The 64,946-nt window shown below is 34.6% G+C and overlaps 2 protein-coding genes across 5 annotated transcripts in view; both read right to left on the reverse strand.

Annotated features, from left to right (window-relative positions):
• LOC136033906 (ribonuclease H2 subunit A-like) overlaps nucleotides 1-2,766 on the reverse strand; it is a 21,309-nt gene extending 18,543 nt beyond the window's left edge. Inside the window, exons 1-2 of the mRNA XM_065714909.1 lie at nucleotides 2,670-2,766; nucleotides 1,066-1,235 (exon numbers count right to left, since the gene is read on the reverse strand). Coding sequence (XP_065570981.1) covers nucleotides 1,066-1,207 — 142 coding nt within the window. The 5' untranslated portion in view covers nucleotides 1,208-1,235; nucleotides 2,670-2,766. The remainder of the gene's footprint in view (nucleotides 1-1,065; nucleotides 1,236-2,669) is intronic.
• Nucleotides 2,767-27,075: 24,309 nt separating this feature from the next.
• Nucleotides 27,076-60,493, reverse strand: LOC136033907 (ribonuclease H2 subunit A-like). 4 transcript variants are annotated; one of them, XM_065714912.1, is made up of 7 exons: nucleotides 60,445-60,493; nucleotides 51,782-51,951; nucleotides 46,588-46,783; nucleotides 41,610-41,736; nucleotides 39,270-39,456; nucleotides 34,846-34,969; nucleotides 27,076-27,269 (listed from the first exon to the last, which is right to left on the reverse strand). In XM_065714912.1, the coding sequence occupies exons 2-7, from the start codon at nucleotides 51,921-51,923 to the stop codon at nucleotides 27,122-27,124; spliced, it is 924 nt and encodes a 307-aa protein (XP_065570984.1). In that variant the 5' UTR covers nucleotides 51,924-51,951; nucleotides 60,445-60,493; the 3' UTR covers nucleotides 27,076-27,121. The 4 variants fall into 4 exon arrangements, with proteins under 4 accessions (XP_065570984.1, XP_065570982.1, XP_065570985.1 ...); XM_065714910.1 differs by lacking the exon at nucleotides 60,445-60,493 and adding an exon at nucleotides 59,924-59,982; XM_065714913.1 differs by lacking the exon at nucleotides 60,445-60,493 and adding an exon at nucleotides 59,133-59,202.
• Nucleotides 60,494-64,946: the final 4,453 nt, after the last annotated feature.

Consider the following 64,946-nt stretch of genomic DNA (forward strand, 5'->3'; position numbering starts at 1 on the left):
TGTTGTGAAAGTATGGCTGACTTTGGTTACTTGAAGTCGATAATTTGATTATACAAGTGATTTTTGTTCTTTTTTTTTGCTAATAAATTAATTTTAATTATATAAATTTCTTTTGCTAATATCATAGCCCAATATTTACCACTCCCTCTTCCTGTTTGTACCACTCTTTGTATTTAGTGGGGCAACTGGTACATGCAGGGACACTAGGTTGAAAAATGAAAATCTGAAAAAATCCCATTCTATTCTCCTTATAATGGACTTTCATTTGATCTATAAACCAGTTCTTTAGTCAACCATTCCGTATCATTTTTTGGGGAGCGGGGGTTCCAGACATTATCCTATGTAATGCTTATCTCTATTAATAGAAGACCCATTCAGGTTTGTCAGTTGCAGGGTTTAAGAGGGGGAGTATTTGCTTCCCCTTCACTTAGGTTATACAAAAGGTATTTAAAAATACCCTTTTAGGGGGTATTTTAATTGGAAAGGCTTTAATTCAATTTTTGCAGAAAAAAACAATAAAATTGCCCTCTAACTTTAAGAACTATATGTTGTCCCCCTCCCCTCTATTTTTGTGAATTGATACAGCTGAACCCATTACACAGACAGTGTATTACAAGTTCATTCTACAGGTTTTTGGATCTTTTCTTTGTAGAAGAAAAATTAACACTATAGTTATTTACATAGTCCTTTTTTAACCTGTTCTGACCCTATTTGGGGATAGCCTGTTCTTGTTTGGTCCTTGATGGATTGCAAAAAAGCATAATCTTTGACAATATGTCATCTTACTCTTGAGCAAATACTAAAGAAAGTATTATTTGTCTGACTGAAGTTCCTATTTTTATAACTGTAAGCTTTTGTTTACCAGAAAGATGTACTTCACATAGACTTTTTAAAATAACAAATTTACAGCTCTTTCAAGGTGAAGTCCATTACAAAAATTTTACAAGCCAAATTCAATTGACAGGTTCCTGGACCTTATTTTACAGACAAGAAATTTACAGCAATAAAAGTAAAAGACTCTGAGGGTCAATTAATGTTCAAAATGAAAATTGAAAGATATCTTGCCTAGTATAGGTCCTCTTCCAGCTTCATCAATACCAAGTGCACATGGAGATGTTTTGCAACACTCAGGAACATTGGAATATGCCTTGCAATTTTTGGTGTTACACTTTTGCAAGTCATCAAAAAGCTGCTGAAAACCCTTCATCTCTTTGATTCTCCAAATAAGTCCAAACCTACAAAGTGTTGGACAATAAAAAAAACTTTATATTTAGTAGCATTGTTAAAGACTCACTAAAAATATTTAAATTTAAATATGTAAAAAATTAAATCTTAACATAAATTCACACTGTTATGTTTGAGCCAATTTCAAATAACTAATGTCTCACAATTCTACTATGAAAACTAATACATCCCTGTTACAGCATGTTACCACAAGAGGATAGCCTAGTGGCAAAATACTCCTCCTTTATTCCTTCCTACTAAAAATAATAGCTCATTACAGCACCAAGCTGCCTGGGAGCAACAGAACTGCACATGCTCTTCTTCCACCCCAATCTATTCACAGCTTCATTCTTTACCCTCTCACATGTTCTAACAATTTCCTTTAAATCCTTTTTATGATTTGTTCCCACTCCATTTGGGGAAGACCTGTTTTTGTTTGGCCCTAGATGGATTGCCAAAAGCACAATCTTTGACAATATGTCATTCTTCATCTGCAAAATAGGGTCTAGCTGCCTTAGCCTTTCTTCCATTATAGCCCTAAACAGCTGGGTCAAACAGCTTTTTCTGTACAGCTTACTGTTTGATATACTGTCAGTTAAATAAGTACTTAAAATCATCTTTAGATAATTATCTTGGAAAACATTTAACCTATTGTCCTAAGATATTTTAAGTACCAACAATTTATAGTCATACTTGACTTCTGTTATGGCACTGAGTTCCAATAGTCTAATCTTAGTTTTCAGATTCATTTTTTCACTCTTTCAACCTTTTTTCAACTATGGAAAAACCCTATATACCTTGGGTGTTCTTCACTTTATCCATCATCCTTAATTATCCAGGGAACCACATTGTCAACTTTCTTGTTACCTGACATCCCTTTTTCACCCTTATTTATCCCTAGCATAAGCAACTTAGTCTTCTGGATATTAATTTGCAAACCTTTTCTTTTACCCTGAATTCAAAAGACATCTAAAAATTTATTCATTCTGCTAACTGTTTTATCTAGGACACTCAAATCATATGGATGATCAGCCTAAGAAAGTTTTACCTCATTATTTGACACAATCTTCTCCTACAGTCCTTGGTGTGTTCCTTGGGACACAAACCCTCAATAATCTGTGTAAATAGGGGTAGGACAAACCCTGCTTAGCTACTGCTTCTACAACAGATCAGCTACTACCCTCAGTTCATGCAGCAAGATTATTTTCACACAGAGCACTAATTAATTTAATGTAATTTTCTGGTATACTATATTAGGATATGACCTTCACTAAAGCTTTTTCATCAACTGAACCAAATGCCTGTTTATTATCTATAACAAATCCATGTGGCTGCATAGATTTGAACCCTGGATATATATGTATTAAACTGTGAGATAAAACTGTTTTTCTTTGTTTTCTGCATTTTCCCTTGTCTTACCCTACTTGTTGATTTAAGGGACCTACCTCAGTGCTGTGATTGATATATTTAGACTTTTGGGCAATTCATTTTATTTTCAATTCTCCAGGGAATTACATATCTTCCCATTCTTCATTATTTACCTACACAGTGTTGCCGGTCTATATTTGCGAAGTATCTGTTTTTTATAGAGCCACAGATTACGTTTGCTGAATCGTTTATCTTCTGCATTTGGGGAAACCTGTGCTGAAGAGAGCGATAACAAACACGAAGAGCCGTATTGGTACCGGCGGGATATCCATCCTTAAACTGCTGGGGATAGGCGATTTGAGTATCTGCGCTTCCCACAGGTCCCCCAAGTTCTGACCATAGATTAGACCATAAATATAAAACCCTAAATTAGACCATAGAATAAGTGACAGTGAATGGAAACGTACTCCTGGTGTGAATAGAAAAAGTTATGCCGCCAAAACAGAAACGTCCAAGGCAAATCCCTAAGAAAAATGTTTATAAGTGTGTAACCTGCAGTGAAAATTTGGATGAGAGTTCATCAGGACTAAACTGTGATGACTGTGAAAATTGGGTCTGTGCAGCTTGCCTAAAATTGACTGACTCTGAATATGACCTACTTAGCAAAATGGTGGAGAAAATCAGTCTTAAGTGGGTGTGCCCAGCATGCAAAGTGAGTCCCCAGAACACTTCACATCAAGGTGCTTCAGCTGCCGAGATCACATCTATTGTGGGAAATCCACTAACCACGCTACAACTAAGTATAAATCAGTCTATTGCACAGTCGGCGGAGAGTCTGAGAACTGAGCTAACGACCATCCGTGAAAAAGTTAATGTGGTCGAATCGTCTCTTGCGAGCAAATGTAGCGCTGATGACGCCAGACGAATTGCGCGGGGTGAAGTCTGTTCTCTGCAGTTCAACTTTAAACAGTCATTAGAGTCGGATGTTCGTCGTATTGTTTGTGCCGAAAAAGACAGAGAGAATAGAAAAAATAATGTCATCGCTTATGGTATACAACCCTCCCAGGATGACAGCAGAGCTATTCTTTCGATTTTAGAGAATGATTTTGGAATAAAATGCGACTTGGTAACCAACGTGCGAAGACTCCTGCCTCGCACCAGAGAGGGATCCACGGTGCAGCCATCGGGTAGCCGCCCACCACCAGTCATATTCACGGTTAGTTCCTTTGCACTAAAAAAGCAAATTCTTCAGAAATCCTTCGAGAAGAAAGGTGAAATACAATTCAGAAACGACATGTCAAGGGAAGACCGCGCCTGCCATAAAATGCTTGTAGAAGAGCTTAGAGCCAGAACTGCCGCAGGGGAGATAAACCTAGCCATTCGTGACTTTCAAATTGTGTCAAAAAACGGACCAAGCCAAAGGGAAGTACCCCCATCCCAGTTGGTGCCCACGCACCACTAAATCTGCATAATAGGGGACCTGTATATAGCATTGTAAATAAAGTGTCTAGTTATAGTGAGCATAGTTTAGAACTAAGTGATAGTGTCAAAGACCTACGGCACAGTTCCTGTGTATTCTTGCGCGACGATGGGTTATCCTCGACTGCAACGGATGCATCCTTGATATCCTTAACCGGCAGTTCCAGTATCACGTCTCTAGACTCTCAGTCGGATGCTACCCCTTTTGAGCTGATTAAAGAGGATCAGCTGGGACCAGGTACAAAAAGCAGTCACCAAGTAAGTCCTGATTTTTCTATTCTCATATCTAACGTTGATCAACTAACAAATAAATTACAGGAGCTTAGGAGTCTCATGTATCAAAAAGACTATGACCTGGTCTTATTAACAGAAGTGTGTCCTAAGAATTCAAGAACAAGGCTAGAAGATTCTCATATTAATATGCCTGGTTACAGAGTCGTCTCCAACCTTTCTCGTACAGGATGCAAACGCGGTGTTCTGGCTCTGATCAAAAATACCTATGCAGTACGTGAGCTAAGCATCGAGGCAAATTCAGCCTCCATCGAATCTATATGGTTTTGACCTTACTGATGAAGACCAGCGGCAACGCCCTCTCAGGGTCGGTTGTATTTATCGAAGCCCGTCCTCACCCTCAGCCATTGAGACTGAGAACACTCTCTCGTTAATGTTCCGCCTAGCCATTGAAAACTTTAAAGGTGAATTTATTGTCGCAGGTGACTTCAATTTCCCAGAACTGATCTGGAAAGATGGGTACCCTTACAACCCTACCGCTAGACCATTCATTGAGACTGTACACGACCTTTCTGCCTACCAACTAATTGACCAACCAACTCGGTTTCGCCCTTCCCAACAACCCACAATATTAGATCTGGTGTTTGTAAATAGAATCGAAGCGATTCAGAAGGTAAATTATCTCCCACCAGTTGGGAAAAGCGACAATCTTGCCATAGAAATTATCACCTCTAGACGTCCAGTGAAAAGTAAATATAAAAGAAAGGTCTACACGGATTACGAGGCGATTAGAAAGGAGCTAAGACTTATCGACTGGGATGAGCTACTTCAGGGCGATGTCGATGACCAGTGGGAGAAATTCCTGACAGCTGTCACTGAGATTCAGAGTAGAAACACGACAGAAAGGCTGGTTCCTGTACCGAAGACATTACCGTATATGACCCCTAGCATTAAAAGACAAAGAAATCGCAAATTGCGCCACTGGAAAAAAAGAGATAAGCCTGGTCACTATGAAAAGTACGTTCAAGCTCGGAACAGACTAAGAAACTTAACTAAACAACTATACCAAAATTTTGAGCTTGGACTTGCCAATGAATGCAAGAGTAACCCAAAAAAGTTTTGGAATTACGTCTCTAGTAAAGACCACGCTAGGCGCTGTGTTAAACGCCTCACTACTGATGATGGAGGAGAAGTGACTGACACCCAGAAACTAGCAAACTTACTAAACAACCAGTTCACTTCCGTCTTCGCTGCAGAACCAGATAGTGAGTCTCCACCCCCTCCTAAATACGTCATACAGTCTCCCATGAGTACAGTTGTTATCACTGTACCTATTGTGGAAAAGAGGCTAAAAAACCTCGATGCCAACAAATCAGCCGGCCCCGACGGAATCCACCCGAGGTTGCTAAAAAAAACAGCCACCGAGATTTCCCCCGCTTTGTGCCATTTATTTCAGTTTTCTCTCGATTGCAGAGTTGTTCCCTCACAATGGAAGACTGCTTATGTTACACCCATATTCAAAAAGGGTGACCGGTCTAAAGCTGAAAACTACAGACCTATAAGCCTTACGTCTGCTGTCGCTAAGGTTTTAGAGAGAATTGTCAACGACGCAGTTCTCAAGCACCTAGTTTCCAACAGCATTATCTCGGACAAACAACATGGTTTTCTTCCCAGGAAGTCAGTCGAAACCAACCTACTCGAAACTTATGAGCTAATTACTCAGCTTCTTGACAGAGGATTTCCTGTCGACCTTATTCTACTAGACATTGCCAAAGCCTTTGACAAAGTCCCCCATAGTCGTTTGCGCTCCAAACTTACAGCCGTGGGCATTGATAAAAAACTAGTCGACTGGCTAATGGACTTCCTTGGTGGCAGAACGCAAAAGGTTCGGCTCTTTACCACGGACGGAGAAAAGATCTATTCAACACCTTGCCAAGTTTTGAGCGGCGTCCCTCAAGGAACTGTGCTCGGACCGACCTTATTCCTCATCTATATCAATGACCTGGTAGCTGAAACAAAAAACCACTTGACTCTTTACGCCGACGACTCCAAGCTATTTGGTACCGCGGACAACATTAGCCTACAAGCCGATCTCAACCAAATTCAAGCATGGGCAGATAAATGGCTTCTGTCCTTCAACATCTCAAAGTGCGTCACTCTTCATTTCGGCCATGGTAATCTGCAGCACCAGTACACTATTTACGACGTCAAAACGTCATCGACAGTCTTGATTCCTACTTCTAGTAGTGGTAGAGACCTGGGAGTCCTGTTGGATGACAGCTTAAAATTCCATGAGCACACCGCCCAAGCAGTTTCGAAAGCAAATGCAAATTTGGGACTCCTGAAAAGAACCATCAGTAGTCGATCCTCCACAGTTTTTCTGAAATTATATAAAGCTCTGGTCAGGCCAATCCTAGATTTTGGAACATGTCTTGCTGGTCCTTTTTACAAGAGTGACATCCAGCTTGTTGAGGGAGTCCAGAGGAGAGCCACCAAATGCATCGACAGTTTACGCAGTCAGCCCTACTGCAGAAGATTACAATCTGTTAACCTCTCAACACTCGTTTTTCGGCGTAGGCGTAACGACATGCTGCTCACCTACGGGTACCTCCAGCAAGCGGATCAGAAGCTGTTCACTTTCTCCCCCCACCAAAAGCAAACACGAGGACTTTCCAAAAGGCTGTTCAAATCCAGCGTTAACACCAAAGTCCGACTAGATTTTTTCACCCAGCGAGTGGTGAACGATTGGAACCAACTAAGCCAAGAGACAGTCTCGGCAACCTCGCCCGAGGAATTCAAAAAGAGGCTCGACAAGGAATGGGAGGCCAAACCATGGAGATTCCGGTGGGAAAACCCCTCCCAGCCCTCAGTACCATAACAGTCGTGGAACACAATAGTGAGTTAGCTTGGAGGATGATGCGGCTTGTCATACCCAACCATCTCACACACTCTATCCGAAGTTGCTGTTGTGCGGCGGTGCCAACTCTAAATCGCTGGAGAATGGTCCTTGAACCATACCTACCATGTGATCACCGTTACCGAGTGGGCTTAAATTGCATCTCTCCAGCACTCTCTAGTCCCTATGGTTTGTCACTTGACCTTAGCACAGCAACCAGATCTATCGCCATCATCAACTACGGAACATCACAGTTCTTGCAACTAATTCGCTCTGAAGTGCGAATTAAGGTAATTAAGGTAATAACATTGAGGACTGAAGGAATCTGATGATTCAAACACCTGTAAATTACAAGTCTAGGAGTAAATGTCTCTTCTCCTCTTTCTAAAAGCTTGCTGTTCCTCTCTTAAAACTGTATATAGAGCATTGCTTAGTCTAATAAGCATCATCACAATTAGTCATTGCTTTCTATACAAAGCATACTAATGTCTCTGTAATTACTACACTCACTCTAATCAATTTCTTATGAATGTTTTTAATTAAAGTTTTCCTGAACTCACAAGGGAATTCCATATATTCAAAACCCTACTCATAACCTTCAGTACAGTATCTCTAATCTTATAACCAACAAATTTCAAACACTCATTCACCGCTCTTCCAGCACTGAAAGATTCTTATTTAATCCTTTGAATACTATCACTAAGCTCTTTTGTCATAACAAAGTTGAATAAAAAAATCAAAACATTTTTACCATTGTTTCTTCTGTTGGTTTTGATATTTTTTCAATATTTAGTAAAAATGGCAGTTTCTACATGGCCTAACAGAATAAGATGAAAACATAACAGAATGGTTTTGAATTTTTTCTTATCTAACTTATTCATGACAGATCAATGCTTGTGAATATTTGCAGTAAAACCAATTATTATATTTTGTGAAAGAGTTGAACTGGCTAGGACATATTTTGCAGATAGAGGATGACAGATAGCCAAAGATCATCCTTTAAGGCCATCCATCTAATGTCAAGCATAAAATAGGTCACCTGCAATTTGAATTGGAACAGGTCACAAGAAGTAACATAAAGGAAATTCAATCATAGGTTGTGGGCTTAGCACCACCCTCTACATTTAGGCCAGCAAATGGTTGTAGTTAATATTAAATACTGTTAACAATGCCTCAAAAAAGACTCAAGAAAGCTCAAATAAAGAACAGACAAGTGTGTTGATTGTTATCATAATTTGGATGAGGAATCAGCGGTAATGAACTGTGAGGTTTGTAAAAAGTGGCTATGAACTTATTGCTTAGATGTAAGTGAGCCTGAGTACAATCTTCTTACAAAAATGGCCAGGTGTTTGGGCTCTGAATAGAAGTGCACAATCAGCAAAGGAAGCACCAGATCTGGTATTAGTGAAGCCCAAATTCAGAACATTATTAGTAAGATGCTAGAACTGCTGTTCAGAACTTAGACAGTAAGATCAAGGAAGCTGTGAAACAATCTTTTTGTGTTAAAGCCAAATTAAAGAAAGACAGTAATAATAAATTCATATATATTGAACAAGGTGTTGTATCCTTAGAGCATGCATCTGGTGCCCAGTCAGATCCTAATGTGCTTTGTAAATTAGTTGAAACTGAAATAGACTTTATAAAACAGTCTTAATAATCAATTAGAAACCAAGTGGAGAGGCCTATCATTGAGTACAGATATTTTCAAAGGAGAAAGTTCAATGTTGTTGTCTTGGTATTGCACCAAAGCCAAATGATGAAAAGTTTATAAGTGAGTTCCTGAAGCATGAACACAATCTCCGAAATGTTAGCATTTCCAATGTGCACTGATTGATAAGGTCAAACAAACTCCCTGAGGTGGGCACTATTGCCCAGAACCACTCTCCTATCATGTCCTCTGTTGCTGACTTCAGAGCAAACAAATTTGTTTTGCAGAAGTCTTATGACAAAAAAATTTCTTCACCAACAGGGCTTCAAACGATCATTCTACCACTGGCAAGTGCGATTTAAGGAAATAATTTGGTTAGTGCAGCAGAAGGTAGGAGCCTGAATAAGTAAGTCTGGATTAGAGTTTTAAGTTGACCTGACGCCCACTGCTGAGAGATTTTGTTCATTTTATGGCTTAAAGTCTTCCAAGTTAGCAAAAAAAAACAACAAAACACAAGATTTTTACCAAGCAAATATATCACTGAAGAAATCACGCGCCCAAATTTTGAATTGTATAGTTACCAGATTTTCAGTAGAACGCATAGCCCAAACCAGCGCAATCAACAGCCTAAAAACAGTGAACGCTGTTACCATTGTGCAAACTGAAATTACCACCCCTCCACGTATCCTGTCATAAAATTGACAAGTTTTTTACTGAAGACAAAAATACCTAAAAGCAAAAGGAGAATTATTTTTTATACACTATGTTTATTGTATACATACCATGATCTTATTGACAAACAGTGTTAAATGAACTTAAAAGAATACCAATAATAAACAGAAAATTCACTTTTGTGGTGTATTGTTCCAAGGTTTCAGCATACCACTGTTGATTGTACCCAATAAATATCATCCATAGGCTAAGGGGCAATAAATGATAATTGTGTCTGCCCTCTGAGTTGCTGTTTTTTTGGCGGTGAGAGCTTTTATTCTATTTTTGCTGTCAGTAAAATGAGAGTCAATTTTTGTAGAACAAGTGAAGGGGTGATAATTCGCTTCATTTAAGTTTCAATTTTGCTCTATCAGCAAATTAAATCCATACGCTCTATATACTTAATTATCAAACACTATTGGCATTTGATCTTTATCCATTATGTTCAAAACTTAGAAAAACAGAAAATCAGAGGAAACCATAATCAGAGAAAAGTTTTTTGTTAATTGAGATTAAAATAGATGTGCTTGTGTTACGTAATGACATATTTGGGGTACTTGTACCAATATCTTTGTTAGAATCGATATCTGGACTACTCCTTTATTTTTTTTGGCCCATCTTAAATTAGCAATAGTTAAAACTGACTTACTCAAAAAAAGAAACCACCAGTCCTTTATCAGTCCTAATTTTCACTATTCGGTTTTTCCTCTGTGTCATTGCTTTGATCCCATATCGCGAATAGTTTCAGCCTTATATTATTTTAGAAAAATAAGAAGCTAATGATTTCCGTTCATGGTTTTTTTTTTTAGGAAAAGGTTTGGATTTTCGAATAGTCTTTTGTCAGCTTATATAAAGTTCTTATTGCATCACAGCATACAGATGATTTAGCAATAATTATTCTTTATTCATTTAATTACTTCAATCATCTAATAGGCAATAGAAGGCACTACAGTTTTAACTGGTTAGGCAATTAATCATAACTGAGCATATGATAATGAGTCATAATCAGTCTATGACAATGAATCATACACTAATATTCATTCCTTAAAGCTTTAGTATTTTACTTGCAAACGTAAAAAAATAAAAACTTTTAATATCACTCATTTTTTTAATAAAGTGCAAATTATGTTCTGGTCTTGAGAAGGGATGGGCTCTACTCGTGTTAAATTTTATTCATTTTGAGTTTGAATCGGTTATTTATTGTAATTTCTTTTCGTTTTGCGTTTCATTGATTTATTGATAATAATTTGTGTTAGTTTTACGCATGAAAGATTATCTGACTTTATTTCTGCTTCTATTTGGTTTAATGAATCTCTTTACTTTCCTTTAAAACCTTGTTTTGTGGGAAAAGGTTTTCAAACTAATCACATAAAAATAAGGCGTAACATTCTAAATGAGCGGGTCCATAAGGACTCTTGGCTTAAGTAAAATTTGACAGGTGAAGAAATAAGGAGTTCGTGACTGACCCAAATTCCACTAAAGATTAAAAAATAAGCTTAATTAGAACCAAATGTTTCGATGCTTCGGGCACACTACCAACCATCCTAACTTTAACGGGAAAGAATTTAGCTCAAATATTGAGTTCTAGTAACATAAAGATGTGAAAGTAGAGCTACAGAAATGGCCAAGCCTTACGCCACCAAGTTTACGTATGTTCGCCAAAATGTCACCCTAACTTAAAAGTGCTTAAACCCTGGCAAAGAGATTGACTTCAAATGTTCAGAAAGTTTCTTCTTGCTTGCAATTTCTAACTATTTTACTGATGCTCGGTTTTTAATTTATTAGGTTGCTGTTGAATACCCTTGCGGAAAAAACAGATGAACATAACAAATCACTGAGGTTTATTTTTCTGCAAGGTTGGTGGGTTGTCTTTAATAAGCAATTATAGGACCAAAATGAATATCCCTAGTCAATTGCCCTAAATACGATAAGAATACCGGACCTCGTTTCAGATGACGGCAAAATTGAACTCTTGAGCTTGCTCTACTACCCACTATTTAGATTTTTACCTTGTGATAGCCTAGTAGATGTGACTGGGCCTCTCAACTGAGAACACTCTGGTTCGCTCCCTACTGTCGCAAGGAAAAGATATCTTATAAAATTGGTTAAATAATTTTTCCTGTGGTGGCGCAGCGGGTTTGACCTTAGTATGGTAATACGGGACCCAGAGACCAAACCATGCTGCAGGAATGCACTACAGGACCAAAACAGGGACCTTAGTAGTGAAAAAGCGTCGTTAATCCGATACAACACCCACTATTCAGTTTTATTGACTATGGAACTCAATAAAGGAGAATTTAATTTGTTAATAAAAAAGAAGTCACTTTGAATTTTGCTTTCGTATAGATATTCCATTTCTATACGAATTTCTGTGAGACAACCAATCTACTACTCTGATTTGGCTTATCTACTTTCCTCTAGGATCACCATTCTCTTATTGGATACTACCATTTTTATTAGTACGAGGGACAGCCTGTCCCTCGTGTGCAATTCAATCTCTTTCCAAAGTGATGGCAGTGGTGGGATCTCTGCAAAGGACCACCCTATGGGGTGGGTAAGCAATTATTAGTTCTTTGAATATGGTAGCGTGTCGCCAGCACCGAGTGTGTGTATAGGTTCATTTCCCTATCTACTATGGCAACATTCTATCTGTTTCCTAAGACCTGTTAGAACTCGCAATCTCGCAAGACAAGGAATTTGATTTTAGAAAGAGTATGTAAAAAAAAGGTAAAGGAAAAAAAGTGGGAAGAAGTTAAACTGGAGAGTTCTTCCTGGCTGATGAAAGGTCTTTGCTTGAGTGAAGAAGGAGTCCAGATTTCCAAATCTGGAAATAAAAAAAATACGTTAAATCTTGTAGATACACCACAGGCTGTCCCTCGTATTAATAGAAATACTAGTATCCAAAGAAAGAATGGTGATCCTAGAGGAAAGTAGATAAGCCAAATCAGAGTAATAGATCTGTTGTCTCTATCTGTCGTCCAGAAATTGTGAATCAGAACTCCCTGAATATTGTTCTAATATTCGCTTTTAAGGGCCGCCCTCTTGGATCCGGTTTTGTTATAAATTAGAGATTTGAGTTTTTACCATAAGTGAAGGTTATTGGTCTAACGGCTGAGGAAACAAAATTGATAAATAAGAGCATATAAATAAAATGGGAAAACAAAGATATGAGGATGTCAGCCTGTCGTAAATTGATAAGGCAATAAATTAGTAAAAGAAAGGGACTTCTCACACGAGCAAAATTTTTTTTTTTCAATTCTGTCTTCATGGCTTTCACTCTGTGACACCCATTTAACAATTTCATCGTATTTGATTTCAATCGTTTTCTTGAGTTCATCTTTAAATAATCTCTTCCAGGTCGGTCTATTTTGCCCAATCTTAGTTTCCTCGTGATATAAGAGGTCAACACCTAATGCCCTAATCGTGTGGTTAATCATGTAAGGCTTTAGAACAGCATCTCTGACATCCATTGAAGGGTTTACTTTCTTTTATTTTTGTAGAATATTATTATAATATGTGTCAAATATTGTAATCAATTGTTGCTTTTTATGCGTCAGGATTATTCAACAGTTGCGTTGTATATTTTTGCTGAGCCGCTAAAAATTGCACCCGTTGGTCTGAATTGACGAATTGGAGAACCAGTTCCAAAAATTGTAGGGAGGTATATGGACTAACAACAAGTCCTTTCACCTCTTTTACTTCTTCTTCAGAAAAACTAGCTACTGGAAGCGCTATTCTCCTCCAGTCTGCGAACAATGGATATATACAATTATGAACAATAATACACTGTTATTGATTGTGGGAAGTGCGAGTACCTGAGCTACCTGTCCCCAGCAGTTTAAGGCACTAGGCCGGCCGGTACCAATACGGCTCTTCCTACTCATTCCCGCTCTCTTCTGCACAATCAAAAACTATGGATAAATCGCGTCCCTTTAAAAATTGACTTCTTCAAGCTTTAATCCTTATTAAACAATATTTCTCTTCTTTAAGGTATCAATTGCTGCCTTAAATATCTTACGATCAATTTCCCATGGCAGGTTAGAATCCAGGATAGCTGTATAAGTATTTGGAATCTTAGCCAAGGAGCAGAAACGCTTAAGAGCAACAGTCTCCTCACTCTGAGCCTGGCAATCAAATAAAATATGCTGGATTGTTTCCTCTGTTGAAAAGCAGATTCGGCATAAAGGGGAATGATGTAGCTTCCAATTAAATAACAAGCTATTTAGAAGTAGGGCACCTGATTTCAGCCGGTAATATAGCACTGTATTTAATCTTGTATGAAATGGAGATAACATTAATGTACTGTGATTAACTTTGGATCTTTGCCTGATAATATCTCGTGAATTGAGGTCAGAGGAAGGACTAGGAGATAACATGGAAGCCTTTGCTGCTAGAGAATCAGCCATATTATATTTTATACCTTTATGACTAGGAACATGTTGAAAATAAACTTTATTTTCCTTGATCTTAAGATTAAGAAGCTGTCTTCTAATATTATATAAATCTTTGTCATTAGCAATTCTATTAATATTTTGGGTCAGTAGTAATACTGATTTAGAGTCGGAGAGACAGAGTATATTTTCAGATTCAATGTTATAATTTATAAGAGCATCCAAGGCCAGGCGGATGGCACATAATTCAGCAGACAAGATAGAAGATCCCAATGGGAGAGGAGAATAAATATTCAAATTCGGGGATGGGATACATGCTCCTGCTCCAGCTCTTTCCCTCTGGACGGATCCATCAGTATATATTTTTCTATAGTTGGGGTAAGCCTTTGAGATGTGTTCAGCCAAAATAGTCTGGATCTCATAATAAGGAATCAAATCTTTACTAATAGAGATAAGTTCTACTTGACAGCTTGGAGGACTCATTTCCCATGGGGGGGGGACTCAGTAAAGGGATATGCATAAAGCGAATGTTGATTCCAGTTTGGGACCTCCAGTTGAAACTGATTCCATGATGAATGGGCATTGGGACAGGCTGACCTCTCACCAAAGGTATGTGCATATACAGCATGCTTGGCTCCATAAGCCTGGATTTGCTACTACCACTACTGCTGATCTCATGTAAAAATTATATTTGCTTTTTAGCGTAATATCATAAAATATTTCACAATATTCGCCAAAGAGATTCACGTTTCCTTTTCATTTCGGATCATGTTTTAAATCATTTTTTCAGGGACATTCCAGTTGATATAAAATATATCGCAGACCCGACAATGCACAGTATGCCAGCGATAGCTGTTTCGCCAAATCAAAAATGGATCGCTTGTCAATCTCTCGATAATAAGATAACTATCTTTTCGGCTTCAGAAAGTTTCGGATGTATAGAAAAAAGCCATTCACAGGTATACGGTAGCTGGCTACGCTTGTGGCTTGGACTTCAGCCCTGAAATGAGGTAAGGATATAGATATAGTAGATATAGTATAGTAAATGTCATAGTCAACATGTTTACTTTGATTCAGAGGATAAAATTGATCTTTAAAGTAGTTATTGTTGCTTGTGTCCTTTTTTCAGAGCATTTTTTAAGCTTTAAAAAAATTAATGTCGTTTAACCACTGATCAATTATTTGTTAACTAATTGAACAACTAACCAGTAGTTAATTAAAAATATTTAAAAATAAAATTGTCAGTTCAAATATACGATTCATTGGACAGTTTGGACATTTAAACATAGGAAGAATATACGCCTCATCCGCCGAGTCTTCTTCCATCTACTTTCGAAATATTCTATCTTCGTTGCCTCGCTGAATTATCTGAGCATTGCAGCTTTTTGAAAACTATTTACAGATTCAGAAAAGTCAAAACCTCCTTCGGAGGTTAATGAATATTTCTGAAGGGAATGGATCTGGGTGAACAGGGGGTGGACCTACTCGCTACCCTTCCTTTATACGAAAGAAGATTTTTTGAGACTAAAACATGGGTACTATTGCTAAAACTTGGGACTTATGGATTTTCATGCGTTTTGAATATAATTTTGGAATAATATATTTTATATTTTCACATTATTTTTTAATTGTAAGATATCATATATAATTGCTCAGTTGCTATATTTTGTTATTCATACACAGGGATTTTATTTGTAGGGGAGGGGGGCGTTGTCGAACTTGTCAACACAGCTAATAGGCTATTAGCGTGAAAATAATGCGAAATCATATGTGACGCCGTAAAAACGAAGGAGTGAAGCTCCATATTTCATAACTGCAACTGACATGCTTCATAATAAATATATTCTTTTTCTTTATTTAGCGCAAATATGCCTATGGCTTGCATCAAAGGGGTATGGTAACTTACAAAATGGGTAATTATGAAAAACATAATATAAAAACATAACATAAACATTATTACAAAATAAAACATGTATAAAAACAATTATGGGTAACTTACAAAAGCTGGAGCTGATGGTAGTATCGACGAAAAAAAAAAAAAAACTATTTTCGCCATTTAGTGTTTTGCAAAACTTGATACAACTCTCAGTGTAATAATAAAAAGAATTGACTTAATTTAGCAAAATTAGGGTATTAAAGTGTCTGATCTCAATTCTGGAAAGAAGAATGATTAAAGAGCTTAGAATAGAACAATCAGAAAAGGGTTCAATTGCCATTGTTGAAATAAAAATTGAACAAAAGGAACAGTTAGTCCAAGATTTAACAAAATAGAGCAATTAGAAAAATTGTTCAAAAAATATAACAGTTACTAACATAGAACAAGTAGAAACGATAAGAAAACAGAATGATTAGATAAATGATGAATAGAAAATAGCTTGAGTACTGCACTTCTAAGATAAATTTTAAACAGAATTTTACATGAGGCTAATTCCAATAGTTATTTTACTTGACAAACAAAATGTTTTTATGTTCATTATTTTAAAGTAATAGCCAATTAAAAATAGTGTCGGGCTATGAAATTTAATTTTTCAGATAATTAATGACCCAGTTTGACCATTCAGTAATGACCCAGTCTGATCATTAATAACCCAATTATTCATTTTGTTTTAAAATATAAATTTGTTAATGGTTCGAAGGATTTGAATAAGATGAAAGTATTTTCAATGGAATTTCATTTATATTCCAATTAAATTTCATTGTATTCCAATCAATCATGACTTCAAAACAAAGAGAAATTTGCTACCAAGCTCCAAAACACCTCTGTTAGAATCTGGTGGTTATCAACAATGCTTTACCGTCATTCATATGGTCTTAAACTCCTTCCCTAAGAACTAACAACTAGAATATTGTTAAAAACCCACAGGCAAAGACCAAAGCTCTAGACCACGCGTTTGCTGAACTGTAAAATCTTCAAGACAACTGTAAATTAGTTCTCGATTTTCCTGATCAAATAAATACTGCCCTTGATCGTGTGAACTACTTCACTCCTAAAGTTCTTCATATTCTGCAGTCTTGATTTGACCAAATCCATAGGTCCTGACAATATACCTTATATTGTCGTGAAGACCTGCAATGCCAAATCTGCTGGACCTTTGTCATCACTTTTCTTCTGGAACTTTTCCACAATTGTGGAAATCTGCTTATGTCATTAATATACCTAAGCCAAATAGCGATCCAATACACGTGGACATATGTAAGCCTATCTGCCTCCTGTCCTGCATTGAGGAAGATTTCAAATCATTCAATTTTTTAGCACCTGGAGTCAAATGATCTTTCAGGATAACGCCAATATAAATTTCATCTGAAGGTTTCAACACTTGAATGCTTAATAGCCCAGCACCAGGAAAGGATTTAACTTCAGGCACAAGGTTACTAAAACATTTTCCACGTGTGGTGTCTGAAAACGCTGGTTAAAGATGATTGAAAGCTTTCGTTCTGATCGCTCATTGCAGGTTGCTCTTGAAGGTTTCACTTCCCTCGATATTCAGTAAAGGCAGGCGTACCCCAGGATAGTAGTATTATGATCTACCCTTTTCATTATTTACATAAATGAAATGAGAATACCTTGCGAGCCCTCTACATCACTTTGCTGATGACGTCACAGCACATGTAGTCATTCCAAAACATGAAGAGCCAATCTAACTCTCCCCACCCCTCCACCACCTCGGAAACTGAAAAGCGGAGCAATACCGGGATTTTCAGATTCAAAGCATTGAAAACAAAAGTTGATCTGCCGATCAAAAATACTAGACATACACCACAACATCATCTTCTTGAACGAAGCTGACAGTATTTGTCTCCTCAGAATCCACATCTCCGTCAATCTCTCTTGAAAAATAAACCTTGATTGAGTGAGATCCTCCAGCGAAGGAAGGCTGAACCCTTCGCTGAAAAAACTTTCACTCAGCTAGAATATATTACTTTACATGTCTTGCATCAGGCCCATTGCCAAATGTGGTTGCCCACTGTATATCGGTGCTCAAAAACGTTGTTTGTACAACTACAAAAATCAAAACAGGGCTAATAGGGCAAGATTAGTCCTTTTCCACGACTCTGTTCACTCTGTTAATGAGAGGTTTGATGTAGCGTCGATGGCTATTTTCTACAAGTACTTAAATTCAGCTCTTCCTCTAGAGGTTTCTTGTAATGCGGCCCAAGCTGTCCACCCAACAGGACAGACGCAAAGGAAAACAGATCGATCCAATTACCTTAAGGCTAGCAAACCAAAAACAGAATACTTGAAGAAAACCTTCATTCCACCTTGCACTTCGATCTGGACTGATCCTTCTGAGGAAGATATCCCTAAAAGTTTTTCTGTTGACTTTCAAAAGAATATCATCTGAAAACCCAAATAAAAGACTGGCGCTTATCCAAATATCTTATATATGGTGCCACAAATTCCAGAACAAAAAAAAAACACGTAAAAATGACTAGTGACATCTGACATTTCTCTTTTTGAGAAGCTCTTTAGCTTCACCGATCATCTGTCTCAATTGACAAACGCAAAATTGTCAGACCTGGGGTGCCGGACTAAGCAATCCGAATAGCAATTCTTAATATTGCAGCAATGTCTCTAACAGTGTTGACTGTTGCAGGAAACTTGCAGAGTGACTTAAAATGCCTAATTAGTTCAATATCTTGGAGTGCTCCTCTCCCTTTGAGAATAGAAGCTGCAGCGCCACCCAATAAGCCAAAGTAAAAAAAAAAAAAAATATGATATTTGAAACACCATAAGCTAGGAAAAAAGAAATAATTTATAAAAATAATGAATTTAACATGGGTCTACCGTCATATAGGGTTAAACGAAAACTTATTGAAAAACTTGAGATACACTCATCGAAATGTGATAAAATCCAGTTAATTAAAAACTAGAAAAGATTTTAAAATATGGTTCGACATTTACATGTTAATAGGTAGTGTCAACTTGATATTGTCAACTGTATTAGTATACTGTATCGGGTCTAGGCTTTCCCCCTCTGGAAAACTCCGAACAAAGTGTTGTAGCTACTACTACTTTTACGATTAAAACTGATTTTTTTTTGTTTAGAGTAACCTGGCTGTCCAAAATTTATAATTTTTGACAGTCTGTCATACTTCATATACAGACATAGCCTAATCATCTTTCTAGGGCTATTCATCTATATTCTGCAAATAAGTTTTTTAGTACAGTATTTTCAATAAAAAAAAAAATTATTTGAATTTTCCTTGGAAAAAAGATGGATAGCCCCTGAAAGGAGGATCTAGCCTCATTTTGGTTACAGCTTATTGTTTGATATACGATCTGTGAAACAAACGCCTGAAATGATCCTCTGGATAATTCCTCTGGTGAAAAGGTGTAAATTATAGCAATCTTGACATTTTTCAAAAGCCTAAGATCCTAGCCCCCCCCCCTCTTGAAAAAGCATGCTAGAAAACCAGGATTGCCATCTCTTTTTACAAAATTGGATTCTAATTTAAAACAAAACTTGGAAATGTACCCAGTTTTTTTTCCAATTTATGAAAAATATTTCTTTGTGAGTGTATTATTAGTAAATATCTTGCAAATATTCTACGGTTGTTATATTTTTCCCTTATTCACCCATATACTTTGTACTGTTCCTCGATATGGTTTTGTTCTTTCCCCTCGTTACTTTGTCCAATCTGTGTGATCCAGAATAACGCTATCTGAGTGTTTTTTCGATGTGGGGAACCGGGAGTACATGAGGTCGGTCTACAGTGAAATATATATAATGCCTGCTGCTGGATTACGTGATTTTTATACTTTGATTTTTATATATAAGCATCATAATGAGGGCCTTCCAGATTGTTTTGTCGGTATATTATATGAGAGGTCATGTGTTCACCAGCACGATACTCAGATGCACGGATATATTGAGGTTCCTCGACTTGCTTCTTGTAGTTCTTCTTTTTCTCTTATTTATATGGCTTCTAAGCTTTGAAACAAACATTGTAAGGATATTAAGGATAATGGTAATTTTAACCAGTTTAAATCTGATTTACGCGTGGAGTTGTTCGGTAGGTATGCTTTTGAAACAGATTAACTATATTTTCAGTGGGTTATTTTGCTTTGCTTTTTTAATGTGTTGTTTTGGGGTTTTATATTGTAGTTTTTCGTTGTTTATTTTTATGTTGGTTTCGGTAAATGGTCTCATGCTCCATACTCTCTTTCTTTTTATCTTTTTAGCACATCCTCGCAAGCTCCGTTTTTGTTGTGTTATTATATCAAAATGGTTATTTTTAATAAAATTGTTTTGCTACTACTATTTTTTACTTTTGTTGGTTCTAGTAATCTTGCAGTGCTTTACCTGGACAGGAACAATTTTTTTTTTGTTACATTTTTCGTAGCAGAATACCACGTCGTCAAATTTTTGATTTATTGTTTCTCTTGTTTTTACTTCGCGACCAATTTTGAAATTGGATTTTGCCAATTTTGTTCGTCCTGCCATCTCAAGTAGGCAAAAAACTAAACTTTCATATTTTTTTGCCATTTTCATTCTGCTGTGGGCATTTTCCATTTCTCTAAAACCACAAGGTTCTGCTCTACGAAAAATTTCTGCATATTCATGTCTTGTTTTTTGTTCTTAAGTTTCCTTTTCACGAGGTCGATGACTGTTTTACCATCTTCATTTCGTAGTTCCAGCTCAACAGAAGGGTTTTCGACGAAATATTTTAAAATTTTCAGCCAGCTATTTTGAACAGCAATATGCACCAGGAAAAATTTTTCTGAATTTATGTCAGCACCCCTTTCTACGACCTGCCTAACATTTTCCAGTCTATCATCGTCTGAAATTCTTAATCTTGGAGATAAGGCTTCAAAGAGCTCACGATTAATATTCATATTTTTTGCTAAACATACAATCACTAAATGAGTAATTTGCGTTTTGCTGCATGTATATTTATTGAGTATGACGTCATGTATTAAAATGTAACTTCCTTATAATGTAATGACGTCATACTGAATATATATGTATTCATATTTTTCTTTTTTTTCAGTTTTTGCTTTTTAGGTTCTTTACTTTTTTTAGTTTTTTTCTCTTTTTTAGTTTTTCTTTTTTTTTTAGTTTTTTTCTTTTTTAGTTTTCTTTTTTTTCTTTTTTATTTTTTTAGTTTTTCTTTTTTTAGTTTTTTCTTTTTTTTTAGTTTTTTTCTTTTTTTAGTTTTTTAGCTTTTTTAGTTTCTTTATTTTTTTTTCTTTTTAGTTTTATACCTTTTTTCATTTTCTTTTTTTCTTTTTTAGCTTTGTAGCTTTTTTAGTTTTTTTTTAAGCTTTTTTTTCTTTAGTTTTTTACCCTTTTTTATTTTTTTAGTTTTTTTCTTTTAAGGTTTTTCTTTTTTTAGTTTTTTTCTTTTTTTAGATTTTTTCTTTTTAGGTTTTTTCTTTTTTAGTTGTTTTTTCTTTTTTAGTTTTTCTATTTTTTAATTTTTTCTTTTTTAGTTTTTTTTTATATTTATTTTTTTAGTTTTTCTCATTTTTTTATTTTTTAGTTTTTTTTCTTTTTTTTAAGTTTTTTTAGTTTTTTACGTTTTTTATTTTAGTTTTTTTAGTTTTCTTTTTCTTCTTTATTTTTCAGATATATAGAATATTATATATATACTAGCTGTTGGGGTGGCGCTTCGCGCCACCCCAACACCTAGTTGGTGGCGGCGCTTCGCGCCCCCCCAAGCCCCCCCGCGCACGTAAGTCGTTACGCGCCATATTAGTTACGCGCCATTGTAGTTGTGTCCCTATGTCCCACCTGTGAATATAGATATATATATATATATATATATATATATATATATATATATATATATATATATATATATATATATATATATATATATATATATATATATATATATATATATATATATATATATATATATATATGTTTTTAACTACGTAAAACTTGCGAATATACAACATTCTTTGCTGTCCCATTGTCTGTGCATATAAATAGATTGTCAGGTTTACCGACTCTTGAACATGCAACATATAATGGTCCATGGGAAAACAATCCGTATTCAGATCTATACCTCATGATTCTAATGATTGCCCTTGAGCTTTGTTGATGGTGATTGCTAATCGACCATTCCCTGAGTCGCCATCGTCATTTATATATCCCCCTGTGCACCCCGGCGTCCCCTTTGTAGTTATGTCCCTGTGTCCCGGTCGTCATTTATATTCCCTGTGTTCCGGTCGTCATTTGTGTCCCGGTGTTCCAGTCTGTGATTTCTCTTTGAGTGTCCCGGGCGTCATTTATATTCCTTGTGTCCCGGTCGTCATTTATATCCCCCTGTGCCCCCCGGCGTCCCCATTGTAGTTGTGTCCCTGTGTCCCGGTCGTCATTTATATTCCCTGTGTCCCGGTTAGTTTTTGCCTTTTTTTAGTTTTTTCAGTTTTTTTTAGTTTTTAGTTTTTTACCTTTTTTTAGTTTTTTTTTAGTTTTTTAGCTTTTTTAGTTTTTTTCTTTTTTGTTTTTTTTGTAGTTTTTACCTTTTTTAGTTTTTTTTCTTCTTTTGTATTAGTGTGAAATAATTCAGACGTCATATGCGGACAAACACGACGTCACTCGACAGTCAGACAGACAGACATAACCCACAAACAACTTATTTTTATATATATTTATTCATATTTTTTTAGTTTTCTTTTTCTCTTTTATTTTTCAGTTTTTTCCTTTTTTTTAGGTTTTTTTCTTTTTTAGTTTTTAGTTTTTTTTAGTTTTTTACCTTTTTTTAGTTTTTTTTAGTTTTTTAGCTTTTTTAGTTTTTTTATTAGTTTTTATTTTTTTTGTAGTTTTTGCCTTTTTTTTATTTTTTTCAGTTTTTTTTAGTTATTAGATTTTTACCTTTTTTTAGTTTTTTAGCTTTTTTAGTTTTTTTTTCTTTTTAGTTTTTTTTGTAGTTTTTACCTTTTTTAGTTTTTTTCTTCTTTTGTATTAGTGTGAAATAATTCAGACGTCATATGCGGACAAACACGACGTCACACCTGATCCACAGATCCACAGACAACTTATTTATATATATATAGATATATACAATCTTATATTATCCTTGTTACACAACAACAAAAATACTAAATACCTTGCGACGGTGTACTGGATAAGTCCTCAGTTTCCAAGGCAAGCTTTGTAGGTTCGATTCGATGCGTCGCAAGGAAACTATATTCTATCGTATAAAGTCTGATTTCTTACAAAATTTTTCCAAAATAATTTGTAAAAATTTGTAAGTATACAAAATTTACTTGATTTTTGAAAAAGGGTGGAAACAACAAAAAACCAACAACAAACAAACAAGTGCTCTTGATGAAAATCAAACCAAAAAAGAGCACACCACGAGGAAACACCAGAGAAACGCAAAACGAGGCTTGCAGCTCAAAGAGAAAGGGCAAGATTAACAATGTCCAATTTACGTCAACGAATGCGCGTCAAGGAACCCCCCAAAGCAACGCGAAGCCAGGCTTGCAGTTGACAGAGATAGTAAAAGAAGAAGGCGTGTCGAGGATTCACCAGAGCAACACGAAACTAGGTTTGCAGGTGAACGAGAAAGTAAAAAAACGCAGATCCGCTATACTTTAACCCCTCCACCGAATGTGCAAATATAAAGCCCAATTTTGTTTCTAAAGTAACGAAAAAACTATAGAAGAAATCGGTTTGTTGTCGTTTCACACATTGTTAACGGTACTTGTTGCAGAAATTAAGGATTCACCATCTAATGAATATGCATCAAAATCTTCAAACCAGATTCAGCCTTAACTCAATTTTGTAAAGATTTTTCGTTTAAACTTTTGGAGTTTCAAACCATCGAGCAAGCATAAATAAGTTTATAAAAACTCTTTTTATGGGATTTGGTATTAACCAAGTGACATATAGCGATCACAAATTCTGTCGGTCTGTCGGTCCCGGTTTTGCTACTTTAGGCACTTCCAGGTAAGCTAGGACGATGACATTTGGTAGGCATATCAGGGGCCAGACCAGATTAAATTAGAAATAGTCTTTTTCCCGATTTGACAGTATGGGGGGGGGGATTAATTCGGAAAAATAGAAAAAATGAAGTATTTTTAACTTACGAACAGGTGATGGGATCTTAATGAAATTTGATATTTGGAAGGATATCGTGTCTCAGAGTTCTTAATTTAAATCCCGACCAGATCCGGTGACATTGGGGGGAGTTATAGGGGGGAACCTAAAATCTTTGAAAACGCTAAGGGTGGAGGGATCAGGATGAAACTTGGTGGGGAAAATAAGCAAAAGTCCTAGATACGTGATTGACATAACCGAAACGGATCTGCTCTGTTTTTTTTAGGGGGGGGGGGGGCTAATTCTGAAAAATTAGAAAAAATGAGGTATTTTAACTTACGAAGGAGTGATCGGATCTTAATGAAGTTTCACATTTAGAAAGATATCGTAACTCAGATCTCTTACTTTAAATCCCGACCGGATCCAGAGTCATTAAGGGGGGGATTTGGGGGGACCAGAAATCTTGGAAAACACCTAAAGCGGAGAGATCAGGATGAAACTTGGTGAAAAAAAAAACAAGTCCAAAATACGTGACTGACATAACCAGAACGGATCCACTCTGGATCTGGTGACATATTTGGGAGTTGGGGGGAGGGAGAAACCTAAAATCTTGGAAAACACTTAGAGTGGAGGGATTGGGATAAAACTTGGTGGGAAAAATAAGTTGTAGTACTAGATACTTGATTGACATTACCGGAACAAGCCGCTCTATTTGGGGGAGTTGGGGGGGGGTTGATTTTGAAAAATAAGAAAAAAATGTGGCATTTTTAACTTACGAAGGAGTGATCGTATCTTAATGAAATTTCATATATAAAAGTTCCTCATGACTCAGATCTCTCATTTTAAATTTCTACCGGAAATCTTGGAAAACACTTATAGTAGAGAAATCGAGAAGAAACTTTGTGGATAGAATTTGCAAATGTCGTAGATATGTGATTGACGTAACCGTGCTGGATTCACTCTCTTTGAGAGAGTTAGGGGGTGGTGGTTCAGTGCATTGGCGAGTTTGGTGCTTCTGGACGTGTTAGGGCGATGGAAATTGGTAGGCGTGTCCGGGAGCTGCACAAGTTAACTTGATAAGGTCGTTTCCCCCAATTAGACCATCAGGGGGGGGGGCTGAAGGGAGAGGAAAAAGTAGAAAAAAGAGGTGTTTATAACTTTCGATTGTGTGACCGGATCTTAATGAATTTTGATATTTAGAAGGAACTTGTGACTCAGAGCTCCTATTTTAAATCCCGACCTGCATTAAGCGTCAGATTTTCCTTTTAAGGCAGGGCAGACTCGCAAAGAATCTTCCTATACCTCCCATGTTAAACATTTGGAGTTTGCCTGACGTTCCTGAATTAGTGATTTTGGCGGTTTTTATGTCAATAGAAGTAAAAAAATCTGGTGAATATTTTGGCATAATCAAATCTTAAAGCCGACAATTATTTTTTTTATAATTCCAAAATAATTATAAAACCTGTTTCGGGTTTGCATTCTAGATTGCTATGCTTGACATTGTTGTTGTGGGGTATCAAAAAATAGAGCAAAAAATTTGCTATTCATCAATAAGAAGCTTTTTTCTATAATATATACCTCCTGGCTGCAGTCCGTTCAAATACTTTACATATTTGTGCTCCGAAATCAAAATTTCCCCTCAAAAGGTTAGATTGAGCTGTAATCGGAGCATCTAAGAATGCAAAAATTACACCTAAGGGCATCTAAGAATGCAAAGAAATTTTTCGTAGAGCAGAACCTTGTGGTTTTAGAGAAATGGAAAATGCCCACAGCAGAATGAAAATGGCAAAAAAATATGAAAGTTTAGTTTTTTGCCTACTCGAGATGGCAGGACGAACAAAATTGGCAATTCCAATTTTAAAATTGGTCGCGAAGTGAAAACAAGAGAAACAATAAATCAAAAATTTGACGACGTGGTATTCTGCTACGAAAAATGTAACAAAAAAAAATGTTCCTGTCCAGGTAAAGCACTGCAAGATTACTAGAACAAACCAAAGTAAAAAAGAAAAAAAAGAAAAAGAAAATGAAAAAAAGGTAAAAAACTAAAAAGAAAAAAAAACAAAAATAAAGAAAATAAAAAAGCTAAAAAACTAAAAAAAGAAAAACTGAAAAAAAAGAAAAACTAGAAAAAATAAAAAAGAAAAAAGAAAAAAAGAAAAAACTAAAAAAGAAAAAAACTAAAAAAAAGAAAAACTAAAAAAACTAAAGAACCTAAAAAGAAAAAACTGAAAAAAAAGAAAAATATGAATACATATATATTCAGTATGACGTCATTGCAATATAAGGAAGCTTTCATTTTAATACATGACGTCATACTCAATAAATATACAAGCAGCAAAACCCAAATAACTCATTTAGTGATTGTATGTATAGCAAAAAATATGAATATTAACCGTGAGCTCTTTGAAGCCTTATCTCCAAGATTAAGAATTTCCGACGATGATAGACTGGAAAATGTTAGGCAGGTCGTAGAAAGGGGTGCTGACATAAATTCAGAAAAATTTTTCCCGGTGCATATTGCTGTTCAAAATGGCTGGCTGAAAATTTTAAAATATTTCGTCGAAAACCCTTCTGTTGAGCTGGAACTACGAAATGAAGATGGTAAAACAGTCATCGACCTCGTGAAAAGGAAACTTAAAGACAAAAAACAAGAAGATAGACATGAATATGCAGAAATTTTTCGTAGAGCAGAACCTTGTGGTTTTAGAGAAATGGAAAATGCCCATATCAGAATGAAAATGGCAAAAAAATATGAAAGTTTAGTTTTTTGCCTACTTGAGATGGCAGGACGAACAAAATTGGCAAAATCCAATTTCAAAATTGGTCGCGAAGTGAAAACAAGAGAAACAATAAATCAAAAATTTGACGACGTGGTATTCTTCTACGAAAAATGTAACAAAAAAATATTTGTACATATAAATAGATTGTCAGGTTTCCCGACTCTTGAACATGCAACATATAATTGTCCATGAGAAAAACAATCCATATTCAGATCTATACCTCATTATTCTAATGATTGCCCTTGAGCTTTGTTGATGGTTGGGGGGATGAAGGATGGAGCTCTATCCCAGATATAGCGAGTTTCACTATCGAAATTTTTACACTGACTATAAGTAAGAATAACAAATATAAAAGAGTAGAAAATAAATTTATCCAAAACTTATAATTGACAATATCAAAGACATGTAAGAAATTCAAGGCTACGTTCCGTAAAGAAACGGTGTCGTTTTTTTGGTGCTCCATTTGAAGTTCCTGGTGCTGGCCTTTTGAGGAAAAAATTCTTCACAGACGGCGTTGATTCTACAGTTTCTTCTTCTTTCTCCCTGAAGAAAAAGAATAAGTGAAAATACAGAAAATCTTCCAATTGATTTGCGACGTGAATGAAACTTTCAGGAATGGGTCAACAACCCGAATTAGAGACGACAAATGTTCTAGAGCTAATATCTCGCTTATTTTCCATTTAGAACACTGAACTCTCACAGATAGGAAAATTCCACTAGATGAATGAAATTGAATGAAATCTCCCACTTTTGCAACCTATAAGCCTTAAAAGATCCTGTGAGGTCCTATCATGAAAAAATGATAATAATTTAACTCAAATCCCAGACATTTTGTTGTGCAGATATAATACAGATTCAGAACTGTCTTCAAACAACCTGTCAAGGCTTAAAACTAGAGAAGGAATGGAGGACGGAATTTGACAACATATCCCGCTTCCTAACTTGGCTTGTGGACCTATTCCTGAAAGTTTTTTCATCATAGCACGAAAATTTTCCCAGTTGGCAAAAGACTCCTCTTCAGTACTATTAATTACAGTAAAGAATAATCAGCAACAAAAGAGTAAACTAGTTTAGTAAGTTCAGCAATTGCTGTAAATGCTACAGCACACTTTCTTCAACATACAGAATATATTCGATATATTTAATATAACTATAATTAATATATGAAATATTCTTATTAAATATTCTCTTTAACAAAAATACAGAAATACAAGAAACACTACCGAACACAGTTACAAAAAATTCCAAAATAAAAGCTCATGACATTCGGTCATCCCGAATTATCCAAATTTTATGTAACAGCACACTTTCTTCAGCATACAGAATATATTTGATATACTCCATATAATTATAATTAATATAGCAAATATTCTTATTAAATATTGTCTTTAACAGAAATACAGGAAACACTACCAAACACTGTTGCAAAGAATTCTAAAATAAAAGCTCATGACATTCAGTCATCCCAAATTATCCAAATTTTATGTAACAGCACACTTTCTTCAGCATGCAGAATATATTTGATATACTCCATATAATTATAATTAATATAGGAAATATTCTTATTAAATATTTTCTTTAACAGAAATACAGGAAACACTACCAAACACTGTTACAAAGAATTCTAAAATAAAAGCTCATGACATTCGGTCATCCCAAATTATCCAAATTTTATGTAACAGCACACTTTCTTCAGCATACAGAATATATTTGATATACTCCATATAATTATAATTAATATAGAAAATATTCTTATTAAATATTTTCTTTAACAGAAATACAGGAAACACTACCAAACACTGTTACAAAGAATTCTAAAATAAAAGCTCATGACATTCGGTCATCCCAAATTATCCAAATTTTATGTAACAGCAAACTTTCTTCAGCATACAGAATATATTTGATATACTCCATATAATTATAATTAATATAGAAAATATTCTTATTAAATATTTTCTTTAACAGAAATACAGGAAACACTACCAAACACTGTTACAAAGAATTCCAAAACAAAAACTCATGACATTCGGTCATCCCGAATTATCCAAATTTTATGTAACAGCACACTTTCTTCAGCATACAGAATATATTTGATATACTCCATATAATTATAATTAATATAGGAAATATTCTTATTAAATATTTTCTTTAACAGAAATACAGGAAACACTACCAAACACTGTTACAAAGAATTCTAAAATAAAAGCTCATGACATTCGGTCATCCCAAATTATCCAAATTTTATGTAACAGCACACTTTCTTCAACATACAGAATATATTCGATATACTCCATATAATTATAATTAATATAGGAAATATTCTTATTAAATATTTTATTTAACAGAAATACAGGAAACACTACCAAACACTGTTACAAAGAATTCTAAAATAAAAGCTCATGACATTCGGTCATCCCAAATTATCCAAATTTTATGTAACAGCACACTTTCTTCAGCATGCAGAATAAATTTGATATACTCCATATAATTATAATTAATATAGGAAATATTCTTATTAAATATTTTCTTTAACAGAAATACAGGAAACACTACCAAACACTGTTACAAAGAATTCTAAAATAAAAGCTCATGACATTCGGTCATCCCAAATTATCCAAATTTTATGTAACAGCACACTTTTTTCAGCATACAGAATATATTTGATATACTCCATATAATTATAATTAATATAGAAAATATTCTTATTAAATATTTTCTTTAACAGAAATACAGGAAACACTACCAAACACTGTTACAAAGAATTCTAAAACAAAAACTCATGACATTCGGTCATCCCGAATTATCCAAATTTTATGTAACAGCACACTTTCTTCAGCATACAGAATATATTTGATATACTCCATATAATTATAATTAATATAGGAAATATTCTTATTAAATATTTTCTTTAACAGAAATACAAGAAACACTACCGAACACTGTTACAAAGAATTCTAAAATAAAAGCTCATGACATTCGGTCATCCCAAATTATCCAAATTTTATGTAACAGCACACTTTCTTCAACATACAGAATATATTCGATATACTGCATATAATTATAATTAATATAGGAAATATTCTTATTAAATATTTTCTTTAACAGAAATACAGGAAACACTACCAAACACTGTTACAAAGAATTCTAAAATAAAAGCTCATGACATTCGGTCATCCCAAATTATCCAAATTTTATGTAACAGCACACTTTCTTCAACATACAGAATATATTCGATATACTGCATATAATTATAATTAATATAGGAAATATTCTTATTAAATATTTTCTTTAACAAAAATAAACCGTTTTCTAATACTTCTTAAGTTGTGTAATTATGAATTATTTGATGTGTTGAACTAATTTTACATATTCTGCAACGCAAAATGTCACGTAAAATTTTGTAAGAAATTTCAACTTTATAAACTGTCAATTTATACAAGGAGACTGAAAAACCTTTATCATTTTTAATATTCACATTATAAGTTGTTTTAATATAGTAAAATTTGCATTTATTGACAAGTTGTCAATTCAAGGAAATAATTCTTTCATCCCTTTGACAGATTTTCATGGTCAGTTATCAAAGTACCTCTCCTAAAGAAAATAATAATTATTGTTCATTTAAAGAGAATACTCTTTTTTTACAAAAAGAGAACAATTTTATGTATAAAATACAGGAAAAGAGGACAATTACCATTCAAAATCATTGTAAATCAAGTTACTGGAAGTACTTGACAACCCTTCCACCGAGAAATTTCCCGGTGACGATCATGATGCCCGCCTCGCCTTTCCCACCTCTGTACCAATAGGCACCAGAGTGTAGTATTTTATGCTACACTGAAAAAGACTGTAACAATGACAAGGACACTTTTATCCCCTCCACATAGGAACAATAATAAAGGCATAGACCAGAAATATCTAGGAATTAAGATGAATTAGATAACAATTTTCTACGAGAATTACGCAAACAATTTCTCTGGTTAAAAAATAAATATTTTTTCCTCTTTGTTCACAAAAAATTCTTGTTAGGTGACAATAGCCTTTTATTGCTGTTTTCATAAGCCTCGAGTTTAGTTTTTACTAAATATGGGACATTTCTCTTTTCGCTTGTTCATTTTATAAGATAAGTTCTTTTCATTTATAAACCTAACGTCAAATTTGACAGGAGCTGTACCATAAGGGAAACTAGACTGTCATTGATAAAGTTGTTCAGTATATTTTTATACCAGACAAAAATCATATATTGACGACGAAAAATCAAAGAATTCAACAATCGGTAGCACGTCTGTCTAGAATAAAAACCTTTTTTTCAGATTTTATAGTCTTCAAAGCGGAATACTTGATAGCACAAGTGTGAAAACATTCATGTTTTCACACAAATATGGTAGCATCATCTATATGTGGTGGTTCACTTCCCCAGCTTCACAGCGAAAGTACCTTATGCCACATTTTTATTTGGCATAGAGAATACGTCGACTGGAACATCGTTTACTTTTCTGAGTCGAGAGAGCAGTTTTCTGGCAGCTTCAATGGTTGACTTTCTTACTTGTTTATCTGTTTAACGCCAAATAAAAGTAAGGCTTTAGCCACTTTTGCGGTCAAGTTGTAAAAAAACACCCAAATACTACTGCTAACAACTCACCGCAGCAAGAAGCCACCTGACACCGGCACAACTACGCACGCTCCTCCTCCATTTTAATCTATTCAAAGCTCTTTAAACCCTCCTAGGAAGTTCCCATTTTCCTTCAATCTTTCTTTACGACATCCTCCCACCCCAACCGCGAACTACCTGCTTTCCACGTAGCCTAGATGTTTGGCTGAAAAGGACAATCATTGGCAATCTGCCATCCTTCATCCGCAGAACGTTCCCTAGCCACCTCAACCTTTCTCTCATTATATGCCTAGAAAGCGGGATTGAACCACAATTTTCGCACAACCTACTGTTTGAAATACGGTCAGTCAGTCGGGTACCCAAAACAACCCGTAGGCAATTTCTCTAGAAAACAATTAGCAAATCACCCTCCATTTTTCGGAGCACCTATGCTTCAGAACCATATTTGACCACTGTCATCCCTGTAACTTCCAATATTCTAATCTTGGTTCGTAAACTTATCTTCCTATTCTTCCAAACTATTTTCAGTTATGAAAAACCCACTGAGCCTTGGCCATTCTACTTTAGCGTCTTCACTGCTCACATCATCTTTACTAATAATGCTACGAAGGTAAGTGAAGCTGTCCACTTATCGATTCTTTCGTTGCACCTCGTTAACTTCACTTATTCCTAACCTTAACGACTTAGTCTTCTTAACATTAATTTTCAAACCTATCCTAGCAACCGGAACTTATAAAACCTCTAAGAGTTCATTCATTTTGCTTACACTTTCATCTAGGATGCTTCAATAATCAACATAATCTAAGTCCAGTAAAGAATTTCTTCCCCATTTGATTCCGTGTTCTCTCATTGCCTTTCCTGTGCTCTTTGAGATAAAGTTCGTCAAGACGATTGATATAATTAAGGATAGAACACAATCTTGTTTAACTCCTGATTTGATATGAAACCAGCAACTAACCTCACTTCCTCAAAAGAAAAAGACCTTTGCTAAAGCTCTTCTGTCAGCTGAATCAAAGTTTTGCTCATATTGAACGCATTCTTCTCATTTACACGAGGATTATTTTGAGATTCACATTTTTTGATGTTTTCAGTAAACTTTTCGTTCACTGGTACACTTTTCGTTCACTGGAACAGGGCCTTTAGAATTATTTCCATAGACCTTACACAATACAATCAATTAGGCATAAGGTTTCTCGTGAAACAAAAACTTAGAAAATGGTTCTTCTAACACCAACTAGGGTTTCTTTTTAACATTTCTGGGTTGAGAAAATAGAAAGTCTTTTAGTACATTAATGTCTGTGTACTACTAGAAGTAAAATAAAGTCTTGAGTTAGCAAAAGGATTTCAAAGTTTTGTTTAAAAATAATGCCAGTTTGAAAATCTTTTTTTTTTTACCCAAAAATACAGTCTATTTCAAAGACCCTTACCAAGAGAGACGGATGGGATCCCTAGCGAATTATCCCAAATTTTAGTGATTATGTATTACCCCAAATGATTGGTCCCTGTAGTTGTTTTTACTAATTTTTCTCGATAGATTTTTTTGTTGTCTTATTGAACTTTCCCGGAAATTTCTGGCCACTAATAGTAGCTTAGAACCAAAAGTAAGGGGTAGAGTATTTCATTTTATACGATTCATCTTGTGATTTTGTTCTAGAGCTAGTGTCAATGCCGCCAACAGTCTCTAAGTTCTGAAACATGATTTTACGTCATTGTCTAATACACAATTACATTGTTTTCCTGAAGAAACTATATGAGTGATAATAGAGTTTTTCAAATATTATTATACCTACAATCCGTAAGCACAGATTTTCCGATAGGTAGCTGTAAGGCGTTTTGATTCCATCAGAGCCGTGTCAAATCTCAGAAGTCTGTTTACTTTTCGATTGCAGACTCCGGATTTCTAAACTTCTGGGATCTTACCTACACCTGAGAAAAATCTTTCTTTTTTTTCTATGTTTTTCCAAATTTCGTGCGAAAATCGTACAAGTATGATTATTTTTCATTTTTGGAAAGGGATAAATATATGAAGATACAGAGTTTCATTAATAGGTTTTAAATCCCTCTCTTCTCTGTTTTCTAGTAGACAGAGAATACAAAGTTTTATAGTTCTACAATTTACGTACTAGGTTTTTGCCGTGGAAATCGAAAAAAATCTTCAACCCTGTATACAGATATCTGGTTTTGATCCTGTTTAAGAGAACATAGCAGATATAAAACAATCTGGTTACGAATTCAGATAGAAAAACTTCGGCTACCGTGTCTAAATTAGAGGGGAGGGTACTTAACTCAAAATCAAGTTGTTGAATAAATACTTGCTTTTGGCAAAGGACAGCTAAGCTCTATACCCTTCCTAGTTTGGATGAGAGATCACTTATATCATTAATGAGACAAACCTTAGAAAGCACGATTCTTTTACAAGATTAGATAGCCTTTGTGACTGCGGTTATGCTTTACTTTTGGCAAGTTCCGCAGTTCTGCTGGCATCATCGGACTTGGACCAGTAGAAATGTTGTCAAGTAGTCTTACCAAAACATAAGGTATTTTTGCACCATGAATGCTAAAAAGCATTAACTTTACAGATGGATGGAAAGAATGGAAAACGGCTTTCGATTTGCTTCGCTTCAAATAATTACCAGTTTCACGAAAAAGAACGGTGTTCGGTGTTCGGGATGTTGCGATTGGTTTTTTTTGTGTATACTAACTTTTTTGTAAGTACTTTTTTCCTCAATTGATTTAAATTCCAAATCTATAATACATTCTATTATGTCAGACTTGGTATAAATCATTTGCTTTACTGAAAGATGTGAAAACTCAACCGTTATAGTTGTTTTAACTTAAGGCTGTCAAATCAAAATATTTGAGCAATTTACAATGTTTTGGAAGGATCGGTAAGTAAGAAGTTTAAAAGCTCCACTTTAAATTTATTTCAGAAAGCGAGTAAAGACGCTGTGACGCATTTTAGAGAACATGGACAGATATATTTATTCTAAAATCAACCCAACAGTAAATTAAAATTATGGAAGGCAAATAAAATCCTTATAGTTCCATCACATAGCTCTACGGTAAGGAATACAACACACAAAAAAAGTGTGTTTAGTTTTTTCCTGAAAAAAAAACCATCACTCGCCTACTATTGATTACCTGCCAAAAACCAAGTCTGGGTCTAGCTCCACGCGTAATAAACAATACCAAACATACATCTATTTATTTACTACTATATACAATCTACGTTGTCCCTAAGACTTAGACATCACGGAAGAAAAAATTAATCAATTAATATAAAAAAAAATGTTATCTAGGACTAATTTTTTACAGTTTTCCTAAAGGTGCCAAAACCTTAGCTGACGCGGGTAGAGGCAGCAGGCGAGGCAGTCAGGGGATCAAAACCGATCTGATTGATGTAGTGACTAGAACATCACGTGTAACATGTTCTGTGAAAATATCCAGCTCACTTCATGATACCTACAATGAATCCCTTCGCTACAGAAAATGAGGACACGAAAGACTTACCATTGAATAGCAACACATTTGTCTTTAATGATAGTCTGGGCGGTCTGCCAACTGAACCTAACTATTTGAGGAAAGCCAAAGACAGGATCCAAAACATCAATCAAAAACTTTTTTGTGACAGGATCTGCAATTAATAAATTATTTTCCTTAAAAAGGCATACAAATCAACAGGACACACTCCCTGTCCAATGTTTTGAAGCCAAATTTGATTGTGGTCAAAGACTCGTTAAATAAATCTAAAACAGACAATTAAAAAGACAAAATATGTTTTACTTGATTAACCATTCTTTGGACGAATTGTAAGATAGGAAAATAAGGAAGCAGTTCTATACAGGGTAAACGCCTTCTTTGCAGATGACGTTTTAGAGACTATAAAAACAAAATAAATAAGAAAAATGAACCTTTATAAGAGCTAATTGCTGCAATTACTGGATGTCGAGTAAAAATGAACTTCATGGGGGAATTTAATCTATCCCCCACCCAGAATGATCAAAGATGCCTCTTAATTAAGTTCCATACATAACCCCTCTCGCAAAATTTGAAGAAGTAGAGTGTGCTCGTCAGAATATTATCCCCCCCCCCCAAAAAAAAATTAACAAACACCCTTGTTACTTTACAATTACTATAAATTTAATCTCAACACGGTTATGTCTACACATGACTGTATATAAAAAAAAGTTTAAAAGGGCAAAATTTAGGCAGGCTCAAACATAAGCTCTGCCAAGAAATTTCCCTTGGAGAACTAATTACTACCAGGAGTTTTCTGATTATTATAAATTTACTTAGAAATATTTCTCATCTTCTTATTAATAGATTTTTCAAGTATTCGTACTTCCCAGGGAAGGCCATTATCCCCCACCCCTCCCTGTTAGTACCTATGAACTCAAGGGAACATCTCCAAGAGATGAAGAGGTTTAAATACTTCAAAACATAATATAACATAAATTACTAATAAATATTTCTCATTTTCTTATTAATAGATTTTTCAAGTATTCGTACTTCCCAGGGAAGGCCATTACCCCCCCCCTCCCTGTTAGTACCTATGAACTCAAGAGAAAATTTCCAAGAGATGAAGAGGTTTAAATACTTCAAAACATAATCAACTATTCACCCAAAATAGTTTAATTTCCAAGCAATTTCTCATGATATCAAAAAAAAAAAAAAAAAAAAAAAAATTCGGGGAGGAGCTTCAAGACTACAAGTCTACATTAGTAAACGTCAGATGTACGTAAGTGTAATTTTTGCTTTCATTTTACACTATGGATAAACAAAAAAAAAAAATGACAAAGACACCAAAAATCTTACAGGTCGTGTTTGAAATGCAGCTGATTCAAAGATATTACTAGAAATATTTATTTATCATAGAAAGAAAATGATCAAAACCTTACATAAGGCCATTTAAACAGAAATATACATCACTTAAAACTAATCTGTTAATACATACCTCTCAAATAGGATATATGTTACCGTGAATGTCCGCAAATTGGAGAATGTTGACATTTACTGGTGAATTGTCCGAAATAGATTTTATTTTTCTCCTTGGATTTAGTCAGCGCTGCCAGTCAAATTTTTCAATTTAATGCAAGGTTTAATGATGACAGGTTAGGGTAGAATAGGTTGGGTTAGCTTAGATGAGGTTTTAACCCATTTCTGATATCTAGAACCAAATTTGACCTAACCTATCCTAACCTAACATAATCTAACTTTAACTTTTACCATCATAACTTGCAAAAGACTTAAAAAGCTGACTCGCAAAGCTAATTGAATCCAAACAGAGTAAAAGGAGTCTGGTCGACATTAACCAGATTTTGGACATTCACGGTAAAATATATACAGCTTAAAGAATAATATATATGTATATATATATATATATATATATATATATATATATATATATATATATATATATATATATATATATATATATATATATATATATATATATATATATATATATATATATATATATATATATATATATATATATATATATATATATATATATATATATATATATATATACAAAACATATTTTGCGGGTATAATAATGTTAATTATTCATAACCACAAGAGGAAAATTTAGATCTTAGAGAGAGAGAGAGAAAGATGGGTTTATTAATATAAATAACAAAACAAAACAAGCAAATGGCCCGAAGCAAAGCTTGTTTGGGCTTACAACCCCAATACACATACAAATAAAACAATACGAAAAAGAAGAAAAAATAAAAAGAAAAGAAAAGGAAAAAAGAAAGAAAGAAGAAGAAAAAATCAATTACCCTGCATTTCAATCGAAACGGATTTACACTTCAAAAGAGACAAAACAAAAAGAAACTAAAACCACTTTACCAGTATCGCCAAAATCAAAACCAACATCTTGGCTCCACTTGAGGTCCACTCAACTATCAAAACCATAAATATTAAGGCAAAATAGCTTTAATTCCCGCCGAAATTCAAAAAAACTATCCATGTTTCTCAAAGTCGTAGGTAAACAATTCCATGCATGGGGTCCTAGATGCCGAATAGAAAATTGAGATCTACGGGTAATAGCAAGCGGACGACGAATTATATCGGACTGCCTCGTAGAATGAAAATATTTATATATAAACAGGCTTCGATAAAAAATAATAAGTCCTGCTAAAGGCAAGATTTTGCATTCTATATACCTCTTTTGTACCGAGTCTTTAAAACCTACACCACATAACACTCGAAGCGCTTTATTCTGCAAAACTCGAACACGATGGAGATGAGAAGGAAATGTACTACCCCAAACATTGCAACAATATAGCAGATAAGGATGAATTAAGGAATAATATATTGTTCTTAAAATATCTCTTGGGAAAATATACTGCAACTTTCTTAAAATGCCAACATTCCTAGCGAGTTTAAGACTAATATAATCTATATGTTCTCTAAAGCTGAGACATTCATCAATTAAAACTCCAAGATATTTTGTACAGTTTAATCTTAAAATACTCATATCAGCAATATTAAGTCTGTCTATCCAAGGGTAATAATTTAAGCTCCTACCATACAATAAAAAGCAAGATTTACTATAATTCAAATTTAACTTATTAAGCTTCATCCAATTTTGTACAAACTCCAGACAAGAACTAATACGATTCAACAGCTGAATTCCTGTTCGTGCAGCCACAGTTATATGAGTGTCATCCGCAAAGCTGGGAACAATTACTTTTTCCCCATCACATCCAATGTCAAGATCATACGAAATCATATTAAAAGCTCTACATAAATCATTTATAAAAATTAGAAATAACAGGGGACCAAGAACAGGTCCTTGAGGTACTCCAAATTTAACACTACTGACTGAAGAAACATTATCTCCTAGTTGCACATATTGAGTTCTTTCTTTTAAAAACGAGGACAGTAATTCAAGAAATGGTCCTCTAAAACCGTAATTTTCTAATTTGGCAATGAGTATAGAATGGTCAACGCAGTCAAAAGCTTTTACAATATCAAGAAAAACAGAAGCGAATTTCATACCATTATCCAACGCATCATTCACAAAAGTTGTCAAAAATAAAACAGCATGCTCAGTAGATAAACCCTTCCGAAAAACAAATTGATTTGGATTAAAAAATGATTTACTCTCCAAAAATTCAACCATTCTTTTAACTATCAATTTTTCAAACAATCTGGATACTACTGGTAATAAAGAAATGGGCCTATAGTTTCCTAGTACATTTTTATCTCCACCTTTATAGACAGGGATAACTTTTGCAATTTTAAAACAACTTGGAAACACTCCAGTCCTTAAACATTCATTAAATAAATACACTAAATGACCGGAAATAACAGGGTAAATATACTCTAAAGTTTTAACTGTTACAAAATCAGAGCCTGAAGCTCCAATTTTTAATTTTTTCAATGTTTCAGAAAGCTCAGGTTATTTTTTTAGAAGACAACTGCAATAAACTACGAGTACTACAGTACGAAGCCGCCTGAGGCCAAAATAGCAGCACAAACTCCAGATATTAAAAACTTGAATGAAAACCAATTTAAAGTTTCTCTGAAATTTTCCAGTTCTGTTAGATTGCACTGCACTGTCGGTGGTGTCGGGAATTTTTTATTCCTATGACACCCATCTAAAATACATTAGTCTTTTCTATTCAGTCATATAGTCAATCTGGACTTGCTCCAGCTAAAAATAGGAACAGAGCCACAATTAGTGACAAGAAAAGAGTTAAAGAGAGATGAGCAGAACATTTTAAGACTATATTGAACCATGACAGAGTTACAGGATAGGATATAGAAAAGAATGAAAAGTGTGTGAGACTTTGGACAAGAAGAAAGATTTATTTTGAAGGAAGAAGGAAGATTATCCCCCTGAGTTAATAAAAACCTTCAATTTTGACTCATTTAATGGATTTAAAAGATATTTCTCATAATTTATCTGTTGCACAAACCTGCAGGATATCCGGACCCCCACTGAATGCCGTCTTCAATGTTAGATTCCTTGAATATCCATTGTTTTAAAACACCATCTCTAGCAACTTTAGCACAAATTGAGGCAGCACTAACAACAGGAAAAAGGGCGTCAGCTTTTTTCGACACGTTAATTTTGATGTCAGGAAAAATCGCCATAAGTTTTGCCTAATGAAGGAAATTCATTAATGAAGATGGGCATTACACTAATAACTTAAATAAACATAAATCAGGACCAATATGACCTTTTATTGGTCACTTAAAATGTATAAGAAAAAGTAAAAAATGCTGCAAAACAAGCCATTCAAGACGCTTCTTCTGTTTATTTGTTTTAAGGTTTATGTTTCCCATGAAACACGCTATTTCTTGACAAGCCCACAGTTCCAGTTTTACCAGAGACAATAAAAACTTAGAATTTATTAGTTTCTGATAAGTTTGTTTTAGTTTCTAAATATTAATAAACATATTTAATTTCCAAATGTTAATAAATACAATTTGTTTCTAATACACATTAGTTTTTATAAATGTATTTATTAGTTTCAGATCTGTCTCTTCATCGAGCCAGAATTATGATGTTATCTAGACTATTTCTATATATATATATATATATATATATATATATATATATATATATATATATATATATATATATATTAAGCCTTAAACCTATATTAAGGATTATGTTTCCCATGAAACACGCTATTTCTTGACAAGCCCACAGTTCCAGTTTTACCAGAGACAATAAAAACTTAGAATTTATTAATTTCTGATGAGTTTGTTTAAGTTTCTAAATATTAATAAATATATTTAATTTCCAAATGTTAATAAATACAATTTGTTTCTAATACACATTAGTTTTTATAAATGTATTTATTAGTTTCAGATCTGTCTCTTCATCGAGCCAGAATTATGATGTTATCTAGACTATTTCTTATATATATATATATATAGGCACTCAGGTACTTACTCAGGTACTATACTCAGGCACTTTTCAATTATTGACCTGAGAGTGAAAATTTGGTCGACACTTCTTGTACCTTTCCTAAAATCGCACTATTCTTCTCTCATAACTTTGTCTACAGCTTCTCTCAGTTTTAAGAGTATCAAATTACTAGATTATTTGTTACCTACAGAGACCAAACTAATGTCTCGAAAATTACCACACTCATTCTTATCACCTTTCTTATACAGTGGTTTAATTAATGTTTTCTTAAAATCACTAGATGCTTCCCCTTTTTCAAAAATCATATTCATAATCTTCAGTAGCTTATTTCTCACCTCCGAGCCATCATATTTAAGAAATTCATTTGCCATACTATCAGCACCTGGAGCCGTATTATTTTTAATCTTTTTAGTACTGTCGCTAATTCTTCCTCACAAAAAAAAAATATTCCTTCACACCCAAGGTATGACAAACTTTTTCATTTTCCTCTATATCTTTTCCTGCAACTCTATCTCGGTTTAGCATATTCTCAAAATGTTCTGCCCATCTCTCTTAATTCTTTCATTATCACTAATTGTGGTCCCGTTCCTATCTTTAACACTGACTAGTCGTGACTGACTACTCCCTCTCAACTTAATAACATGCCACAATAAGTAGAATATTTTAATATTTTTACATTCCTTTTGTTTTCATATAATCTATCACTCAGATAATTTCTCTTCAAGCCCCTTCCCCTCTCTATTAAACATAAAGCTTTTTCACTAACATTCCTAGCTGGGCTCCTAACTTTCTTCCCCAAGACACCATCATAACTTCACAAACTGTTTTCCTAAGATTATTCCATCCATCTTCCACATTATCAAATTTGAAACTATCCAGTTTAGCATTCAACTGTTCCTGGTAAGCTTCCTTAAACTTTTATCATTGAGTCTACCAACATCATAACCACCCCAGGAGGTAGATACCCTTCCAAAATTTCAGCTTTAAGTTAACCCTAGACACTACTAGATGGTGATCTGTACTTTTAACATCAATAACAGCACTTCTATATACCCTAGTATCTTATATTGGTCCTGCTAGTCTCCGGTTCACAGTAACACAATCAATAAGGTTTGCTGTCTTAGCATCATTTGTTAATAGAGAAAAAGGACCCAGAAATGATTCCGGTGCCAAACCTGACAGCTTCTATATTTTTTTTTCAAATTCCGTTCTTTATTTTTTACCACTGATGACTGTTCTGGTTTTTTTTTTCTGAAAAAAAGCAAAAAGAACACGGTTCCGATCCCTCTAATCTAAATCACAAAATTGCTTATTAAATTTAAATAAAAAATTAACTGATTATTATTGAATTAATAATAATTAATAACTTAATAACAACCTGATATTTCTCAGGGGGTCCAACGGTATCAACGTAAACTTCTTTGATATTTGCCCCATTGTTTATGCACTCCGATATCAAGTCTATAGCTGCGTCATGAGATATCTCGTTCAATGATATTTTGGACCTAGAAACAAATAAAATATATTTCACGCTTTCACCTTCGTTTTCTTTTTTTTATTTCAACTGTTGAAAATGAAAGGGCGTATCTCACATTTTTTTTCTAAAAATGTGTAATTGTGCACCAGACCGGCCCTAACTGGGACAAACAGTGCTACAATACCTCACGTATAAAGACTATTCAATATAACTTTGTGCATCATAAACCACAATAAAGTCACGAAATTCATCCAAATACTAAACTTTGTAGATTATTATTTGATTAGTTACCATTTTTGTTGATTATTATTTATTTAAGCCTTCAAAAATAAACACTTATCTCACTCAAATCTTAAAAAAAGGCATTTTTTTGTTTAGCTTCATCTTTCCCTAGAACATGAAACTCTGATAGTTACACAGGCATACTTACTTCATGGGAGCTAAGAGCTAAAAGGGTAGTCTTGCTCAAAACCGCCCCAAATATTTTTACACGCCATATACAATGATAAAGTTTCAAAATTAAGCTACACATTACAGTTTTGTTGATTACTTTTATATCTGAGTCTTAAAAAAATTAAATGATAAAAAGCTTTGCAAAAGACAGCTTCTAGTTCACTTCATCTATTTGTAGAACATGTAAAGCTTTGCAAAAGACAAGATTTGGCAGTTTTTATTGAGGGATAGAATGTAATAGCGTTTGTCTGGTGTCGAAACAAATTTTGTTTTCGAAAATCTATGCTCTCTGGGCGGTTTTCCATTCCTTTTGGTTAAAAATTAAAAAAACTCAGCTTAGAATATCTTGATTTTGCTGAGAGATGAAAACCATTTCCATTTTGATTTTTATATATATAAAATTTTATATATTTATATATCTATATATATAAAAATAAGTTGTCTGTCTGTGTGTCTGTCTGTCAGGTGACGTCATGTTTCTGTGTCGACTGACGTCATGAAGTTAGTTGTCGTCATTTTTGCTATGACGGTGACGTCATTAAAGATATTTAAGACATATATGTTCACGTAGAAATCTATTAATGTTTAAGTTTAAAATGACTGATGAACTTACAATGGCAAAAGCCGATGAAGATGCTCAAAGAGTCTATGCCAAAAAACTTGCTGCTGATAGAGAAAGTCAGAAAAGAAAGCGTGCCGAGGAATCAAAAGAACAGCAAGGAAACAGGCTTGAGGCTAAAGAACGCAAAACCGCGCAGTTAGATGAAGATCCACCTGGACAGCGAGAGTCAAAACATATCAAAACTGAAAATGATAGCGATGATGATTGGGTTTGGGATTTTGACTTGGATAAGGTCATCAATGCCTACCAGATTTTAGTTAAAAAAACAAAGGTTCGGCGATATGTATTTCATAGTGAAGCTGAAAAATAAAGAAGAAAAAGAAAACTGAAAAAAGAAAACATGTAAAAAACTAAAAAATACTAAAAAGAAAAAACACTCAAAGAGAAATTACAGAAGGGACACAAATGACGACCGGGACAGAGGGAATATAAATAACGACCGGGACACTCAAAGAGAAATTACAGACTGGGATACCAGGACACAAATGACGACCGGGACACAAATGACGACCGGGACACAGGGAATATAAATGACGACCAGGACACATGTATTTAAGAATATCGTTCAAAGACAAATTTTTAATTGTAAGAAGACCGTTGAAAGAGAAATTTCTAATTGTAAAATGACTGAAGAACCTACAATGGCAACACCCAAGGAAGCTGCTCAAAACGAATGTATTCAAGCCGAAGTAGCTGAGTTGGTAAAGCGTTATGGTGAATCACCATCAACAAAGCTCAAGGGCAATCATTAGAATCATGAGGTATAGATCTGAATACGGATTGTTTTCCCATGGACCATTATATGTTGCATGTTCAAGAGTCGGTAAACCTGACAATCTATTTATATGCACAGACAATGGGACAGCAAAGAATGTTGTATATTCGCAAGTTTTACGTAGTTAAAAACATATATATATATATAACATATATATATATATATATATATATATATATATATATATATATATATATATATATATATATATATATATATATATATATCTTTATTCACAGGTGGGACATAGGGACACAACTACAATGGCGCGTAACTAATATGGCGCGTAACGACTTACGCGCGCGGGGGGGCTTGGGGGGCGCGCGAAGCGCCCCCACCAACTAGGTGTTGGGGTGGCGCGAAGCGCCACCCCAACAGCTAGTAATTTATATATTTTATATATTTACTGCTGATGATGAACACTGTATATGTGTTCAAAATATCCAGTTAAATAATTTTATATCTATTCACTGTCAATAAAAAGGTTTCATCCCTATTTTGAACTGTTTTACTTTAATTTTGATTTTTTTTTTTTGTCTATGCAGTGTTAAAACGTTCTTTTGACAATAATTCAATATTTGTAAACTTTAGCCATATTTGGCCGTCCAATCAAATAGCTCTTATTTGAGAAAACTTACCCAGAGATGCACTATTTTAAAATCATTTTCTAACGCAAATTCTTTCAATTCAGTTTTCTCTTTTTTTCAATTTACTTTCAATTCTTTCAACTTAAAGACTACCATGATCTTCTTGGCAGCTCAGCAGCAACTGATGAGAATGTAACAGTGATTTCAGCAACAATTGAATTTTTACACAAGATCTCAAGGGATAAATCCCTATGATTAATTTTCTTTTTCAGCAATGTTCATCCAAAGTGCATGATCCTCAAGTCACGCCAGTGAGAAGGAGGATTAAATTCGTGATCAGCATCATCATCTTTCAATTTAGTAGCTCCAAAGTTACACAAAAGCTACATCCGCAGGAGAATTAACAGACAGAAGAATGCGCAAGAACAATATTTTACATCTGCAGAAGAACCCATAATCAGTTGAAGAATTATAGTATTACAATCAGTTGATCCTTCTCAACTCATGAAATAAAAAGGAGCAAAAAATTACTTTGATAAAAAATCGGAATTTCAAGGTAGGTGCCATAAAACTTGTCAATCAAAGTTTTTAGAATTCAAGCTTCTTCAACGATTTTTTAAATTAGATTTTTTCCTAAAAAAAAGCTGGCCCCGCAGGTTTTTTATTTCATTCAAGAATCGCTTAATTTAGAATAAGTGAAATAAACCTGAACAAAATGTTTTCTTAACATTTAATTAGAAAGGTAAACTGTGACAAATTAGAACAAGAAATGGAATACGGAGAATTAAAAATTCTAACAGAGATACACCAAGGTCCCCAAAGTGAAAAAATACGATCGATTACAATTACGGCAACTGGCTGGGAATGGAAGAGAAATGAAGAATTGACTCACTGCTCAGCAATTAATTCGATTGTTACCGGCTGTTAGGTAACTTCTTTGCATGTATTAACTCACTATCTACTTATTAAGGCATTTCAAAGCCGTTAACACCTCATTGGTCATCCATTAGTGGCCAAAGTTATTGGTCAACTAGAAAAATAGCCTAAATCTTTTTTAGGCTATTTTAGATTTAGATAAATCTAAAAAGATACGAAATCTTTTTTGTTAATTTTTTAAAACCATTCATCATTTTAGGTCGGTCAGTATGATGAATGTCACAGTATCTTCTAGAAGGTTGTACACAATTTTTGTCTGGGGTAAAACAGAATGTTTTTTTCTGAGCGAGAGCCAACAGTCCAGGAATTGTAGGGGGGGGGGAAGTCTATATTCAAAGGCGCTATCTGAAATTGAAACTAAATAGAATTGAAACTGAAAGCTGAAGAAATTAAGAGATCCAAAGCAGGAACATTTTCTCACGAGTCTCAAAGGGCTGCATTCTGCTTATACTAGTCCACCAAATCTTTCCTTTTTGTCGGGCCTCATAGCTTTTTCCCTTAAGCTCTGTTCTGACTACACAGAATTGGTAGACAAAGGATAAATGGATGTATGGATGTTTATATTCCACCAAAATTATTATTAGTGTGATATTTGACATTCTTCTCTCGTTCCAAAAACAATTCTACCATCTACTGACTAGGGTAATTCATAATCCAATCTTAACATGTGCTTTTTGACTCAAATGTTATTGATATCCTAACTGTTATTTCAAGCATAATCAAGAGAACTTGATTTTTGTTTATAGATTGAGAGAGGGAGGGGAGGGGAGTGGGCAACTATTTTTCCAGAGAACGTGACTGAGGTTTGAAAAGAAACTTTTTCCGCTAGAAAAGCGTCACATTTTCTTTTTAGAACTCTCCACTGTTTTATGTTTTTCGCGCATGGTGGATTTATAGAAAGGGCGGGGGGGAGATGGACTGAAACCAATTTTCAACCTAGAAAAGTTTTTATATGGCGGAATTACTAATTGGCGTAAAGAAAATAAGGAAGGTGAGAAGACTGGCGGAACTAAAAATAGGCGTTTCGTTTTTTTCGTTCTCATTTCCTAACAGAAACGGCTATCTGTGCACAAATTATAGCTGTATAAAAACAAACAGACTACACAAATTTATTGCTTACCAAAAGAATTCAGGATATAAATGCTATAGGTACTTATATGGCCTAACCACTTTTTCATGACTAATAGAGACCATTTCAAAATTAGCTAATTCAAATGAACATGGCTATAATCAATAATCATAAAAATAAGACCTAAATTTCAGATATATTAGTAAAAACAAACTTAGCACAATCTATGAAAATTAAATTCTGTAGCTATTGGGTTTTTTAACTTTACTCTGTACGACCAGAGCCTAATGCTTATGGCGCTAGTGATATAGGCGTTTCTAGTTTGGCCGGGTTAGTTTGATACTCTACATGCAGAGATAGCAGTTTCTAATTTCGAATAAATGAATAAGCCGAAGGTGAATCTTCAGAAAACTTAAAGGTGTCTTTAACATCTTTACCTTTTAAACATTTGATTTGAGATAAACGTAGGTGTTAGTATGTGAACAGCCCAGCCAACAGACTCATTTTCGTCCAGTTTTTCAAACAAACCATCTCGCTTTTCTTCATTTAATGTTTTGGAATCAGCACATCCTATCTTCTTCAATTCAGCTGAGTGATTCAAAGGGCAGAACGATGCAGCATAGACCATCGGACCTACAATTATGATTTTACACGATATTACTTTGATAATGAGGAATGTCTTTGAAAAAGGAGGGAGTTTCTTAAAAACCTAAGAAAAACGTAATCAATTGAAACAAAACTGCGTACATATGTTCTTACATACTTCATGATACACATAACCTATTCCCCTAGTCATCTAGAATTTAATAAGATATGCTTTCCCACTTTACTCTTATGGAAATACAGCCCCTAATACCAAGTGAGATTTTCCATTGACAAAATAAGTTGCCTTTTTTTTACTTTTTAAAGTTAATATTAAACCGTGCAAGGAATTTACTTGCTCCGCGCATAAGCTAGCACAAGGGCGAGGTGGAAACTTTCAAATAAAAAAAATGGTTGTATACCATAGAAAAATATATCAATGCTACACCAAACGATTTTTTTTTCATCACTGGAGCATCACAAGGATGGAAAATCCTTGCGATGATTTGACACTATAATACCGATATAATACCACAAACTATACCAAACGAATTTTTTTCATTACTGAAGCATCACAAGGATGGAAAATCCTTATATCGCTCCAAGCTGCGATTTAAGGTAATGCTCTAAAATGCAATTTTCTGAGTTTTGACCCCCCCCCCCTCTACAGGAAAAACCCGTGATCACCCACGACCAGTCATAAGGGTCGATCCTCTGTAAAAATTTACAAGCGCAAGAAAAGGAACTTTTAAACCCCTTTAAACCCAAGAACACATTTTTGAGAATTGGAATCTAAGATATGAAATTCTTTCGATAAGGAGAAAAAAAACCTCCATCCATATTAGCAAACTAAAGTTTATAAAACATCTAAAATTTAGGTGCTTTTTTTCTTCATGTCTAAACATTTCAGTTTTTATTTTTCTCTTTTCAAGTTATCCTCTGCCGATGTTCCAGCTATTTATAAAGACCCAGGTACAATAAAACCGTCGTATCTTAATGAATGCGTCAGAATACTGAACTTTTTTGCAGAGAAAACAGGAAACTTCTATTAGTCTCCTGAGTCCAGTTGTCTGGCCTTCAATACTCCTTCTGTTTCAGTGATGTTAACGAGCTTTCCTGATAGCATGAGCGTGCAAAACCGAGTTATCAGTGAGAATTTGTCCGTCAATTGAGTGGCGCAGATAAAGTTAAGCACATTTTGGCTCGTAAGGACGAGCTCTAGTTCATATGGTACATGATAAGTGTACTATAGTGATGACTGCTGCTTTATCCAGCACGCTAAATATTCGTGCAAAGGTCGCAAAATCCGAGTTTGTTAGAATTATTAAACTGTATACCGGATATGGCGTTTCGAGGAATCCTGTCCTTGTTGAAAATGTGATCAGTGCAATCCAGTTAGGTAATTCATAATAGACACTGGCACCATGCCGGCACATGCATCAAACGCCACCACAAGAGGCCTGGTCAACCGCCACCGAAGTGTCGTAGCGCCGCCCTCGCACCTTCGCCACCCAAGGTGGCAGCGTTCTGTTGACTTTGAACTAATTTGCGGCAATTTTTTATCGTGTCAACCGCGATGTTGGAGCTTTTTTTCTCGCGTGGTTAAGGATTTCGATTTTCCTGCTTAGAAATCAAGTACGATTTTCAAAATTAAACGAAAAAATGCGCAAGCAAATAGTTTGCAAGAATTCCTTGTGCTTCCAGTGTGAGTTTTCATTTAGTACTAGCTCTTGTAGCGCATCCATAGAATAGACAATTGTCTTTCGAACAGACACCAGATTAAATTCCAGATAGGAACTTGAGATTTAAGGACCTCTCTATTTCAAGGCATCTTGGTACAGCAAAGAATCCATATTTCTTAAGTCCTTGCCATAGACAGGTGTTTATAAATACTGAGGTTTTGATTGCGTAACATATCAGCGTTACTTGAAATGGTAAGTTCCGAAAATTCTCAATTTCTAAACTGTTAAATTTTGAATTTAACATCGAAGAAAATTAATGTATTTCCTTATTGGTCATAAAACCATTGGAGTTGTAATAACTAGGAACAGACTAGGAGACATCCAATTATAGGAGGGGGATTCAGACATCGACAGAAATGCATGAAAAAAAACTACGAATGCAGGTCTCCGTAATCACCATCTCAACACTTATATCTATTATAACACCAGGAAAATTATTTTTTCTCTAAATATTCTGTATAAATTTTCTTAATAAGTATTCCATTAGTTCGAATATTTCAACCACATACAATGGTAACTATTTTAATTACACAGACAGTTAATAGTAGAGGCCTAGTTGTAAGTAAATAAAAAAAAAGTTTTTTTTTAACTGAAAATAAGGAGCGACATTTAAACTTAAAACGAACAGAAATTACTCCGTATATGAAAGGGGCTGTTCTATCCTCAAAGTCCCGCTCTTTAGGCTGAAGTTTTACTCTTTCTCTCAATTCTACTTTATTAAACAGTAAATGACTTTAGCGCAAAGAGCGGGACGTTGAGGGAGGAACAGCCCCTTTCATACACGGAGTGATTTCTGTTCGTTTTAAGTTTGTAAGGATAGTGAAATTGAAGCATCTCAATCATGGATATATTCTAAAATAATCTAAAAATGATTATACAAAAATCTAAAATGATCCAAATTCAGTAATTTGAGGGGTAGGCAACAAGCCCACAAGAGTTTTCCAGCTGAAAGTTATTTTCTAGCAACCCATAATTTTTCTGGTAATATCCTCCTCCCACTCGCACAATTAAACATTTTCAGGTAATAACGATTTCAAATTACGTGAAAAAAGGGGCGAGGCAATTTTTTTAGAAAAGAAATAAAATTATAGATGAAAAACCTAATTCAGATGCAAGTATTTTTGTCTAAAAAAAGATCAGTTCTTAGCGTTTGGGGTAATTATTCAATAGAGTTAAAAGAAACGTTTAAATTGTTAGGAGTGAAAGATAAAATTCGGGTAGAACGAAAACACAAAAAGGAGATAAAAAAAATTCTATGAAGGTGCCTACGGTGCTCTTTCGCGCATATTGCAAGCGATCATAAGAATTTAAATAAAATTAGAGTTGACAAAAAAGTCAATATATCAGTTGAGTAAAAAAAAGATATTGATAATAGGGAAGGGAGTGGGAAGGGTGCAATTTGGAGGGGGAGATCTTTATGCTAATGAAGCATAGAATATGAGCCTGTTTATGATCGGGGCGCCACTTAATGCGGTCTAAGAACGAGCTTGTTATGCAGTAAAAAAAAACCTTTCTGGGCAAGATAAAAGAAAAATATAACGTGTATTTATTACAGGTGCTATGGTTAAGGGAAAATCTTACATCATAACAAAAATACAACTTCAAACCAATTTAGTAACTGATCTAATGTCGATAGAAGTGCCCTTATCTTTTGGCACGCTAGTCTTGACATTCTTTGTCCACGAGGAAGGGAGTTCAAGTCCTGGTGTTGCTGGTTATTTGGTTTGGAACGGAGGTCAGTGCTGTGGCTCTGCAAGTTCAGCCGAAGTCGACCCAGCTCTAAACGGGTGCCTGGAGAAATCTGGGGAAGATAAACAGGAAGGGTATAAGAAAGCACAGGGTGAATGATCTCCATCCCCCATGGCACTTCCTGGCTGAAGGGCCATGAAACAGAGATCAGCAATGCGTGTAGGGACTGTAAAGACCAATGCCATGTTCTTTATCTTTTCTATAGATGTAAATTTGGATCGGACGCCCCTTTGATACTATCAAGGCCACAACACTAGCTGTTAATCACTTGAGCATCACAGCCTGAAAAATGGTGCTTGTTTTCAATTTACGACAATAAGAAAGAACTCCGAGTTCTATCTGCCCTCGATTTTGTAAATTTAAATATAAATCTACGAAAAACTTACTGATATGATCAACAGATTTGAACTGAGTCTGAAATATCTCTCTATGAAGTTGATGCTGCTTATTTCCCTGGTACTTCTTCGAGGTCATCTTTACATTTAGAGCTCACTGACCAGTAATTAATTTGTTGTGAAAGTATGGTTGACTTTGGTTACTTGAAGTCAAAAATTTGATTATAAAAGCGATTTTTGTTCTTTTTTTTGCTAATAAATGAATGTTTAGTATCATGGCCCAATATTTACCACTCCCTCTTCCTGTTTGTACCACTCTTTGTATTTAGTGGGGCAACTGGTACATGCAGGGACACTAGGTTGAAAAATGAAAATCTGAAAAAATCCCATTCTGTTCTCCTTATAATGGACTTTCATTTGAGCTATAAACCAGTTCTTCAGTCAACCATTCCATATCATTTTTTTGGGGAGCGGGGGGGGGGTCCGAACATTATCCTATATAACACTTACCTCTATTAATAGAAGACCCATCCAGGTTTGTCAGTTGCAGGGTTTAAGAGGGGGAGTATTTGCATCCCCCTCACTTAGGTTATTCAAAAGGTATTTAAAAATACCTTTTTAGGGGGTATTTTAATTGGAAAGGCTTTAATTGAATTTTTACAGAAAAAAAACAATAAAATTGCCCTCTAATTTTGAGAACTATATGTTGTCCCTCCCACCTATTTTTGTGAATTGATACAACTGAACCCATCACACAAGCAGTGTATTACATGTTCATTCTACAGGTTTTTGGATCTTTTTTTTTGTAGAAGAAAAGTTAACACTATAATTATTTACATAGTCCTTTTTTAACCTGTTCTGACCCTATTTGAGGATAGCCTGTTCTTGTTTGGTCCTTGATGGATTGTACAAAAGCATAATCTTTGACAATATGTCATCTTACTCTTGAGCAAATACTAAATAAAGTATTATTTGTCTTACTGAAGTTCCTATTTTTATATTGTAAGCTTTTGTTTACCAGGAAGATGTACCTCACATAGAGACTATTTAGAATAACAAATTTACAACTCTCTCGAGATGAAGTCCATTACAAAAATTTTACAAGCCAAATTCAATTGACAGGTTCCTGGACCTTATTTTACAGAAAAGAAAATTACAGTAATAAAAGTAAAAGACTCTGAGGGTCAATTAATGTTCAAAATAAAAACTGAAAGATATCTTGCCTAGTACAGGTCCTCTTCCAGCTTCATCAATACCAAGTGCACATGGAGATGTTTTGCAACACTCAGGAACATTGGAATATGCCTTGCAATTTTCTGTGTTACACTTTTGCAAGTCATCAAAAAGCTGCTGAAAACCCTTCATCTCTTTGATTCTCCAAATAAGTCCAAACCTAAGAAGTGTTGGACAATAATAATAATAATAATAATAATAATAATAAAAAAATATATATATATTTATTAGCATTGTTAAAGACTCGCTAAAAATATTTGAAAGTTCAAATATGTAAAAAATAAAATTTTAACATAAATTCACACTGATATGTTTGAACCAATTTCAAATAACTAATGTCTCACAATTCTACTATGAAAACTAATACATCCCTTTTATAGCATGAAACCACAAGAGGATAGCCTAGTGACAAAATGCTCCTCCTTTATTCCTTACTACTACAACTAATAACTCATTGGAACACCAAGCTGCCTGGGGTCAACAAAACTGCACATGCTCCTCTTCCACCCCAATCTATTCACAGCTTCATTCTTTACCCTCTCACATGTTCTACCAATTTCCTTTAAATCCTTTTTATGATTTGTTCCCACTCCATTTGGGGAAGACCTGTTTTTGTTTGGCCCTAGATGGATTGCCAAAAGCACAATCTTTGACAATCTGTCATTCTTCATCTGCAAAATAGGGTCTAGCTGCCTTACACCCTTCTTTCATTTAGCCCTAAACAGTTGGGTCAAACAGCATTTTCCGTACAGCTTACTGGTTGATATACTGTCAGTTAAATAAGTACTTAAGATTATTCTTAGATAATTATCTTGGAAAACATTTAACCTATCGTCCTAAGATATTTTAAGTACCAGCACTTTATAGTCATACTTGACTTATGTTATGGCACTGAGTTCCAATAGTCTAATCTTAGTTTTCAGATTCATCTTTCCACTCTTTAAAACTTTTTTCAACTATAGAAAAACCCTATACACCTTGGGTGTTCTTCACTTTATCCATCATCCTTAATTACCCAGGGAACCACATGGTCAACTTTCTTGCTACCTGACATCCCTTCTTAATCCTTATTTATCCCTAGTATGAGCAACTTAGTCTTCTAGACATTAATTTGCAAACCTTTTCTTGTACACTGAATTCAAAAGACATCTAAAAATTTATTCATTCTGCTAACTGTTTTATCTAGGACACTCAAATCATATGGATGATCAGCCTAAGAGAGTTTTACCTCACTATTTGACACCATCTTCTCCTAGAGTCCTTGGTGTGTTCCTTGGGACACAAACCCTCAATAATCTGTGTAAATAGGGGTAGGACAAACCTTGCTTAGCTACTGATTCTACAATAGATTAGCTACTACCCTCAGTTCATGCAGCAAGATTATTTTCATACAGAGCACTAATTAATTTAATGTAATTTTCTGGTATACTGTATTAGGATATGACATTCACTAAAGCTTTTCCATCAGCTGAACCAAATACCTGTTTATGATCTACAACATTGAGGACTAAAGGAGTCTGATGATTCAAACACCTGTAAATTACAAATCTAGGAATAAATGTCTCTTCTCCTCTTTCTAAAAGCTTGCTGTTCCTCTCTTAAATCTGTATATAGAGCATTGCTTAGTCTAATAAGCATCATCACAATTAGTTATTGCTTTCTATACAAAGCATACTAATGTCTCTGTAATTACTACACTCACTCTAATCAATTTCTTATGAATGTGTTTAATTAAAGTTTTCCTGAACTCAAAGGGACTTCCATATATTCAAAACCCTACTCATAATCTTCAGTACAGTATCTCTAATTTTACAACCAACAAATTTCAAACACTCATTTACCACTCTTCCATCACTGAAGGCTTCTTATTTAATCCTTTGAATACTATCACTAAGCTCTTATGTCATAAAAAAGTTGAATAAAAAAAATCAAAACATTTTTACCATTGTTTCTTCTGTTGGTTTTGATATTTTTCAATATTTAGTCAAAATGGCAGTTTCTACGTGGCCTAACAGAATAAGATGAAAACATAACAGAATGGTTTTGAATTCTTTCTTATCAAACTTATTCATGACAGATCAATGCTTGTGAATATTTGCAATAAAAGCAATTATTATATTTGGAAAGAGTTGAGATGGCTAGGACATATTTTGCAGATAGAGGATAACAGATAGCCAAAGATCATCCTTTAAGGCCATCCATCTAATCTCAAGCATAAAATAGGTCACCCCCAAATTGAGTGGGAACAGGCCATGAGAAGTAACATAAAGGAAATCATTTCTTTTTGGGAGTGATCCTGAATTGTTGATTATAGGTTGTGGGCTTAGCACCAACTTCTGCATTTAGGACAGCAAATGGTTGTAGTTAATATTAAATACTGTTAACAATGCCTCCAAAAAGACCGAAGAAAGCTCAAAAAAGGGAACAGACAAGTGTGTTGCTTGTTATCATAATTTGGATGAGGAATCAGCTGCAATGAACTGTGAGGTTTGTAAAAAGTGGCTATGAACCTATTGCTTAGATGTAAGTGAGCCTGAGTACAATCTTCTTACAAAAATGGCCAGGTGTTTGGGCTCTGAATGGAAGTACACAGTCAGCAAAGGTAGCACCAGATCTGGTATTAGTGAAGCCAAAATTCAGAACATAATCAGTAAGATGCTAGAACCACTATTGCTGCTGTTCAGAACTTACACAGTAAGATCAAGGAAGCTGTGAAACAATCTTTGTGTGAATTTAAAGCCAAATTAAAGAAAGACAGTGACAATAAATTCATAGATATTGAATAAGGTGTTGCATCCTTAGATCATGCATCTGGTGCCCAATCAGATCCTAATGTGCTTTGTAAATTAGTTGAAACTGAAATAGAGGCTTTAAAAAACAGTCTTGATGATCAATTAGAAACCAAGTGGAGAGGCTTATCATTGAGTACAGATATTGTCAAAGGAGAAAGTTCAATGTTGTTGTCTTGGTATTGCACCAAAGCCAAATGGTGAACAGTTTATACGTGAGTTCCTGCAGCATGAACACATTCTCCCAAATGTGAGCAATGTGCACTGATTGATAGGGTCAAACAAACCCTCTGAGGTGGGCACTATTACCCAGAACCACTCTCCTTTCATGTCCTCTGATTTCAGAACAAACAAATCTGTTTTGCAAAAATTTTATGAAAAAAGGGGAGCTGGACAAATACAGTTCCATAATAAAGTTTCCAAGGCAGATCATATCAGAAGAGCTCAGCTGCACAGTTGCTTTTAGTAATTTAGTTAAACAGTTGACTGTTTAACCTCAGCATTGCAGGAAATTAAGTGTTCTGCATCAACCAGCAGGGTGGATATTTATTATGCACGGTGGATGCCTAAGCAGACGGGTATTCAACTGAATGACACTCATATACAGTTAACTGGATATAATGTAAAGAAGAAACAATCAAAAATGAAGTTTTTAAAGGCCAAACAAAAATATTGAAAAAAAAACACAAAAAGCAAATATTTCAAGGGGCCAACTGCCTCTCTTCTTCAGTGCAAACAAAAAATATATTTAAGGAAAATGCCAAAAAAAAAAAACAAAGAAAAAAGCAAACATAGAAAGTCAATGTGAGAAAAACAAAACCAATAAAAAAATGAAAAACCAATACTAAAAGATGAATAAAATTAAATAAAAGCCCAAATTAGAATAATTATAGCCTAACAACCATAAAACAAGTCATTCACCCAATATCTGCAATTTTCACAAAAAAAACTTATGAACTTTGCTTCTTTTTTTGCATTTTCCTTCAATTTTAAGTTTGTGAAGAAGAGAGGCAGTTGTCCTCTTGAGATATTTGCTTTGTGCTTTTTCAGTATTTTTGTTTGGCCTTAAGAAAAGCACTTTGATTGTTTCTTCTTTATATTATGGCAGGCAAATGTAGTTTAAGAAACTATCTACCTGGATATAAATTGTATTCCAACCTCAGTAAACAGGACAGAAGAGGAATATCCATTCACGTAAGGAACCCAATTAAGGTAGGAAACATTGATTCTGAACTATATGTGGAACAAGTATAGATAACTGTTGACCTGCCTTGTGAGCCTTTGAGAATTAGTTGCATGTATGAAGCCCTAGTTACCCCATCAGATTCCCTCCTTGCTTTATCTGTTTTAATAGCAGTTAATACCAAGATGTGCTGGAGAGAGATTGTGGTTGGTGATTTTGACCTCCCATTAGCACAATGGATAGATGGTTATGGTCACTCCAAAATTGACTCTGTTATCTCTTTCCTTGAATGTTTAAAAAAACATTCATTTTACCAGACTGTAAATTTCCCAACTATATACAAAGATAGCCAAATGCCTTCATTGATAGATCTTGTTCTAGTTAATGACTATGAGTCAGTCCTGAGTATAGCACCTTTACCACCACTTGGTGCAAGTGACCATATTATCATAAGCTGTAGGTTTAGACTAAACCAAAAAAAGGTTGTTATTTAGAAAATGCGTGTATACAGATTATAGTGTAGTCCAAAAGGAACTAGGAGACCGTGATTGGTCCTTCATTGATGCAATAAGTGTAGATGATTCATGGCATGCCACTAAGAGTTTATTACTTGATGTTGTCAATAGACATTCATCTACAAAATGGATAAACAAACCCAAAATTCTCCCATTTATGTGAAAGGAATTAAAAATGACCAGGAACAGAAAAAAAGTTCTGTAGGTTGTATTCCCACAATGTGAAAAATGCAGATCATTACCAAAAATACAAACAAGCACACAACCAGGTGAGATATATCTCTAAAAAGATTTCTGAGCAGTATGAGGAGGCAATAGCTGTATCAGCTCAATCAAATCCTAAAAAATTGGAATTATGCCTCAGATAAAAAGACTGAATGACATTCAGTTACCCAGCTGGCCTCATAGTCAACTCTGCTGTTATTCAACATCTGACTCAAAATAACTGCTGTCCCTGTGCCAGCATGGTTTCTGTCCTGCTAGATCAGTATAGATCAACCTTATTGATGAATATGTCACTAAGCTTATAGACAAGGGTTGCCTAGTTGACATGATTTTGCTGGACTCACAGGAGTCACAGGAGACTGTATATAAAGCTAAAAGCTATTGGTATTAATTCAGAAACTATTGATTGGGTGATACTTTTCCTTAGTAATAGAAAAGCAGTTAAAATGTTTGAGGAAAATGGACAATCATTTCTGTCTGATGTTGTGGGAATGAGAAGTGGAGTAACTCAAGGCAAAGTCATGGGCCTAACTTTATTTAATATTTTGATTATAATAAATCTGACCAAGAAACTCTAAAATAAGTTCAGAGGCATAGGCCTACAACTAAATGTGTCCAAGGTTTCTATGACATTCTCTACCCCTCCTGGCTTGAAAAATTGAATTTATCATCACTAACTTATTGCCAAAAATAGGAGACACTGCAAATCCTCATAACAGTGTTGTACAACAACAAAAAAGTTGCTAAAAGTTGGCAGCAAGAAGTGGCACAAAAACATAATTTAAAAACTGTAGGCTAACATCAAATACAAAGATTTTCAGAATTATGGAAGAACTAATTTTCAAGAGAATACAAAATTATTTGGAATCAAATCTTCTTTGGCATCCATCTCAACACAGTTTCCATAAAAAAGTTTATGTAATACACAGCTTTTGGAAGTGTTACTGACTTCCATAGAATGAAGGTCTAATGTTTTCTTGCATTTATACAGATTTTTCTAAGGCATTTGATATAATTTCAATTCTGCTTTTACTTCAAAAGGGTAAGGTATATCACATTGGTACCCCAATGTTGAATTGGATTGGTGATTATTGAACAGGAAGAATGCAGCAAGTGATTGTAGGTGATGCTGTGTTGTCTACTGAGATGGTTTTGATTGGCATTCCACAAGGTAGTTGCCTTGGTCTGGTACTTTTCTGCCTTTTCATCAATGACTTGCCACTCGTTGTCTGCCATTCCACAGCTAAAATGTTTGCAGATGATGTAAAGTTTTAACACTCCTTGACAAATTCAGATGAAACTTCATTGCTTCAAAAGGACTTGGATGCAGTACACAATTGGTGTATTGTCAACTCCATGTTTGTCAAAGAAAATAAGTGTAGGGTTGACCATTACTTTTGCAAAGAAGATCAAAGTTACCCTTACCATCTTGCTGGACATTCAATTTTACCTGTTGAAAATGTCTGTGACCTTGGTGTTCATTTTGATTCTAGTCTTAGGTTTGACAGGCATCTCTCTGAAGTAGCTCATAAGGCAAATTATCAGCTATTATGTTTCAAATGCACTTTCCATAAGTTTAATCTTCATTCATTCATTACCATTTATATATCAACAGTTTGACCTATTCATCCTATTCTACCTAATTCATCAGTATGGTATCCATTGAATAGAAAAGAGAGAGCAAGGGTTGAAAAAATACAGCAAAGAGCAACTAAGCTTGCACCATATTTTTAAACATTTGCTGTATGAAAATAGACTGTGCAGGCTAGGATTACCAAGTCTTCAATTCCAAAGGGAAAGGGCAGACATCATTAACACATTCCATATAATCAAAGGCAATGATAATATAAGTACATCACAGTTCTTCACATTTAATGACAATAAAATGATCCATTATAACTAACATAAATTCCACCCTTCACTTTCAAAAAGGAAAATAGGCCAACATCAATTTTACAGCAGGGTGTGGAAGCCATTGAATGACCTTCCACCATAATCATATCTGACAGATAATATAAACACAGTCAAAAAAACCCCAGCAGAAACACATTTCCATAATAAATCATTTATTGTCATTTATTGTATTATTTTGTCAGTGTTTGTTGTAGTTGTTATTTTGGTAAATATTTCACAGTTTATACAATTGACTTAACAATAAAGTGAACATACCACTTGATGCCTTTTTTATGTTCTTTACAAATATAATAATTGCTTCTATCACAAATTCAAATTTATGCATTTTTTGAGCTCTTGGAAATGACCAAAATATGGGGTATAAAAAAGGCTTAAAACATTGGTCTTAAACTTTAAGGCATTGGTCTCAAACTTACTGTTTCATTAAAAATGCATCTTTTTAATGTTATATAATCCACAAGCACTGATATTCCATAATCAAGTTGGATAGATAAAATTTATTTAGTTTTTTATGCAATTTTATTTTTTCTTGGCACCAAATTTTCAATTAAAGTATATGTTCTTGGTTGTTTTTGACCAAATAATACTATTTTTTCTCAGCACCAAAATTATTTATAGTTGGGTCAGGTCAAGAAGTGCTAAAATTTGAATTTGCAATAGAAGCAATTATTATATTCATAGAGAACACAAAAAAGGCAATGAGTGGTATGTTCACTTTATTGGTAAGTCAACTATATGAACTAATAAACATTTATCATTATTTTTTATAGATTTGTATGTGTGTATTATGCTGTCAGCATTGTCATAGCTTTTTTTTATTATGTTTAGTGTGACAAGCTGGAAACCTTACCATATTTGGTATTAATAAATAAATAAGGTAAAATTTAAGTTAATTGACTTCTTGCTATCTCAGAAAGGATTTAGGTTAGGAAAATGAAACTTTCAGGGATAGGTCTATAGGCTAAAGTATGTCATGGGAAGGTATTTTAAAGTACCCCCTCCACTCGTTTTCCCTCTAGAGGGCCCTGAAATTTGCCTACATGACAAGTCTATAGGCCTACCAATTGAAATTTTGACAAAACAACATTTTACCTTAATTTTCAGTTACTAGTTGCTTTTTCTCTTTCTTTAGTTCTGAAAATGCAATTCCTGTTATTTGAGTAGAATCTTGAGCCATATCAATGTTTCTTTTCAAAATTTAGGAAATGTATTTGCATATCTTTAAAACCTTATAAAATAGAATTGAGCAAAGTTGTGAAGCTGAAAACAATTTTTTTGTACTTCAATTAAGCAGAAGATCTATTTTGCAAGGTTTCACTTTTATAACACACATATTTTTAAAGGTCATCAAATTTCAGGGCCCTGTAGAGGGAGAAGGAGTGGAGGTAGTTGCTTCAAAATACCTTCCTGGGACATACTTTAGTCTGTAGATTCATCCTTGAAAGTTTTATTTTCTAACCTAAACCCTTTCTGAGACAGAAAGAAGTCAATTAACTAGAATTTTACCATAAATAATAAATATGATTAGGGTATTCAAGCTTCTCAACCATGAAAAACTTATCCCAAAAGTCTTTCAACCAGATGTCTCTTCAAGAACAAGAGGAAATGATTAAAAATTTTTGAAGAAGCTTGCCAACTCAAGGTTATATAGTGAATTCTTTTCTAATTGGATGATAAGTATAACAAACTTGTAAGATCAGAAAACAGTCTCATCTGCCAGTATTTAGTCACTCAAGCCATTAGTTGGCAAGGAATGGTGCAACAAGCCATGACAATCAGTTTTGCACTCAACTAATCAGTCAGCACACTTTCTTTACCAACAGGGCTCTACATGATCATCCTATTGCTGGCAAGTGTGATTTAAGGAAATAATTTGGTTAGTGCAGCAGAAGGTAGGAACCTGAATAAGTAAGTCTGGATTACAGTTTTAAGTTAGTCTGACGCCCACTCCTGAAAGATTTTGTTTATTTTATGGCTAAAAGTCTTCCAAGTTAGCAAAAACAAACCACAAAACACAAGATTTTTACCATGCAAATATAACACTGAAGAAAGCACGCGCCCGAATTTTGCATTCGATTTCCCATACCTGTTATAGTTACCAGATTTTCAGTAGAACGCATAGCCCAAACCGGCGCAATCAACAGCCTAAAAACAGTAAATGCTGTTACTATTGTGCGAACGGAAAATTACCACCCCTCCAAGTATCCTGTCATAAAATTGACATGTTTTTTACTGAAGCCAAAAATACCCAAAAGCGAAAAGGAGAATTATTCCTCTATACGCTAGGTTTATTGTAGGCATACCATGATCTTATTGACAAACAGTGTTAAATGAACTTAAAAGAATACCAATAATAAACAGAAAATTCACATTTGTGCTGTTTTGTTCCAAGGTTTCAGCATACCACTGTTGATTGTACCAGATAAATATGCTCCATAGGCTCAGGGGCAATAATTAATAATAGCGTCTGCCCTCTAAGTTGCTGTTTTTTCTGGCGGTGAGAGCCTGTATTCTATTTTTGCTGTCAGTAAAGTGATAGTCAATTTTTTGTGGCACAAGTGAAGGGGTGATAATTTGGTACATTTAAGTTTCAATTTTGCTCTATCAGCAAATTAAATCCATGCGCTATATATACTTAATTATTAAACACTATTTGGCATTTGATCTTTATCCATTATGTTCAAAACTTAAAATAAAAGAAAATCAGAGGAATCCATAATTACAGAAAGGTTTTTTGTTAATCGAGGTTAAAATAGACGTGCTTGTGTGACGTAATGACATATTTGGGGTTCTTGTAGCTATATCCTCGCTAGAATCAATATCTGGACTACGCCTTTATTTTTTTTTCTTGCCCATCTTAAATTAGCAATAGTTAAAACTTACTTACTCGAAAGAAAGAAACCACCATTCTTTTATCAGTCCTAATTTCCACTATTCGATTTTTCCTCTGTGCCATTGCTTTAATACCATATCGCGAATAGTTTCAGCTTTATATTACTTTAGAAGAATAATAAGCTAATGATTTCCGTTCATGGTTTTTTTTAGAAAAAGGCTTGTATTTTCCACTAGTCTTTTGTCAGCTTATATAGAGTTCTCGTTGTATCACAGCATACTGATGATTTAGCAATAATTAATCTTTATTCATTTAATTACTTCAACCATCGAGTATGCAATAGAAGGCACTACAGTTTTAACTGGTTGGGCAATGAATCATAACTGAGCATATGATAATGAATCATAATCAGTGTATGACAATGAATCAGACGCTAATATTCATTCCTCAAAGCCTTAATATTTTACTTGCGAACGTCAAAAAATAAAAACATTTATTATCAATAGTTTTTTTCAGTAAAGTGCAAATTATGTTCTGGTCTTGAGAAGGGATGGGGGCTGTCAGCCCTACTCGTGTTAATTTTTGCTCCTTTTGAGTTTGAATCGGTTATTTATTGTAAGTTCTTTTCGTTTTGGGTTTCATTGATTTATTGATGAAGATTCGTGGTGGTTTTACGCCTGAAAGATTATCTGACTTTATTTCTGCTCCTTTTTGGTTTAATGGATCTCTTTACTTTCCTTTATAAACTTGTTTTGTGGGAAAAAGTTTTCAAATTAATTACATAAAAATAAGGCGTAACACTCTAAATGAATGGGTCCATAAGAACTCCTGGCTTAAGTAAAATTTGACATGTGAAGAAATAAGGAGTTCGTGACTGACCCAAATTCCACTAAAGATTAAAAAAAAAGGTTAATTAAATCCAAATTTTTCGATGCTTGGGGCACACTACCAACCATCCTAACTTTAACGGGAAAGAATTTAGCTCAAATATTGAGTTCTAGTCACATAGAGACGTGAAAGTAGAGCTACAGAAGTGGTCAAGCGTTACGCCACCAAGTTTACGTCTGTTCGCCAAAATGTCACCCTAACTTAAAGGGGTTTAGACCTTGGCAAAAAGATTGACTTCGAACGTTCAGAAAGTTTCTTCTTGCTTGAAATTTCTAACTATTTTGCTGATGCCCGCTTTTTAATTTATTAGGTTGCTGTTGAATACCCTTGCGGAAAAACAGATGAACAAAATAAATCACTGAGGTTTCATTTTTCCGCAAGGTTGGTGGGCTGTCTTTAATAAACAATTATAGGACCAAAATGAATATCCCTAGTCAATTGCCCTAAATACGATAAGAATACCGGACCTCGTTTCAGATGATGACGAAATTGAACTTTTGAGCTTGCTCTACTACCCACTATTTAGTTTAATTTACTAAGGAACTCAATGAATGAGAATTTAAGTTTGTTAATAAAAAGAAGTCACTTTGAAGTTGGGTTTCGCATAGAAGTTCTATTTCTATATTAATTTCTGTGAGACAACAAATCTACTACTCTGATTTGGCTTATCTTCTTTCCTCTAGGATGCTCGCTTTTTAATTTTTAGGTTGTTGTTGAATACCCTTGCGGAAAAAACAGATGAACAAAATAAATAACTGAGGTTTTATTTTTCCGCAAGATTGGTGGGCTGTTTTTAATAAGCAATTATAGGACCAAAATGAATATCCCTAGTGAAATGGCCTAAATTCGATAAGAATACCGGACCTTGTTTCAGATGATGACGAAATTGAACTCTTGAGCTTGCTCTACTATCCACTGTTTAGTTTTACTGACTATGGAACTCAATAAAAGAGAATCTAAGTTTGTTAATAAAAAAAAGTTACTTTGAAGTTTGCTTTCGTATAGAAATTCTATTTCTATACGAATTTCTGTGAGACAACAAATCTACTACTCTGATTTGGCTTATCTACTTTCCTCTAGGATCACCATTCTCTCTTTGGATACTATCATTTCTATTAATATGAGGGACAGCCTGTCCCTCGTGTGAAATTCTATCTCTTTCCAAAGTGGGAGCAGCGGTGGGATCTCTGCAAGGGACCACCCTATGGGGTTGGTAAGCGACTACTAGTTCTTTAAATATAGCAGCGTGTCCCCAGCACCGAGTGTGCGTATAGGTTCACTTCCCTATCTACTATGGTAGCATTCTATCTGTTTCCTAAGGCCTATTAGAACTCACAATCTCTCAAGACAAGGAATTTTATTTTAGAAAAAGTATGTAAAAATAAGGTAGAGGAAATATAAAGTGGGAAGAAGTCAAACTAGAGAGTTCTTCCTGGCTGATGAAAAGTCCTTGCTTGGGTAAAGAAGTATAAATCTGGAAATAAAAAAATTATGTTAAATCTTGTAGATAAACACGACAGGCTGTCCCTTGTATTAATAGAAATGCTAGTACCGAAAGAAAGAATGGTGATCCCAGAGGAAAGTAGATAAGCCAAATCTGAGTAGTAGATTTGTTGTCCCTATCTGTCGTGCAGAAATTGTGAATCAGAACTCCCTGAATATTGTTCTAACATTCGCTTTTAAGGGCCTTCCTCTTCGATCCGGTTTTGTTATAAATGAGAGATTTGAGTTTGACCGTAAATGAAGGTTACTGGTCTAACGGTTGAGGAAATAAAATTGGTAAATAAGAGCAGATAAATAAAATGGGAAAACAAATATATGAGGATGTCAGCCTGTCGTAAAGTGATAAGGCAATAAATTAGTAAAAGAAAGGGACTTCTCACACTAGCAACGTTTTTTTCAATTCTGTCTTCATGGCTTTCACTCTGAGACACCCATTTAACAATTTCATCGTATTTGCTTTCAATCGTTTTCTTGAGTTCATCTTTCAATAATCTCTTCCAGGTCTTCCATTTTGCCCAATCTTAGTTTCCTCGTGAGATAAGAGGTCAACACCTAATACCCTAATCGTGTGGTTAATCATGTAAGATTTTAGAACAGCATCTCTAACATCCATTGAAGGGTTTTCTTTCTTTTATTTTTGTAGAACATTAATATAATATGAGTCAAACATTGTAATCAGTTGTTGCTTTTTATGCGTCAGGATTATTCAACAGTTGCGTTGTAGATTTTAGCTGAGCCGCTAAAGATTGCACCCGTTTGTCTGAATTAACAAATTGGAGAACTACAAATTGCAAGTAACTTTCAAACTAAACATGTTTACCAGGAGTTTTTCATTTATGTTTTACAAGGTTCTAGCGTAATTCATATTTTGGTAAGACGTCAAGAATTAAGGCCTTTTTTCGCGTCAACCAGCTGGTTTAACCAATGACAGCTTTGGTTTAACCAGCTTGTATGTTTAACGCAAAAACGGAAAAAATTACATATGGTTGAGCTCAAACAAAACTGGTTCGCGAAAACACTTTTTACTTGTCGGTTTGGGCAAAAAATTTCAAACATAAAACATCCGTATAGTGTTAAGAGTGTCATTCTATTATAATTAAATGATTTAGCACTGGCTTAATTTCCTCCGGGTTTGACATATTTCACATTAGTTTGAGGTCAGAGAGAATTGAAAAATGATCTAGCATACTCTCTGGTATATTTGGAGAGAAAGGAAGGGTCTGAATTAGTGGAATCTTGGGTTAAATTGTTCAGGTAATATATTGGAAAATGTTGTATTCATACTGTAAAAGCAAAATTATCTAT

This window comes from Artemia franciscana, chromosome 12, assembly GCF_032884065.1.
Source record: "Artemia franciscana chromosome 12, ASM3288406v1, whole genome shotgun sequence".
NCBI lineage: Eukaryota > Metazoa > Arthropoda > Branchiopoda > Anostraca > Artemiidae > Artemia > Artemia franciscana.

Coding starts and splice junctions, on each gene's coding strand:
- LOC136033907 (XM_065714910.1), bottom strand. CDS start 59,967: ATGGTTGAGAAGCTTGAATACCCTAATCATATTTATTATTTATG. Junction 51,952..59,923: donor AATCATATTTATTATTTATG/GTAAAATTCTAG, acceptor AACACTTCTTAG/GTTTGGACTTATTTGGAGAA. Junction 46,784..51,781: donor TGGAAGAGGACCTGTACTAG/GCAAGATATCTT, acceptor TCATAATTGTAG/GTCCGATGGTCTATGCTGCA.